This window comes from Silene latifolia, chromosome X (assembly GCF_048544455.1).
Source record: "Silene latifolia isolate original U9 population chromosome X, ASM4854445v1, whole genome shotgun sequence".
NCBI classification, from domain to species: domain Eukaryota; kingdom Viridiplantae; phylum Streptophyta; class Magnoliopsida; order Caryophyllales; family Caryophyllaceae; genus Silene; species Silene latifolia.
In genome coordinates, this window is record NC_133537.1 from 280,365,607 (window position 1) to 280,437,695 (window position 72,089).

Below are 72,089 nucleotides of genomic sequence, written 5' to 3' on the forward strand. Positions count from 1 at the left end.
TGGGCTAACCGGTTGGCCTTTTCGGAGTCTCGCATCAAAGAAGCGAGTGGTATGCTCATAAGTCACGATTCTCGGTGCTTTCGAGAATTCCTTAGTGAGCGTGGTGAAAATCTTGTTTGCACCATGGGCTATGAAGCGTTTCTGCAAATTGGGTTCCATTGCAAAAATGAGTACGTTTTTAATCGCACCCGCTTCCATACAGAAATCATTAAACTTGGTGATTTCAAAGACTCTAGCCGTGGGACCTGGGTTTGCCGGGATGGGCTCCAAGAGATATTTGAGCTTCCGTCGCCAGCGGCGGCATTCCGTAATGCCGCCTCCCGATCCGCGAAGTTGGATCCATCATTCTTGATCGAGTAGACCGATTCATCCGATTCATGAAGATCCTAAGCCAGGACTCACGGTCCAATGTGGCACTTGGCATTGGGTTATCAAGTAGAACCAGACCATTTGTAGTTTAGCAGTTTAAAAACGTGATCTACACCGAAAAAGAAAGAAAAACAAAACGAAATAAGCAACTCATCGAGGTGATTTAAGTCTATTTTAAAATTCATTTTAAACATGTAGACTCTCCCACTTGCATAATTGATCTCCCTCAAGAATGATACAAGTGATCCCAAGACTCAACTCGTAAACCGATAAGCCAACTGTTTAGCTAATTCTTAGGAAGAACTCTTGGTCGATAGATTTCCGTAAATCCTATCTATAGTCCACCATAGTCACAGGATCGTACGAGTGACCATAGTGTTGAGATAAAATAGGTCAATCGGTTCCAACTTACCCGACGTAGAAGGGGTCATAGTATGCCTACCGACGAAGAAGGGACTCATTGAAGTTTGACCTATAAAGACTGTTCTCAATTTTTGTTTATACGAGGAAGATCCCATCAACTAAATTATAATTCATTTTAAGTGAACGAATAACTAGCGTCTGCGTGAATGAATTAATTTGGGTGATGGCTTAACATGATCGTGTGACATACGAATGTCAAAAAAAACTAACTCGTGACCTCTATATGTGTCAGTTTTCATGCAATTATTAGGTGGTTTGGTTTTAGGCGGAATATGATGCATACTATCGTTACAATAAAATAAATAATTGAATGCAATACGTAAATAAAATTTCCTAGTGTGGCCTATCCTAATAAAGATAACAAAATACAACTTTGGAATCCACCGTTGGACCCAAGAAGCTTGTCTTGTTGTTCCATCTTGATCCATGTAGCGGGAGTGAGCATCTGGTCTCCGTCTTTGGTCTTCTCAAAAATTACAATTTAAAATTACAAAATGTAAACCTAATTACATTCTAATAAAAACTGTAATTACAAGTGAAAAATCCAAAACGGAGATACGAGATCTCAAAATACAACCAAGACCGTGTTCCATCATTACGGTAACACGTTCTACTAAGGCCACACTAAGTTACAACCGTTTGTAAAAATTAAATACGTAATTAAAAGGCATTCACGGCATTCATAAATTAACGATAAATAAAAAAAGCATCAACTAAAAACAAATTCATTCGTGACATAATTCCGTAATTATGTTAAAATTATCCAAACCACCTTTTAATGATTAAAATTCATGTGATAAAACCGCTTCTATCATTTAATTTTAATCCATTACAATCCGTCATTTTAAAGACGCTTTAAAACAACTATATGGTACGTGAGTGAACCGATTCACTATTAAGCGAGTGTACTATATCCGTATAAAGTACATATCTAAGCCAAAAGAAAATTTAAATCAAAAGAAACAAATTTTCAAAGCTGTTAAAGACGAAATCCTTCGATCCAGGGACATTAGTGCTCGATCGAGGGACAAAAGGGCTCGATCGACTGAACTGCAAGTCGATCGAGAGGTATGCTAACCAGGAGGTGTTCGATCGACAACACTGGTGGTCGATCGAGTACCTATATCAGCAAATCTGCTCGATCGAGTACGAGGACAACTCGATCGAGCAGAGGGGTTTTGAAGGTGTCGATCGAGTACAAAGCAAGGACTCGATCGAGCAAAAAATTTTGAACAGGTCGATCGAGTACAAAGCAGGGACTCGATCGAGCAAAAATATCTAAAAGCCACTCGATCGATTAAAAACATGGTCGATCGAGTGCTAAAATCTCTGGAAAATTCAAAACCCTCGTGAAAACATATTTCGAGACAAAATCAATTGCAAATATGATCAAAAACGCATTAAAACAAATTTGACAATTGACAAAACATGACATATTGTTATAATCTCTGTATAAAACAACAATATGCAAAAACCAAATCGAAAAAAACATGAAATTACCGTGTAATACATGACACGGTTTGAAAAAAAAAAAAACGCCGTGGATACTAGGCACGGTTTTCAAAGAGTAAAATCATCGTTTCAAAAACGTTTTATGAAAAACACATGAAAAATTCACGTGGCCTCGCTCTGATACCACTTGTGGGTGAATATCCGTATACTACCCCTTAAATTGCAGGACTATAACGTAAATTTAGACATGCGAATATTGTCATAAAACATAAAAACAATAGAAACGATAAGGAACAAGAAATAACCTCGGGTCCTTTAAATTGTGGCGTAAAGAACAGAAATCAAAGCAGATTTCCTCCTAATCGTTACACCCAAGACTTTGTCCGAGATATGCCCTTGTGCTAGTACAGTGTTCTCCGATTGCCTTGCAATATAGGGAGAATCGATGTGAGTTTTGTCGAGATGAGAGATCTCGGGTTTTTCAGAGAAGAATACTCTTCAAAACCCTAAATTTTTGTTTCAAATGATGATTAGGTTTAATGAAGGAGGAGGTCTCCTTTTGTTCTCCTATTTCGGCCAAAACCGTGACCCACAAGGGGAAGTGGGCTTCCACTTCCTCTTGGTTTTAACTCGAGGTCCGGTTCGTTAAATACTAAAATGTATATGACGGGTTTGTATTATAAACTGTTATCGGTTATCGGAAATTAAGGCATCAGCTAATAATACGGGTTAGCTGAATTATTAATACGTGTCCGACAAAACAGTATTGTATAATTATTTTTAATATACATTTAATTAAATATAAATCACGTATATTTAATTTTACGAATTAATCGGTTAATTCGCTTAGCCCATGATATTTAATCCGTATTAAATATAATATCTCAACGTCACATATATTTGACTAATTACTAGTCAAATAACTCGGACTAACTGGTTAGTCAATTTTGGCATCTACATGACTGTATTTTCATACCGTCACGTCTCTCGAACGTATCCTATAGGTGTGACTTTTAGGGACCAGTTGATCACCGCCATCTGTATGACAATAACGTCAAACTTATCTAGCAAGCCAACCGTTATTGATAAACGTGGATCAACTGATAATAATACCAAAAGTATGCCCTTTGATCCTTTTAGAGGTTTATAAGTCCTTGCACTAACTGTTAAGGACACCAACCCCAACAACCATTTCTAGTCAAATCCATACTCCCAGGGGGTGCGGTTAGAATAACAGACATAGACGGGAATGAGTTTTCAAACCCAACAAACCTTGACCAACTAAAACGATACTATGCCTAGAATAGGAACGAAAACGCGCCTCGCGTAACCCCACGTGTCGCTCTTGTGGCACTAAATAAACGGCCCCTGGCCAAGCTGAAATAAGCTAAATGTCACTGTGCTCTTGCATTTTGACAAATTTGTCATCCTCGTATCATCAAATAAACTAAATTCGCACCTTCAGAGTAAGCAAAAGCTCATGCTTATTTTATACGTTCATTACAAGCTCTTGCTTAGAACAATTATTCTTTTACATTTACTCGAACTACGCGCAAGGGTTTGATTTCATTTTTTTAAGTGAATACGTAGGCAATCCTTCACAGGATTCAACCCGTTATATCTAAAATGTAAATAGAAGGACATTTGCATTGCATTTGAAATTCGACAAGAATAATAAATAGAAAATCACAACGGTTTCATAACCATTTAACCTTTTTATTTCATTCATTTTGTGATAATAATAGTACGCTACATAATAAAAATAGAATAGGCTAGGATTCTAAAAACCCCACCTTTTTATTACAACAACAAATAATAATAATAATCAAATAATAAATAAAGACTCGGGCTATTCCTTCATCTTCCCCTTGCCCTTGTCGTTCTTGTCATATTTCTTGTCACGACCTCGAGACGGACGCTCTTGCGCCACTTCAGACCTAATCACCAACGGTTTTTCTCGAGGCCTAGACTTTCCATTCTTGCCAATCACCATGTCCGCGACAGGAGTAGTCTTTGGTTTCTTCAAAGGATGAACAACTTGAAACCCGGCTTCTTCTTCTCCCTCTGTCAGGTGCTTCTCTTTCTCTTTCTCTACCTCGCGCACCTTGTAGTCAACGGGCTCGCGCTTCCTCAGTCTCTCGCGCTCTTCCGGAGTAGTAGTCTTTCTCCATCTCAGATAAGAATCTGACACCCACAAGGCATTGGCAGAGAAATTCAAGAACCACATGTTTCTTTGGGCCCATTTAATGGCCCACTCTCTTGACTCTCGTAGTAAGCGCCATAGCGATCTGCGGGACGGTGTCAAGCCTCGGGATCGTCTGTTTCAGCCCAACTTGTCTCATCAGCCTTTCCGGGAAGATGCACACCATAAACTCCAATCCAGGAATGCGCACGGACCTAGTGGAATCCAAAGAAGACACTCCAGTGACGGATTTGAGGTGCCACCACGGTACGACCCACCTAATCAACGGGCCATCGTCGCTCTTCAGCTTGTTCTTCCAGTAATCACAGACCCGAGTGAAGTCCACCATGTACAACCTTGTCCTCATCGCAATCGAGCGGGCGTGATAGGAAAGCACATGAACTGAGGGCTCGATCAATCGGAGCCGTTCCATAAGCCAAACCTACCAAAAGCGGGTATTAGACAAAAAAAAAAAAAAACAAAAAAAAAAACAAAAAAAAAAAAAAAAAAAAAAAAAAAAAAAAAAAAAAAAAACGTCTTTTACCCGCAGAAGGACGGGGCTTCCCAAATATGGTAGATCGCGGTTGGATTTCCTACTATCCAAGCCCAAAATAATCTCTCCTAAGCATAAGCAAGTCGGGCTCTCGCAGCCTCCATCCGCTCAACAAGGCCCGGAAGACGGGGATCACCTCTCAAGTCTTAATCAACATGCCCTTGGAAGACATACACATGCAACAAGCAAAAGCCAAATGCCCTCCGCCTAGCAACATGAGAAACGGTGGGGTCGGCTCTGTTGATGAATCGATCTATGAAGTCCAGCATTCTCACGCGTTTCGAGGTAACTAGACGGCCCACCTCAAGTCTAGTCAATCCAAGCAAGTCTCTAAATTTGCTCTTGTACCCTTGCGAAGTAGAAGGAATGGCAGGCAAATGTTCGGGATCCCACCCACCAATAGCAGCAATTTCTTCAGGAAATGGGCAAATATCACCTCCAGGGAACGCAAAAACATGGTAATTCGGGTCCCAATAGTCAAGGCAAGCATCCAAGAACGGTTTAACAACCTTGATGAGTTTTAAACTCAACAAAGACCCAAAATTATAAGCACCCATATCATGCTTCTCCATATTCGTTAATTCGTTGGTCCATTCCTTCAAGCGGATCTCCAAAGTATTCATGACGAAAGAATTTATTTTGAGAATTTTATGTAAGTAGACGAAGAAGAGACGGAAGAATTATGTGAATAAAAGCTCCATCGACGTCTCTATTTATACTAATTTCTGTTTCCAAAAATCCGTCAGAACAAGACACCTTGGGAACAGGCGCAGCACCTGCTGCGCCTCTTCAAAGGGACGCAGCTCATGCTGCGCCTCTTCCTCAGCTTCACTTCTGTGATTTTCCGCGTTGGATCTTTCCTAATTCCATGACGAATAATTTCCTATTCCTACGGGTTATTTTTTTGGTAAATACGAGAAGATTACCATGTTTCAGGTTTCCTAATTTCGCGGGCACGCATTTCGAGGCGACATCGACATTTTTGCCATTTTATCACACTTGTATATTTTCATTTTAGGAAGTAATTTTCATTTTAATTCATCATTTTAGAGAATAATTTTCGTTTTAATATTTCTCATTTAATTCATTTATTTTACCGAATCTCAACATTTCTATATTACTTTCAATTTCTTAATTTCATTTCTGCATTTCTAACTTATAGATTTCTTTTTTTTTAGGGGGTAACCCTCCCTACCGCCCGGTCATTTCCGGCAAAATTTTTGCATTTTTTGCATTCTTTTGAGTCACTCGTTTTGCGCTAATTAAGGCCATATGTATATATAAATGTATGCTTTGCGTGTTTTCTATGTAAATTTCGGCAGCATGACGGCGTAAACCGTCATCTGCCAAACCTGTTCAAAACTAACCTGCAGATACAAGCAGCACAACCCAGCAGCAAAGGCACTCAGGCCGTCGTATATACACCAAACAAAGGAAATGTACAACAAACTGGGGGCTCGAGCCTCAAACAAAGTTCAAAAAATGTTCGAAATCAATGTCCAAATGAACAAATGTACAAAATACGGCAAAAAGCTACACAAAACTACTGCTGGGCGCCCTCCAACTCTGCAACTCTTGCCGCAAGAACGGCGATCTCGGCGTCCCGAACCTCGAGCTCCCTCAACAAGCGAGCTGTCTCCTCCCAAGACTGGGTCAACTCTCGCTCCAGCTCGCGGTCACCCTGTAAACAATAAATCGGCTCATGTCAATCGATTCAAGCAAAATCGGAAAATCAAAAATCAAAAATGAAATAGGCATAAGGTTCATACCTGAAAACCTCGATCGCCGACAAGTGTCTCGACGGCAGTAGCTCGCAGCCGGTTGGCCACCCTCCACAGCGCCACGAACCGAGACGGCGCAACCTGCATTTTCAAAAAGAAATTCTCAACGATTGAACAAACTCAATCAAATGTGTTCTTACACAAAAGTTATACAAGTTAGAGGCTCACCCTCCGAATCAGATGCTGCCAATCGTCCAGGCCAGCATCCGTCACAGCTACGTCAAAGTCACGCAGCTCGGAGATCGTCGTCCTCTCGGTCGCGTCAGTGTACTCGAGGGTCTCGGGGTACTCTGGGGGCTCGATGCCCGCCGCCTCGACCTCCTGTAAAGACAAATGGTTCTCACTAATCGATGATCTTTCATCATAAATCTCAAAATCAAATCAAGAGGAAAAATAAAAGATGCTCACCACTACACAGGCCGACGCCAACCTCCCGTAGAGGAACGCCGAGTAGTCCTCGCCAGCAAGAAGGAGGGCGTCACCACGGCACCAGCCAAGTCCGCCTCCTCTCGGCCTCGAAGGCTCCCTAAACATCGTCCTGGGAGGATCGACGGGAACCGTCAACACGTCCCGAAAACACTGACGAGCCAAGCGCTCGCCCAAGTTCCACACAGGACCCATCGACGTCCTCAACAGCAGTCGGCTCGGGCTCCTAGGCCGAAGGACCTCAGCCACGAAAGGAGGCGCTCCAGTGTACTCCGCCCAAGGCCTGGGCACCCACTGTGACAAGATAAAGAAAGGATCATTCCTATGATCAATTAAAAGTAAATATAAGAAGCATGAGTGAATATAAGCGAGATACTCACGCTGTCCAGCTGAAGCGCGTTCACGTCCCGCCAGTAGACGTTGTGAGAAGAACGCTTGCTCTTCGTCCGGCACATCACCCAATCCCTCACCACGGGATAGGCCTTCTCCAGCGGCTCCGTCCTCTTGGGCGCGAGGCTCGGGAAATAGGAGTACACCCACGCCTGTAAAGCAAAATAATCAATGACGATCTTTCGTGATTCGATAAAGAAAGGGAATTTACTTTGGTCTAAAAGAAGGTTCATACCTCCAGCAGTAGTCCAGGCCCGACAGCACCAGGAGAAGTCCCCTTCTCCATCAACTCCGGACGAACCATGGCCCTCATGAAGCGGATGAGGACCGCGAAACCAGCAAAGTGACCCGGCCCCAACGCCCTAGGGAACTCGGGTCGAAAGGAAGGAAGAAGCCGTCGATGACCTCTCGCCCTTGTCTCCGAGGTAAATCGAAGACGAAACCACGAGCCACAAACGAGCCCTCGCTCACCAGTACAGGAGGAGGAGCCGTCTCCCTCCCGTCAATCGTCACCGGCGCCGGGTCTTTCCCGCAAAGTAGTCTCGAACGTAGGAACTGGGTATCAAACCCTAAGATCGTATGTGACCTTCGGCGACAAATTACGACCGATCAATCTCCTCGCCTCGGCCGAGTCCACCCTCATGGCGATCTCTCGGCCACTCCACCTCCTCGGTCCGCACGGCGGACTGAAATCATGCCGTAGTCCTCCAGAGTGACTCCCACCTCACCGAAAGGCATGTGGAACGTGGAAGTCGTGTCCCAGAATCGGTCCAAGAAAGCGCGGACCAGGCTAAGGTTAGCCCGCAGCTTCCTCTTCACGATGTCCCTCCGGACACACAAAAAGAAAGGACCGAACGCTCCACGCTCGATCATGGCCCGCTCCTCCGCCGACAGCCGCTCGTAGTGCTCCATCGCTGTCGTGTAACCCGAGAATGACCTGATGTTCCCAGCCTCCTATTGTGATTTGAAACAAAATATATCTTTTGTTTTGAATAAAATTTGAAAGGAGTTTGAACAAATGAATGAAAGAGGATGAGTAATGAGTAGTGAATTCCTATTTACCAAACTCTTCACCGTCCTGTAGGATAGGTGACCCTATGTAGCCCACAGTAGGTGCCTGCTCTCCCAAGTCTCAGCCCACGCAGGAGCTCCTCTCAGCTGACGACCTCCTCGTCTGACGTTGGCCCGTCTCGGGACCTCCTCCTCCTCGACAGCCTCCTCCTCATGGACCTCGTCCCCAGCAGCCATCACCGCGGCGGTGAAGGCCTGCTCCAAAGCCTCCTCGACAGTAGCAACGTCTATCTCCATGGGAGCTCTCCCAGAAGTAGAAGCCTCATCACCTGCAATATTAAAGCAAATTTAGGCCTCGTCACATGACGACAAGCCTTGGTTAAGGGATTTTCGAGCCTTCGGAAGCCCTGAAATCGCTCTTTTCTTGCCATCCTTGGCAATATTCCCACCTACCCGATCACTCATGTGGTAATTTGGGTCAAGTCATGCCTAATTTGAAGCCTAGTTCCGGGTTCGAGCCGAAATTTCGGCAGCATTTCGTTATAACGGCAATTATGCCCTAGAAAAGTGTCCTGAAAAAGCGGTCACAAACCAAAATTCCGAGATGGTAGAAAGTTTACCCATCATTCAAGGATCCCAAATATCAAGTTTCATCGCAAATGGGCAATCCTAAGGCTACTTTCGAAGCAATTTACGGTTTAGTTGTGAAACCGTCTCAAATTTCACTCAAAGGCTCAAAACTCGACAAACATTCGAGACAAATACATGGTTATGTTCCTAATATTACCTATTATCCATTTCTAATGTTAATTTGACAAGGCAAATGCATTTGGGGGAAAAGCTCCAAATTTTCGATCAAATTGGGTTGAAAACCCTAATTTTTCGATCCAAAATTAAGCCAATACGGAAGATTAATGCAAGAATGAGACACATACCTCGATTAGTCATGATTAATGCATGCTTTTGGATCAAACCTTGGCGGAAATGGTGAAGATTTGAGAGAGAAATTGTGTGATTTGTGTTTCGAAATAATGAACATAAACCTCTGATTATCGCATTTTTACGCAGAAATAACACTTTGGGGAATAGACGCAACAGCATCGCCTCTTCCAAGAGACGCTCTTCTTGCCGCGCCTCTTCCTTGTGTTCCCTCCATACGGATTTTCAAAAATTCGTTATGAATTCGTTATTTGTGGGCCCATCTTTGGTGCGCCTCTTCCCCAATGCTATTTTATTCTTTTGGTCCGTTTGATGATTTTCTTTCGTTCCGGCCCGCATTTCCAAGCCAGCAGCAGACTGTCGCACGTTATTTATTCCTTCACAGAATTCGACACACCTTCATTATGTCTCCAGCGAGAGTAAGCGGATATACTTTCCCTCTCATGACAAGAAGACTAATTCCCAATCATGTCTCCAGCGAGAGTAAGCGGACGTACTGTCCCTCTCAAGACGTGAGGATTAACATCTACCTAAGCAGATTTCCCCTCAGCAGTTCCCGCCTGTGTCCTGCTACTCGCAATTGTTTCTCGAAGACTATCCAAGCAGTTTTCTCTCAGCAGCTCTCACCTGTGTCCTGCTACTCACAATATTTCGTGTTTCCCCGCGGAGTTCGACAAAGGTGTCGTTCTCCAGAAGTTCCCAAACTAATAGAGTTCCTATACCCAAGCTTTAGTTACCCTTAAGTTGAACTTATATTTGGCCTCTTTCCCGTCAATGCTTTCCTTTAGGGTCCCACACCCTAGCACAATCCTTATATATCTTTTAGGTCTTACCCTTAGCTCATATGCAACTCCGGAAGCATCTCGAGAAGAAGTCTCAGGTATTATCTCTTCTTATGGCTGGCGAGCCTCCTTACGTAGTCTAATGGACTTTAAACGACCCTCCCCGGTAGTCGACAGACTCTAAAATGTTCCCGACGACAGGTCCTTGGTTTAGACCCCTTGAGCCGCCTCGCGTCGCCATAGTCGTTAGGTTGTAATCTTCGATTGACCTGATGGCTATACTTTGACTTTCGCCTTGTCCAAGCCTCAGTCAAAGTGGGGGCTCTGTAGATACCTCATTTCTGCACCTCTCGCAAACACCCGGTGATGATTGGGCCGCATGTTTGGTACGCGGAACGATTTGTGACAATTCGTAAGATTATCGTCAAGTGATTGCTCAAATATTAATATCTACCTCTTAGTTGTCATCTACGTGCCGATACGGTCGTTTTTGAGAATTAGAGTACATTTGGAGTCCGGGCCTAAAACCGTCTTCATTTTCTGATAACCGTTAAATCCTGAGTCAGAATGTTCTGGAATGTTCCGAATATTTCTATTCCATATTTCATAAATTTTATCTTTTGGTAAACAATTTCCCGTAATATTCACATAAGATATTAAGGAAAACCGAATTATTTCCGTCCTACCATAACTAAAACACGGAAATCTTTCTTCCGCAGGAGGAAACTCCTTGGGACAGACGCGCAGTGTCAGTCTTGCGCCTCTTCCAAGAGACGCGCGATTCTTCGCGCCTCTTCCCAGCCCTTTTCGCGTATTTCTCGTATCTTTTTCATATCTTTCCGAGATTCGCTTCCAAAGAGTCTCCAAAACCCTAATTCCTCCACGTGATTAGTATAAATAGGAGCCTTCGCTCCTCATATTTCTCACGCGAGTGTCCGCCCTTCTCTTCTCCCTTTGCATTCTAGACCTTGTTCTTACTTTTTGGCGTCTACGTGCTTGAACATTCGACCACGTAAGCTCGGATCCTTCTGAGTACCAGCCTCGTTTGCATGACCGACCAATTTGACCAACTCCACATCAATCAACTTAATTAATCTAATCGTTTTCCTCTTACGAGGGCACTTTCTTTGCATTCGCGTCGAGCATCACTAATCGATATCTTAGTCCTTCTCGTTTCGTCAACATGTAAGTCGGAGGGTGTAATCTCTCTTTTATTTATCGTATTTTAATTATTGTATCATCAATTGTAAGGTTTATGTCGAAAATATCATTAAAACTGATTTCTAAAACCATGCTTTAAAACCTCTTTTTATGGATTTCCAGTAGATAACCGTCGAGAAAGGACGCAAAGAATCGCCGCGCCTCTTCGAAGGAGCGCAGTACCTGCTGCGCCTCTTCATGAGGTTGCCGCAGTTCCTGCTTCCTTTCTTCTTCGTTCGTCCTCTGTTATTCGCCAAAGTTCTTCTATTTGTTTCATTTGTTTGTTAATTCTTCATCATAATAGCATATAATTCACATGTATATTTATTCATCATCATTAACATGTTTTAAATCATCATAAATCCGACTTAGATCCCAAATAATCCAATATTTGCGGATTTTCGTCATTAAATTCAATTCCGGGTTATAGAGATTCAATATTGGGTTTCTGGAATTCGTCTTTGATATAGTTTTCATCTGTCCTTTGTCATATTTATCACATATTCGTCATTAATCCATCATGCTTAATCCATTAATTTGTTTAGCTTGTTAATATCTTTCACTCCTGTAATTAATCCATCTTATGTTAATTCGTTTAATTCCGTCGCATCCATGTTTTATTGTTTCATGACCCATTAATCACATGTAATTAACCTACTAACCACTTTCATCCGAGTAAATAATTTAATCAATCATTAAATTCACCAACGAGCATTAACAACACGCAATTCCGGCTTCACAGCCAGAATTCAGGTCAGGAACAGATGCAGCGTCTGCTGCGCCTATTCCAAAGGACGCAGCTCTGCTGCGCCTGTTCCGGGTTGAATTCTGTCCCTGAACTCCGTTTTCTTCCTTGACCTAGTTTAATTAGCTTACGTATAATTAAATATTATTCGTATTATCACCTTCTGATCTGTTCGTTAATTTATTTATTTTTTCTTTTTCTCAATCATCCGTTTTAAAGGTATTTTCGACATAAATCGCCTATTCCTTTGTAATTAATGTAATTTTCATTATTGTAATTCATAATTATTGTATTTATTGTTTGTATGTTCTCACATGTAATCAACATTAAATCCTACTTCGACCCAATTGTTTGCTAATTACGTGTTTCACCGACTTAGTCTAATCTTCACATGCTAGGATTAAAACTTGGATGTTGCATTGCATGCATATAGCCGACGATATATCAAGTACGAATAACTTCCCTAATCATTAGTAGAGGCCGCTATCGAGGCGGGCGGGATTAGGTGTTCGATCAAAAGAGCTTCCTAATACGTACCCTCACCCCTTACTCCAGATATCTGTGAACACCCGTGTTCATTGGCATCCACGAGAGTCATTCTAGACATAGAATGCTAAGGGTAACGATTGCTTAGTGTTCATGTCTTTACTTTGTGTCTTGACATGACACGAGGTATTCGAACGGTTCCAATTTCCCATAAAAATTGGTGGCGACTCCATACAAAAATGCAAACGCTTGTTTCTCTTTTCCTCCCAAGCGCCCCCGTGGGCCCCCGCTGTCCACACAATTCCGCTTCAATTCTTCCATCTCCATAAATGCATGCTAAGGGCCAGAAAAAGGCATGATTCCATCACTTTCCGGTCCGTTCCTGCAAATAAAGCAAAGCAAACCAAAGTAGACTATTCGGGGCATTTCGTAGCTTAATACTATGAGAATAACATGGAAATGCGTGCATAAGAGGCCAAAAAGGACTATGTAAAATGCACGTATCACTCAGCACTCGACCCAGTACCATTTTCTGGGTTGTGAATTTCGCGAGATTTCTATTATTACCTTACCTCTTGCATTTCTTCATCATTTTTCATAACAAAAGTTACCAAAATCTATTTAAAATTTTTCCAAAAACTCCATTGTGGACGTTTGTTGCTTGCACTTAAGTTTCTACTTCATTTTATCCTCTTAAATCTTGCTAATTAAACAATGTGAGTGGTTTTCTCCTTGCTCTTATTTTTTTTCCAATTTGATTTTGTTTAGATCTACTTTATTTTATTCAAGTCTTACCAATTATTGGCATGTTTTGTTTAATTTCAAGATAGTGGTCATCTTTTTACAACATTTATAATGTCAAGTATATAAATTTTTTATGTTGGAACTTTGCCCAAATTCTATGATCTCGAAAATATATATTCTTGAGTCAATAATTTGACTTTGTGTTTGTTGCTTGGTTAATTATTTTTTTTTTGTAAAAGGTAAGTATATATTGATATCAAAAAATGGGTTATATCATAATGTTTGCTAAATATAATACAACTATGAACAAAAGAAGTGAGGAAAACATCAACTAGAACTTAGACAGCTGAAGAAGCCAAGTTCGATCCCTAGGCTTAACAGGTGACCTATTACGAGGCCAGAAACGAGATATAATATCCTTAATGACCAGCTGAATAATCTTCCAAGGCCAAGCAACAAATTGTTCCAATCGTGCTTTGTTCCTTGCTTTCCAAATATTGTAAGTAAGACTCACATAAAAAGCACAAATCACACGTCTTTGAAGCTGACTCCTCACCCCCTGTAGAATACCACTGGCTCAGAAGTTCAGACAGAAATCTGACACCAAGAGTACTCTACAGCAAATCCACACATTTCTGACTGAACGGGCACGCACTTGTAGTATATATGACTATGTTTCTCATCATCAGCAGCACACAGGTAGCATAAGGTAGTCTGACCAAACCCCATATGCATCATTTTGTCCTGAGTGAGCAGTCTCTGTAACTGCACTGCCCATAAAATAAATGAGCATTTAGGGATGTTAAGGACATTCCAGCACACGTATCTCCATGGCACAGGAGGATGTACCTGCCTGGGCCATTGGTACCCATCTGATACAGTATATTCCTTGTCTGAGGCTAATCAATAGTCTGTAGTATAGGCTTGCTTAAAGGACCCCATTGTGTGAGCAATTTTCTTCCAAGTCCAACTACAATCATTGGGAGGATCATAGCTGGACCAGTGAGTGCCTTTTATATATACATGATTGATCCACTTGACCCAAAGGTGATCCTTTTTACTATCAAGCCACCAAACATACATTCCTATTAAAGCCTTGTTCCAAATTTTTGAGGCTTTGATACCCAGGCCTCCTTCTAACTTAGGTCTACAACACTTGTCCCAGCTTACATTGGGAGCTCTCAAGTAAGACTCCTTGCCACTCCAGAGATAATTTCTACAAATTGAATCTATCATGTTCATGATCCCATTAGGAATAAGGAACATGCTAGACTAGTAAGAGTGAAGACTAGTGAGGACAGAGTTGACAAGAGCAAGCCTGCCTGCATATGTAAGATGCCTAGCTCCCTAAGATCTAATTCTAGAACAAATTCTATCAGTGAGCTGCATCCTTTCATTTTTTGAGAGTTTTTTAGATGAAATAGGGACCTCCAAGTATTTGAATGGCAGAGACCCCTTTCTGAAACCAGAAACTTGTAGAATATCCCTCATTGCTTCACTAGTTACACCATTAAAATAGATATCTGACTTATCTTTATTGAGACACAGACCACTAGCATTGGAAAAGGTGGAAAAAGCTCTCAATATCCACATAATGGAACTAGGTGTACCCTTAGAAAACAGTAGGAGATCATCAGCAAAGAGATGATGATTCAACCTAATGGAACCACAAAGGGGAATAAATCTGAAGTCCTCCTGCTCACTGACCACATTTAAGATTCTAGATAGGTATTCCATACACAAGCTAAATAATAAAGGGGATAAGGGGTCCCCTTGTCTGAGGCCTCGTTTACCTTGGAAAAAGCCAAAGGAACTACCATTCAGAGAAAGAGAGTAAGCTGTAGTGGTCACACAGGTCATAATATTATCAATAAAAGCCTGAGAAAAGTTTAAGGCTTGTAACATACTCAATAGAAATGGCCACTCAACTGTATCATAAGCCTTCCTAAGGTCAATTTTAATAAGGCATCTAGAAGAGGCAGATTTCCTATTGTATAACCTCACAAGGTCCTGACAAATGAGGACATTTTCTATAATATTCCTCCCTTTGACGAACCCACCTTGGTTAGGACTCACAATGTCAGGTAGAATCTCACCCAATCTATTATATAACAGCTTGGCAATACACTTATAGAGTGTATTACAACAAGCAATGGGTCTAAATTCAAGTACAGTAGTTGGATGCTCAACTTTAGGGATAAGGGAGACAATAGTGGCATTCACCTGCTTTAACAGGTTACCAATAATGAAAAAGTACTGAATGGCATTACAAACCTCAGTTCCAATGATAGGCCAGGCATCCTTGAAAAATTGGCTAGAGTAGCCATCAAGTCCTGGAGCCTTTGTAGGAGGAATAAAAAAACAGTCATTGTTTGATTTTAGCATGAGTGACTGGCTTCAACAGTATGGCCACATGAGTATCAATCACTAGATTCCCCTTCCTGACTGTAGGTATATGAATAGGTGCAGTAGGCTTGCTAAATCCAAGAAGATCTTGATAATATTCCAAAAAAGCATTCTCAATAAGTACAGGTTCAGTTTGATTATTGCCATGAAGATCAGTTATACTGAGCACCTTGTTATGGATATGTCTTGCTTTGATGTGCCTATGGAAAAAACCTGTGTTCTCATCCCCTTAATTAAGCCAATCAACCTTAGCTTTTTGTCTAAGGAAACTCATCTGAGATTTTTGCAAAACAGCATAGTTTTTTGTGGCAGACTGCTCAGCTTCCATCAGAAAATGATCAATGGGATTCTGGTGTAACTTGGTTTGAATGTTATCAAGTAAGAGTTTAGCCAGATCAGCTGCTTTTTCTATATCATAGAATTTGGTTCTATTGAGGAGCTTCAAAGGTTTCTTAAGACTCTTCAACTTGGAGGTCACTTGGAACATTTTGCAACCATTGATGCTTCTTTCCCATTCATTTTTAATTATCCCAGGAAACTCAGAAGCTTGTCCCCACATATTGAAATATCTGAAATGAATTTTCCTGATGGATCTTTCCATTCTTCTATAGCAGATGCAAGGATTATGGTCAAAGAGTCCTTCATTCAAGAAATATGCATATGGGTCAGGGTATAATGTTAACCACTCATGATTAATAAGGAATCTATCAATCCTAGAGAAAACCCTAGAAGTTGGAGCTTGCTTATTGTTCCAAGTATAGAATGACCCCTGAGCTTGAATATGCATCAATTCACAATATTGGACACACTGCCTGAAGTCCTCAAGTTCACCCTACATAACAATGTTGCCCAATCTCTCATTGAAGTGTAGTACATTGTTGAAATCCCCACTTACACACTAAGGACCAGTACAAGAGTCCTTAATAGAAACCAGTTCTTGCCATAGTTGTATTCTGTCAGTATCAGAGTTGGACCCATAGACAACAGTAAACCAAAAATTTTCACCAGAGTTAATATCCTCAACTTCTACAGTTATATGTTGATCAGAAGATCTCAACGATTGTACATAAAAGACCCGAGGTAGCCAGATAATCCAAATTCTCCCCCCAGGATGATGCAAATTATTATTAATACCATACCACCTTTGACCAATGTTATTCAGAACAGAATTGAAATTATGACTTTTGATTTTTGTTTCTACTAAACCATAAAGTCCTACTTTATTCTGATGCAAAAACCATTTAATATCTATTTGCTTATTTATATTATTAATACCACTCACATTCCAACAGCCTAAATCATCCATGTTTATTAAGGGTTGGAGTTGTTAGAGTTCTCCCTTTCCTTCGAACATCGGCTGGAGTAGGATCAGTTGTACCTGGAGACTTAGTGGGGGATGCCGGAGGAGATGTAAGAACTGCAGCATAAGAGACTTCTGCAGTAACAACCCTCCATATAATATGCACCACTTGGTTCACCTCTGGGACAGGATTAGCTGAAACTGTTGGAGATGGACCAGTAGGGGGCTTAGTAGGTTTGGCTACTGGCCTCCACACATGGACCACCTTAGGAACAATAGGAGCGTTTTTCCTATACATACTCTGATGATGCCCAATGCCCTTACACAGTGTGCATAGCAAAGGCTTCCACTCATATTTAACCATGACACTTTGTTGTTGACCATGTTCATCATTAAAAAACATCTTATCCGGAAATTCTTGTCCCACCTGAACCTCAACCATCAATCTAGCATAACCCAAACGGGTCTTATCCAGTGTAGCATTATCTGCCTTAACATACTTTCCCAGAAGAGATGCTAACTTAGCCAAACACTTTTCCCCCCAAAATTTGAGTCCTAAACCACATAGTCGTATCTAAATGGGCACAGATTGAACAGTAGATTTGTGAAGAGATGCATTCTCAGTTCATGGCTTAACTATGATGGTTTATTATCAAACATGGGGAATCCCTGTTTAAGGATCAATTCCTTGCATTCCAAAGTGGGAAAACGCACTATGAACACACCATTTGGGAGAAAGGAGATTTTATCATACTTGTATTTCCCCCAAATGCGTTTCACATGACCAGTAATTAGTTCCCGGGGTGGGTTTCCTCCTAAAACATAACAAATAACCGCTGTATTCCAGTAATCAATTTCAGGTTGAACGTCTTCTGTGGTAAATAGAAGTACAGAAGAAGTAGGAGAAGAGGGAGGAGTTTTCTTACCACAAACTTCAGTCCATCCTTCCCAGAGTCAACTTCACTACCAATTTCACTAGCGTCTTGAACTACCAACGCTTCATCAGGAATAATCGGTTCAACAATAGATCCAAGATCAATTTATGGAATCCCAACCATTTCATTGACCAATTTTGTGCCTTTTGCATCAGCAGAATTGGGGATACCAGAGAATGAAGAACTTGGTTGATCCATCACAGAATTATCCAAATATTGTTCAGGCGGATGAGTAAATAAAAGACGAACGCGTGCTTTTGATTTAGATTTTAGTTTATTATAAGATTTTTTGGACACATATTTCCTTGGCATATTGCAATGGAAACCCTAGAATTTTAGAGAGAAGGGGGAGCATCCTCTCTCTAAAATCTCCATTTAATTTGGTATTGTTATTTATCAACTCCTATTGCTTCGTTAATTGTTTAACAAGGACTAAAGTTTGGTTAATATTGCTAACACTTGTCATACATTAGAATCTTGTCTTGAAAATTTTGCCCAAAATTTTCGAAGCCTTGATGTTCGCGCTTGAGTTTCGATTTATTTTCGTGTTTACAAAACATAGCTTAATTGACTAATGAGGCCCCTATCCTTGTAAGTGACGGCGTGTATCATCTTGAATCAAAATTTCATCTTAGAATGTTGCCCAAAATCTTTTAAAACTTCATCTTCAAATGTTGCCCAAAATGTTTGAAATCCCATAGTATATATGACTAATTTTGATTTTTGCACTCAAAACATGATCCAATTGTTTCTGGGTACTTAGTTCTTGTTGATGTTGCATTGTGACGTATTAGACTGGGAGTTCTTTCTTATAAAATCGCCTCAAGTTTCGACGTGTATTTTATTTATATCGAAAAATTTGATTTTATACTCCATTCTTATCTAATTATGTCATAAAGCTTCAAGTGTTGTTTAAATGATGTTAGGCATGATCCTAGAACTTGAAAATCTTGTCTTAAAGTTTTCCCAAAATTTTAAATAGTGTAGAATTAATGCCAAATTTAATTGTTATGTTTAATTCGTGATTTAATTGGGTTATAAGACCATCTTGTTTGTTAGTAAAGTTATGTATTTTCTTAAAACGAAAACTTTGGCCCTGTTCTTTTGGACTTAGTTTCAGTTCTAATAAGTTCAGTTCAGTTCAGTTCAGCTTCATTCAGTTCAGTTCAGTTCAGTTCAGTTCAGATTAGTTTATTTCAACATTAATATTATTATTCTTATTTTAAATTCTTATTTTAAATTCTTATTATTATCATTGTTATTATATTAATTTATTTACTATTGTTATTATTATATTATTATTTCTTTTTATTATTATTATCATTATTATTATTATTATTATTATTATTATTATTATTATTATTATCATTATCATTATTATTATTATTATTATTATTATTATTATTATATTTAATATATTTATTTATTATTATATTATTATGATTGATGGCAGTATTAGTAGTATTAATATTTATATTATTATTATTATTAATATTATTGTTGTTGTTGTTGTTGTTGTTGTTTTTCAGTTCAGATTAGATCAGTTCAGTTCAGTTCAGTTCATTTCAGACAATTTCAGTCCAAAAGAACAGAGCCTTTGTCTTAAGATTTTAGACCAAGATTATTTAGACTTCAAGTGTACATTATTAAATTTTGAATTTGTATTTGAAACATGGCTTAATTGTCTCATAGTGCCCCAACCTTGCTAATGGTGCTATGTGTGGAAAATTAGTGTTAATGCTCAAATTTTGGTTTTTGCGCAAAATACTTGGCTTAATTGTCCCATAAGACTACAATTTTGTTAATAATGCGTTGTATTGACCTAAATTGGAAGTTTTATTTTATTTTTTTTCGAGTTTTCAGAATACCCAAAATTCATACCAAAATTTTGATTTCATGTTTCGTTATTGGTTTAATCATGTTAAACGCCTTGGTGAGGAAACTACTAAAGTGTGATGGTATACGTGTGAGGTGATGAACGGTGGCTATATCATTGTACCAACGTTGGTTTTTTCGGGGGGGGGGGGGGGGGGGGTTATTTTGTGAGATAAATAGACGAAGTTGCCCATTGAAAGTCGTTTTTTCGGTGAGTGTCATTTTGTGATATTGAGAGTGTAATATGTAATGTATATGAATCCAATTAGGTGTTAAAGTATTTTGATCGTTTGTGCTATATAGTATAACCGTCTAATTTAAGTGTGCATGTACGAGTATGGAAGTGGTTATGTGAGACTATGATCCTATGAATGCTAGCATAGATGATGTTTGCAAAGTTGTCTTCTAATTAACTATTCAGTGCAACATGCATGTTATGCATTGTGATTTTGTTGTAGTGTTTGCTTGAGCTGTGATGTTGTGAAACAAATTTTGAAATATCATGTTACGTCGGCCGTATAACTTGGATATTTATTTTAATTATGTTGTAATGGTGGCCATAAGGCCAAGATATTGTTCTAGATTCATGTAATAGACGGAGTGTTAGTCGCCGTTGGGAGTTAGTTACGTTTGAATAGTGGTATAGGCAAGCTTAGAACGATTTTTGGGAACAATCCAGTTCTGCCCAGGAGACACTCGGCTGAGTGCTCTGTTCACTCGATCGAGTGCTGACAGCTTGGCCGAGTGGCCACCCCACTCGACCGTGTGGCCTGCTATGGCCCTTGTTTTGTTAATATTCAACCGAATATTGGGTGTATACCCCTATTTTACGGTTTATGTTAGTCGAGTTATGCCTAGTTGAACATGGTAGCCCATAGGGGTGATATTCTTGTGAGTTTTTCATGTTTGGTCATACTATGTGACATTTTGCTATTTCAAGGTGCAATTAAGTGAAAACGTTTAATTGACATGAGTAATTTGACGAGAAAGATAGTATGATAATATTGTGTGGTGCATGATTAATTGCCGTGATATGATTTTGCTAAACCAAGATGATAATGGTATTCATCTTAGCTGTCGTTTAACAAATGTGCCATATAGTGGTCATTTGCATAATTAAGTATGGTAATCTTCCTTATAAACGAAAGTGTCAATGGTGGATGGAAATGAGTATGGAAACACATGTGAGATCATGTGGGGTATTTGAAGCGGTACATGCGTGACTTGGTGTATGCAGAAAATGGAAGTAATTGAACGTAATAAATCAGATCGCGGGATATATATGTATGTGTAACCAACGTAAGTTGGGAGTTGTTTACGGGATTGGAACGTGAACTCTAGACTTGACCTTGTGTTTTGACCTTCCGGAAACCGTAGAGTGGGAGGTACAACGATAGTATTATGATTGCGTATAGTATGATAGTAAAAGGGGGTGATGAACCTGAGACCTAGTTATGTGGGGACCTGGGTAATGAGCGCTACGAGAGTACTTATGAGTATTGAGTGTTGAACTTCGGGATGAAGTTCTCTTACGGGGAGTGAATGTAACAATTGATAATCTAAAGAAGGAAAACGAGCGTTGTATGTATATGAGTAGCGTATGAGTAAACATATGAGTATAAGAGAGAGTGTACGATAAAGTGTAATACTACGGTTTTCTATGTCTATGGGTACTCTATCGAGTGGGGCTTACTCTGTCGAGTAAGTATGTTTTTACGCAAAACAGTAATCTGCCTGTTGTATACTCGATCGAGTACGTGTCACACTCGATCGAGTAAGTCACTTACTCGATCAAGTAAGTGAGTCTTACGGGTTATTTTGCCGGGTTTTGATAGTAACGCGAGAAGGATATAAAAGCATCTTTCGTCAGTTTCTTGTCATTTTACCCTATTCTAAGTTTCATAAGAAATAAAAACAAGTTATGTTACTCTCCTCTTTCGCATTACTATCAAATCCTAAGGGCTAGAGTCGTCGGATCGTTGAGTTCTTTACGCTGTTGAGACCGTTGCATTGTGGGTAAGCTTCTAGTATGATTTTTATACCATTTTATTGATTTTAGTTGAAACCCTAATTGGGTAAATTGGGGGTTTTGGGGAGTATTGTTGATGTTAGATTGTGATTGTATGATTGTGTGTTTATAGGAGGTGATTTCGTTGAAGAACGATTATGATTAGCTGATTGTGACGATCTTGGTGATTGCTTTTCCAGGTAGGGTTTCCCTATTCAGTATTGTTTACATGGCATTATTGATAATTGATTGTTGTTGTTGTTGTTGTATATCATATTGGTATTGGATTTGGAGTTGGTGATTGTTGATAGTATAATGTGGTTGTTGTATAACTGTCTGTGGTTTGCGAGGTGCGTCCTCGGCTGAATGGAGTCACTTGCGGGAGTGGATTCACGCTTTTAATTTGCCATCTGTGGAACCCGCCAAAGAAGGGATGTGCACATTAATGAACTTGGGTTATTGCTCGGATGAGATGAGCGGGGCTTAGGTGGGAACGGCTGCGGTCCCCCCACTGGCGGTGTGAAATACTTGTTGCGATGAGTATTCTGGCAGGAAAGTGTGTAGTCAGGTGTGTGGTGATATGATGGAGATTTGTTTGGTTGGATTGGATTGTTGTATTGCATTTGTTCTATTGTTTATGTAGTCAGTACTGACCCCGTTTAAATGTTTTGAAAACTGTGGTGATCCATTCAGGGATGGTGAGCAGTTATTGAGCAGGTATGAGTTGATGCGCATGGGATAGCTGGGTTGAGTCGCCCCGAGCTGTTTAGAAGTCTTTCGCTGTGTCATAAACATTCTTTTATATTATTTTAGTTGGTTTGACAGTTTTGAGAAACAGTTGTATTTACTTATCAGTTTTGGTTTTTGGACTTGTATCACTTTAAACGTATTTAATAAAGTATGTTTCTTTATTGTCTATTTGATATGCATTGCCTCGGATAACCGAGATGGTAGCATTCCCATGCATTAGGTGGTTCTGGTAAGGCACTTGGTGTATGGGGGTGTTACAAAGTGGTATCAGAGAGATGATTTTGGAACATGTAACTAATGAACCCAATGAACTTAGGGAGTCAAAATAAAATGAACCCAGGTAGGAGTTGCTAGGAGCTAATGCAAAGACTTGGGAGACGTCCTAAAGTCGCGAACTCGCCCTACAACTTTAAACCGGTCACTATGGGGTGTCATGGGATCGCTATGTGTTTACTAGTGTTCTATTGCGGATGTTGGATGATATGTTGCATAGCAATGTTGGATGAATGATTGTGGTGGATTGGTGAATATGGTGGAAAAAGGGTGAAGAAGATGTATATAGTAATATGTTGTGGGTGATCATGTTGTGTGGTGGAACTGATTTATAATGTGGCAATCTTAGTAACATGAGATTAGGGGATGTGATATGATTATACATGATTTTGTTTGCGTAAAGTTATATAATAAAGTTATATACTTGTTTACTGCTGTTTCATATGCATTTGTAGGATGAATGGTATGTGGTTGAATGGAGAATGTGGTAGAAAGGATGAAAGTAATCGTAGGTTGTAATATGATTAGTGGTTAAGCTACTTGTTTACTGTTATTTCATATGCATATGTTGGATAAGGTGTATGATGGATGATTTGACGGAAAAGGTGAAGTAATATTGCATAAGAGTATGATTTCATGATTTAAGCATGTTTATATGACGGAAGTGAATTTTTTTTTATATTGTTGTTATGTTAAGTAACATGTGAATATAATGTTGGCGTTTGATGTATATATATATATATATATATATATATATATATATATATATATATATATATATATATATATATATATATAGAGAGAGAGAGAGAGAGAGAGAGAGGAGATCTAATGAGTCCCTTACCTCATTTGAGTCCTTAAGTCCTTATAAGGACCCTTAGATGGACAACATCTATGGTGGAGATTTTTTACAAAATATAGGCCAAAAAAAAGGGAAAAGCTTGGCTATGAAAGAGGACAACATTTCCTGCAAATTGTCCTTACCAATGATCATTTCCTGCAGACAAAAGGATATATCCTTTGTACTATGTTTACACTCCCCACATTCTTCCTTCCTTAACACACTTATTTCCAACTTTATTCTTTCTTTCTTCTCTCTAAAACTGGGTTCTTTCATCTGAAAACGAAGCTAAAGTTCTCTCTAAATCCTCCAAATTAGCGTAAACATGCAAATAATAGATGGCATCAATGGTATTTCTTAATTTTATTCATTGTTTTCAGTTTCGTTTTAATATTTTCAGTTGAATAGGATGGATGAAGGTAATGATAAATTTTGCATGTCATCGAATTTGTTCATTCTTGTTTTTATTATTTGTTCATTCTTGTTTTTATTATTGTTAGAAGTAAATCTTGTTGCTGGGTTTTCATGAATTTGAGTTTTGAGTAGCATGAATGTATTCTGACAACATTTACATTAACACTTTTGTTATAGTTTTACATTTACACTTTTTATTGTTATATTTTTTATGTGAGTTAGCATTCGGACAACATTTACACTTTTGTTGACATTTACACTTTTAAAGCATCACATTTACACTGCATTCCTGCTCACATTTACACTTTTGGTGTACTTTTACATTTACACTTTTTAATTGTTATAGTCACCTTTGCATTTTTATTGTTATATTTTTTATGTGAGTTAGCATTCTGACAACATTTACACTTTTGTTGACATTTACACTTTTAAAGCATCACATTTACACTGCATTCCTGCTCACATTTACACTTTTGGTGTACTTTTACACTTTTGTTGACATTTACACTTTCAGACAATCACATTTACACTTCGTTTCTGCTACACATTTGGATGTTTACTCTTTTTGCTATAGTTTTACATTTACACTTTTTAATTGTTATAGTCACCTTTTAATTGTTAATATTATAGTTTTAATTTGAGTTAGCATTCTGAAAACATTTACACTTTATTTGTTCACATTTACACTTTTAAAGCATCACATTTACACTGCATTTCTGCTGACATTTACACTTTCGTAACAAAGACATTTACACTTCGTTCACGACATTTACACTTACACTTTTGGATGTTTACATTTACACTTACACTTTTGGGACATCATAATTTGCACATTTACACTTTTGAAATATTTACATTTATGGAACATTCACTTTACATTTACACTTTACTTCGAGTTACGTTTACACTTACACTTCATATCTGATGACATTTACATTTACACTTACACTCTGTGCACATTTACAGACTTGCTAAAACAGAATGGAGTTCAACCTGACAGGCAGGAGTTGTGTAGGGAGGTCGAGAAGAGATTTACACCGTACATCGGCCAGGAGTTTGGGGGGGTTGAGGATGCGGTGAGTTTTTACAAGATATACGCCATTGCTTGTGGGTTTGATGTACGTAGGTACACAACAAAAAAATGGCGTGGCGGTGAGATCAAGTCAAAGCTCGTCGTCTGCAATCGAGAAGGTTTCGCTCACAAGACGCCCAGTAAAGATCAGGATGTCGGACTGGTTGGGGAGAAGTCACAAAGGATATTCAGGGTCACTAGAGTGGGGTGTAAAGGGAGGATACGACTATATATGAAGAATGGTCTTTTATTAATTGACCGATTCTACGAGGGTCACAATCACGAGCTTATCTCACTTAAGGACAGAGAATTCCAGAAATTGTCGCGTAACATAACAGACTATCACAAGATGATAATCGTTTCGAACTCAAGGGTTTGTAATACATAATCACTCTCTATACTAAATAAATAATTCCATTCATGTTATATATATATATGACGTATCTGTTAATGATTGATTGGCAGCTGAAGATAGGAGCAACAAAAACATACAGAATCTAAAAAGAACAAGTGAATGGATACGAAAACATTGGAGCAAGCTTAAATGATTTTAAGAAATTCCATAGGGATGTTAAATGTTTCATTCACGAACGGGATGGTCAGTTGTTTGTTGACCATTTCAAGGAAATGACTGAAACAAAAATAGGTTTCTACTTTGACTATGACCTTGACGATGATGGCAGCCTACGTCGGGCCATATGGGCGGACGGTACCGCCCAAGATAATTACAAAAATTTTGGTGATGCGGTGTTATTCGACCCAACTTACTCCACCAATAAGTATTCTATGGTATTCACACCATTCACAGGTGTTGACCACCATAAACGATCTGTGACGTTCTGTGGGGCTCTAATTGCAAGGGAAGATTATGAGTCGTTTAATTGGGTTTTCAGCCGGTTTTTACAAGCAATGGGGGGTAAGGAACCCGAGTACATAATTACAGATCAGGACCCAGGTATTATCAAATCTATCCCTCTTGTTTTCAAGACAGTGCGCCATCGGTTCTGTATGTGGCATATAATGAACAAAATGCCCAGTAAGTTTGGCGTCTCGAGGAGTGATTATAATGAGTTCATGTGTAAAATTAATGACATTATATGGGACGATGAGCTTGAGGCAGCAGAATTTGATGGTATCTGGGAGCAAATAATTGAAGATCATGGTGTTGGCGTAAATGATTGGTTTGCAGATACATATGCTATAAGGGGACAGTGGGTGATGGCGCATTGCAGAGACTTGAGGATAGCGTCGATTATGAGGACAACTCAAAGATTAGAGAGCGAAAATAGCTTTTTCAAGATGTTTGAGCATAAGTCAGGAACATTGGTTGAGTTTTGGATGCGTTTTGAGAGCGCTATGTACCAACAAAGACATACACAGAAGCAGCTTGACAACATGGATAAGCACTCGTCCGCAACGGTGTCAACACATCTGGCATTAGAGATTCATGCTGCAAAGGTGTACACCTATTCAGCTTTCCACAAATTTAAACAAGAAGCCATCTTCTCAATTGATACATGTAGAACAGGAGGTTTCACTGAGAGAGGCGAGCTAGAGGTAACTACTGTCAAGGATTCATCCAGAAAGAAGAATTTTGAAGTTGCATACAGTTCAGGTAGTTTACACTTCCTATGACATTTACACTTTCTGTTTTTATCTCATTTAAATTCCTATAACTTAACATTTACACTTCTAATAACTTAACATTTACACTTTACAGTTCATGACATTTACACTTCCTATTAGTTTACATTTACACTTCAAATAACTTAACATTTACACTTTACAATTGATGACATTTACACTTTACATCATATGACATTTACACTTCCTATACCTTAACATTTACACTTTTCCACTTAATGACATTTACACTACATTTCATGACATTTACACTTTACATCATATGACATTTACACATTTAAATCCCTATAACTTAACATTTACACTTCTAATACCTTAACATTTACACTTTACAGTTCATATCATTTACACTTCCTATTAGTTTACATTTACACTTCTAATTACTTAGCATTTACACTTTACAATTCATGACATTTACACTTTACATCATATGACATTTACACTTTCTGTTTTTAGCTCATTTAAATCCCTATAACTTAACATTTACACTTCTAATACCTTAACATTTACACTTTACAGTTCATATCATTTACACTTCCTATTAGTTTACATTTACACTTCTAATTACTTAGCATTTACACTTTACAATTCATGACATTTACACTTTACATCATATGACAATTACACTTTCTGTTTTTATCTCATTTAAATTACTATAACTTAACTTTTACACTTTACAGTTCATGACATTTACACTTTACAGTTCATGACATTTACACTTCCTATTAGTTTACATTTACACTTCTAATAACTTAACATTTACACTTTACAATTCTTGACATTTACACTTTACATCAGTGACACTATTTTTAACGTTCACACTTACATGATAGCTTTATCTGATGACACAGGTACACGTAAAGCAAGCTGCAGTTGTACGATGTTTGAAAGAACCGGAATCCTATGCCGCCATATAATATGGATTTTTTCAAAGCAAGTGGGATAAAGACTATACCGAGAAGATTATGTTGTAAATAGATGGATGAAAGAGTATCTCCGATTAAGGATTTTCAATACTAATGGTGAAGGGACATAAAACATGCAAGTCATCGATGAAAAACAAATTGCAATGTCAATAATGTGGTCGAAGTTCATGAAGTGTAGGGCTCCTTCGAGACAAAGGAGTAGGCTGATGTTGACAGCTTTTCCATTTGTAATTAGATCATTTAAACACTCCCTGTCACCATTAGGGGAAGTGTTGAATAAAAATCAACAAATGGATAATTTTTCAATTGTACGGCATGTGAGGTAGTGACGATATTGCCACCAAAGAATTCGAAAAACAAGGGGACCAGGAAAAGATTCTTGTCACCAAAACAAAATCAATGGTGTTGGCTAGGAAACCCAAACGTAAGTCTAAGAATTGCAAGAGAATGACAAATCTCGACAAGAGAAACTGCCCTAACCCCTTCTCAGCACACACGCCATTGTGCGAAGGGTCGTCGAACCTTAGAAGAGGATGAAGGAGAGGAGGAGGAAGAGCCGGAGTCGAACAAGAATAGACGTCAGATCAGTGACAAGTGTTGCTCTATATATTTTGAGTGTGTAACTTAAAACTTTGATGTGCTATAACTGGAGCGGGCGATTAGGAATTGGTCTCATGGCAGCGTAACTTTGAACTGCAGTTGGTGTAACTTTTAGTAACACCAACGTTAGAATTACACTGTCACAAGACCAAAATCTCTCTGTTTTATTAGATAGCCAAACATTGTGTTACTTGAACTTATTTTGGATTACTTATGTTATTTCAAGTAACAGTTACACTTATTTTCAAATAACTGGTGTTAACATTTACACTTGCCATGTCAGCACATTTACACTTCCAGTATCTTCACATTTACACATACTCTATCCTCACATTTACACTTTGAATATCTTCACATTTACACTTCCAATTTAGTCAGATTTACACTTTATTTGTTCACATTTACACTTCTCCTATATTCACATTTACACTTTCTATTTGTTCACATTTACACTTTTTTTTGGTTCACATTTACACTTGGGCTATCACCACATTTACACTTCCCATGTCACCACATTTACACTGCATTCAATTTAATTTCAGTGTGTTTACATTCACACTTTCAGTATGATAAAGTTGACACTGACAGTGTTAACATTTACACTTTTAAGTGTCTTAACATTTACACTTAAAGTGTAAATGTGACTAAATTACAAGTGTGATAATAGTTACACTTGCAATTTAGTCACATTTACACTTTGAAAAAACTGTGATTATAACTGCCAAAAAATAGTCAACCATTACACTGCATTAGTGTAATTTACCATTACACTTCATTACTGTAATGATTACACTTGCAAACATTTCCAACCAAAGTACAAAACATTCTTTTCTAAGTTCAAGATTGCCAAACAAAATACATTTCAAAAAAAAATATGTCCACAAATTGTTCACTTTTTTGATAACACAGCCTTAATTTTGCGCTTCTTTTGTAACTTGGCCCATAAATCTTCTTTTCCAGCGATAAACCCATTCAACTTTGCTTCAAAAATGTCTCTGTTGACATTTATGTCAGCTAGAACAAGCGTCGCCACCAACTCGACTACCAAGTACCGTCGATTCCTCTTCCTCTCCAAGTCTGGATCCTCAAAAGGTTGACCCTCGTACATTAGCATATACATCATACAGAAAATCCCTGATTCTGTTATGTTAGGAAGGGGTGTTTGGCGCCTGAACGAGATTTGCCGATGCTCAAAGCTAGTAATCTCATATCCCCTGTCCGTTCTGACATCCAAATAATCGCTAACAGCTGACTCCAAATGGTTCAGCAAAACAGCCCACGACTCAATGACAACAAGCGACATTACAACCTCAGGAAGCATGGTCATGATGTCGGACCGGCGCAGCGCAGTATGCCTACTGTACCAAGAGAATGATTCGCTGTAATGAAACACACGTATAATAGTAAAAAATTGAGAAGTAGTTACAAATTAAATATCGTAACTAATTGGCCCTGTTATAAGAGTCTGGCAGGTACTAACGAATTTTCAATGTTGTAGTCGTCTAACAAGCAATAGTCCACCGCATGCTTTCGACGTGATCGAACACCCCTGACCAAGCTTTGATTGTTCCGTAAGAAGGTCGAGACAACAAGAGTCTGCGTACCAGCAGCCCCACAGTCAATTGAGCATCCCAAGCTATCCCCCCCGCCCCGGGGACGACTCCTTAAGGCTGACAAAGGTTGGCAACCTGACGACTGCGCTGACGCTTGAACAACAATGGGGCTGCTTTCCGCCTGTATGGCTACAGGATTGACCACAGGGATTCCTTCTACGCGTTTAGGGGGTAGGACTGCAACACGGGGACGTTTACTGTACGTAATCTCTTCCTCATCGTCCAGACTCCGCTTCTGTGCAACATTGGAGACCGAATTCAGACCTTGACCATACTTTTCCCTGAATTGGGTTATCCTTGCGCGAACGCTCTCCCTCACTTTGTTATGGTCACTCAGGATAAGGATCGACACCAGTTCAGCCCGGACGAGGTTGATAACGTCCATCTCACCTAAGGCGCAGTCAAAAAGCTTCCCATTGAAAAGCAGCATGTCTATCATCATGTACACCCCGCAATCAAACGCAGAATACCCCGTACCTTGCCATTTAAATTCGACATTGACAAATTTGAACCCGGCAACCTTTGAACCTCTGACAAACCCTTTAGACTCCAGATACTCACCCATTAAATCACACTGTAAAAGGAATTTCAAAAAAAAAAGTCAATTTAAAAACAGTGTTTACAATTCCAGAATACATATACACTAAAGAACAAATTAAGGTATGTTATTTATAATTATTACCGCAATACGGGAAATTCCAAAATATGGAAGCTTCTCAAAATCATCGTCGTAGCGACGGTTGTCCAAATACTCTATCTGCTCGGAAATGAAGTTTATGCATGCACAGCTGTAATGATCATTATTGCCAGATAAGATCGGGATGAAGACCTGGCGGATGTGACAACAAAGACATAAAAGATACACTCAGTAAAGTTTCACATTTACACTTTCAATAATTCGTCACATTTACAGTCCCTGTGTCATGACATTTACACTTTCCATATATTCACATTTACACTGTATATGTCATGACATTTACACTTCATATTTAGTCACCTTTACACTCCCTATGTCATGACATTTACACTTTCTATAAACATCACATTTACACTATACATCATGACATTTAAACTTCACTATGTCTCACATTTACACTTCCTATGTGATGACATTTACACTTTCCATATATTCACATTTACACTTTATATGTGATGACATTTACACTTCCTATTTAGTCACCTTTACACTCCTTATGTCATCACATTTACACTTTCTATATAATCACATTTCCACTAAACATCATGGCATTTACACTTCACTATGTATCACATTTACACTTCATATTTCATTACATTTACACTTCACAATATCTCACGACATTTACAGTTCACTATGTCTCACGTTTACACTTCATATGTCATGACATTTACACTTTACATATATTCACATTTACACTTTATATGTGTTGGCATTTACACTTCCTATTTAGTCACCTTTACACTCCCTATGTCATCACATTTACACTTTCTATATAATCACATTTACACTATACATCATGACATTTACACTTCACTATGTATCACATTTACACTTTATATTTCATTACATTTACACTTTCTTCTTAATCACATCCAGGCATTTACACTTTCTGTGAAAATCACATATACTCTTTCGGTGTGATGACCTTTACACTTCACAATAGGTCACATTTACACTTACCATATCAGATCCAAGTTGAAATGGAGACAAACAGGATTGAATCAAAGCATCCCACCCAGCCCAGATTTCGTCCTTTTTGTCAAGAACAATTCCTTTCTTCTTGGCTTTCCAAATATCCAGCGCAGCACTCTGTTCAAACGAAGGGCATCGCTATTAAATTTAGACATTTACGTTACAATTAAATTGGAACTATAAAAATTGCATTGAGTAAGGATAGGGACAAGTACGGTGTGACTAAGCCCGAAGAAACAACGAGAGGATGCAACTGGTGCAGATTGGTCATACATCATCTTATTGATTAGTAGGCACCAACAATCGATTACTGAATTCATAACTTCCTGTCCAGGTTCAAGGGTTAACATGTCTTCCCGTGACACGAAGAAAAAGTCTGAAAAAACTGCCAATTCTTCCCTACAAAAAAAGAAAAAATTATATAAGGCGAACATGATTACGACAACATATAAGTATTAATATGTTTGACATAGAAATTAATCGACTCACCCTTTCAACCAAGCTTCTGATTTGTTAAATACGTAGTCCAGGACGTATTTCTTTTCCTTAAAAACACCCCTAAATAAGTTCTTATTCAGCTGCAGGTCTACAGTAACAAAGCCCTGCTCGGGCATGGGTTCCCCACAATCCATGGTGCAAGTCAGATTCTCAGGGACCACTTCCATGCACTGTAAGGGCTCGGGTGAATGAAATAGGAAAGGGTGGTGATCCATATTACTCCGGGGGACATAAATTTCCCGACCATCCGCAGGAACGACTGGTTCAAAAGGGCTTGCCGCATCAGTCGTTCCAAAATCCTCACCTGGAACCCCCTTAAATGCCTCAGCTAGCTCTGCAGTAGATATAAACGTACACTGAAATTCCGGCAACTTAAACTCAGAGGAGGGTGCTTCAACAACCACCTTATCTACTCCCTCTACAACATATATGGGCTTGTCATCATTCTGAAATGAACCAGGACAACCGGGTTATGCAGTAGGGTGCTCACCTTGCTCGTTGACCATGCCACTACCAATCTCTAACCCTTCTTGCGATGCATCTTCACGGACTGTGGTCGAAACAACGCCAGGCTCACCATCCGGTACTTTCGTACCACTAACTTGGCGTCGGTCAACGGGCTGTTCCACTCCCGGTGCACCACTAACATCCACAGCCTCACCAGGCACTAGTCCAACCACTAGTGGTTCGGGCCCACGGCAGGGCCCCTGATCTTGGGGCGGCTCCATGTCCATGCCCTACACAGCCTCATCCTGGTCTGTCGATGCACCGCTAACATCCACATCCACGCCAGGCACTAGTCCAACCACCAGTGATTCAGGCCCACGGCGGGTCCCCTAATCTTGAGGCGGCTCCATATCCATTCCCTGCACAGCCTCGTCCTGTTCTCTCGGTGCACCACCCTGTGCCCCTTCACTGTCATCGCTGTCTGACAACTTTTTCAGCGCGTTATCAATATCAGTTGTCGCTATAAATTTCAACTGAAATGAAGATGAACCATCTTCAATTGACAGGACTACCACATCCGCATCCACCTTGTTCGCTACTTTTGAAAAAGACGCCTCCCCTTCACCAGAAACAGGCCCCTGTTCTTGAGCCAGCTCCATATCCATACCCTGCACAATCTCATCCTCACCTATCTGTACGCAGCCCTCTGCCGCTTCACCACCACCATGACCAATATCTGTCAAACCTTGCAGCGCGTTCTCAATATCAGCAGTCGAAATAAATTTTAGTTGAACTGAAGATGAACCATCTTCAGTTGACTGACCTACCACATCCGCATCAACCTTATTCGTTGCTTCTGACTTACACTTCTCAACAACATATTCAGCTTTCTCAGGGGCACCACTAGTGTCAGGCACTTCCCCTCCCAAACTTTCCTGCTCCTCGTTCAATGAGGGCTTTGTGTAAGCTTCTTCAACTTCATCCGGGCTATAAATTTTCTCTAGAATCTGCCGATCCGTTTATTAAGTCAAGTCGTCGGTTAAATCTAGCCCACATTCCTCTTCCTCTCGTTGACAGGCTTTGTTAAGTTCAGCGGTGTTGTAGAAATCAGCGGTCTCCATTACCTGTGACATCACCGCATCACCTGCTTTATCACCCAAATCAGAATCTTCTACAAGTGATACAGGCTCTACAGTAGGCGTAAACTCGAACTTAGGAACCTTAGTCTTTTTTTTCTTGCTTGCCTTTGTTTTTTTCTTGGCCACCTTACCAACATCTGACAATGAGGGAGCGTTATCATTATACTTCTTCATTTGGGAAGCTAAATTTCCAACTTCTTCAACATATTCCTTCACCTTTGCACCTTAAAAAAAAGCTTGTGTCGCTTGTGACGGAACAAGATCAGTTGAAGAAGTAGCACCTGTTGTTAAATTCTTAAGCATTGCAGCTGCATCCGTATACCAGGAATAGAAGGCCACAGCGTTCCTTTGAATCTTCAAGTACAGCTCGTGTACACCCTACAGTTGGTAACAAAAAAAGATTTAAGAGTCTAGATACACAAAATATACCTGCTCAATATATATATATATATATATATATATATATATATATATATATATATATATATATATATATATATATATATATATATATATATATATATATATATATATATATATTAAAAAAAATATGCGATTAATTAAACATTCATAACATAAATCTTACATCTACAGCCCTAGCTTTCAACTCATCGTCATCTTCAACACCGGGAGGGAGTTCAATCTGAATAAACTTCTTATCGGGTGATGTACCCGACGTTGAAATCAGAAGAGGCGTAGGGCTTGCCAATGGCGCCTTGGGCGCGCCAGCTATAGCCAACATCGTATTATCAGTGTCCTTCTCATCAGGGGTCTTGTTTTGACATCGCGGGTACTTCACCTTCGACAAAGTTAGTCGACCCAGTGGACCCACGTCCAGCTCATCCTTTAACCTCTTCGATAGAGTTTTCAGATCCCAATGCTGAATAAGTGGGAGGCCATCTGGGTAACTCCTGCCACGGTAATCATACCGCTGAAAATAAGTAATCATAAGGAAAGGGATACAACCAAGCAGATGTGACTGCACGCTGCGAGCCACGGCTGCAGCATTAGCTAAACATTCTAATACATACGAGCACCAGTCATACTCCGGTATGGCACTCACATCTTCAACCACTTTCAAAAGTTTGATTTCAATGCCGTTGTTCAATATCGGCGCAAGGAATGATGAAATGCTAAGAAGCACAAACAAAGCAGAATTCATCACCTCCATCTTTGAGTTGCTCGACTCAATATAATTGAAGACGTCTCCTAAAGGAATAGAATCGGAATTTGATTTCACTTTGAACTTTTTGCGCCACGTTGTTTTATGCGCACATATTTTTCATCTTTAGCACAGGCATATGTCCAGAGGTACTATTTCCATCTCTCTCTCACCAACAGGTAACATGAAACAGTCATAGACATCATACTTAGTAACCATAAACTCCTTCAACTCCGACGCCCTGAAAACATAAGAACCATCGCTGAAAGCCTCAAGAAATTCAGGAACATGTGAAAGCGGGAAAGTTCTAAGTTTAAGATGAAGCAGCCCCCCAAATCCAATCCTCTGTACAGAGGCTCGTTGGGCAATGTTAAGCTTACTAATAAGCTTGCGAAGCCTGTTGGGGCGACACTTAACGGAAACAGTAGGGGTAACTTGTGGTTGTTCTTCGCTTTCAGGTACTTCTCCATCAGATACCATCTGAATTAGGAAAAAAAGTACATAAGATATGCACAATATCAGTCAACCTATAACAGTCTACACATTTACATTTACACTTAGTCTATCCTCACATTTACACTTCCAGTATCTTCACATTTACACATCCTATTTAGTCAGATTTACACTTTTTTGTTCACATTTACACTTCTCCTATCCTCACATTTACACTTCCAGTATCTTCACATTTACACTTCCAATTTAGTCAGATTTACCCTTTATTTGTTCACATTTACACTTCTCCTACACTCACATTTACACTTCCATTATCTGCACATTTACACTTCCAATTTAGTCAGATTTACCCTTTATTTGTTCACATTTACACTTCTCCTACACTCACATTTACACTTCCATTATCTTCACATTTACACTTCCAATTTAGTCAGATTTACCCTTTATTTGTTCACATTTACACTTCTCCTACACTCACATTTACACTTCCATTATCTTCACATTTACACTTCCAATTTAGTCGATTTCTGATTTTTGTTCACATTCACATTTACGCTTACTCTGTCCTCACGTTTACACTTCCAGTATCTTCACATTTACACTTTCATTTTAGTCAGATTTACACTTTATTTGTTCACATTTACACTTCTCCTATCCTCACATTTACACTTCCAGTATCTTCACATTTACACTTCCAATTTAGTCAGATTTACACTTTATTTGTTCACATTTACAATTCTCCTACCCTCACATTTACACTTCCATTATCTTCACATTTGCACTTCCAGTTTAGACAGATTTACACTTTATTTGATCACATTTACACTTCTCCTATCCTCACATTTAAACTTCCAGTATCTTCACATTTACCCTTTATTTGTTCACATTTACACTTCTCCTACACTCACATTTACACTTCCATTATCTTCACATCTATAATTCCATTTTAGTCAGATTTACAGTTTTAGTGTTCACATTTACACTTACTCTATCCTCACATTTACACTTTGAATATCTTCACATTTACACTTCCAATTGAGTCAGATTTACACTTTATTTATTCACATTTAAACTTCTCCTATATTCACATTTACACTTTCTATTTGTTCACATTTACACTTTTTTTTGTTCACATTTACACTTCCGCTGTCCTCACATTCACAGTCCCAATTACATCACATTTACAATCCCCAAAAACAGGCTCGATTAAAACCCTAACAAATACATTGACACTACCCATCAATTCAGATTTACACTATGAATTTAATTAAAAATTCAAAGACGCAATAAAAATCACATAAATTGAAACACGCAATAAAATCATAAACTCATAAATAACAAAATACAAAAATGAAATAACCCCAATATAACAATTACGACTCAAGGATAATTTGAAAAATTTAAAAATTACAACAAAGAAAAGAATAAAGGATGATCAATGAATTACCTTCAAAGTGAGGTAAAGAAAAAAAGATAGGAACTACAAGGGTTTGAATGCGATAAAATATAGAGAAGAAAATGGATTAGTTGTATTTGGTAAGGAAGAGGATATGTAGAAAAGAAATGAAGAAATGTGAAGGAAGAGGAATAAGGAAGGACGGTTTTTTGAAATTATGAGGAGGTTGTATGAGATAGTGGAGGAAAGTTGAATAATGTGCAAGTGACTGATGGAGGAACATACATGCAGAATGTAACAGTAAGTCTAACAGCCTAAGGAGAGAGGTAATTAGTCTACATATTATTATAATGTTATAAGTTGCTTTTTGGTGTAATCTTAGCCATTCATCCTCACAATCTAAGGGCTCTAAATGGGACTTATGGACTTAATGACTTAAGGTGGACTCACTTGATCCTTCTTCTATATATATATATATATATATATATATATATATATATATATATATATATATATATATATATATATATATATATATATATATATATATTGTTGCGAAAAGTTATAGAATAAAAGCATGTGGGTAATACATGGTTGACAAGTTGAATAATATATGTGCATGATGGATGTTGTTGCTTGGCTTTTGAAGATATTAACATGTGGTTAGGGATACTGGTTTTATGCGCATTAAGTTGTTTTTGTTTACTTTGTTGTTATTTAAGTTGTTTGGAAGTAAAAATCAAATAGTTATGTTGTCCGATTACAGCGAAGTGGTCTTTAAACTGTTATAACTTGAGATGTATATATGATTTTGATGTGATTCCAATTGGAGGTAATAGCTTCTCCTTTTATGATTCTAACGATAGGTCACACGCCGGAAATGACCAAGAAACGAGTGAGATATGACACTTTTATAAAAATTGGACAATGTTGAGAAATGCGTAGCGTACTCGATCGAGTGGCCCTTACTCGATCGAGTGCACCTCTTGTTACTCGATCGAGTAGCCCTGATAATTTATTATACGTGCTTCTGACCTTCACCTACTTGATTGAGTAGGCTGTACTCGATCTAGTGACCCCAGTTTTGGGTCATATGCTTATCTTTTGACTTCGTCGCTTATTATGTTTGATTCAAAGGTGTTCTTTTGCTTCTTTATGCATTGTTTTACGTATGTGTTGGTCCTGATGCATAAGTTACCCAATATTATGATGTAAGGAGTGGCACCTTATGGTGGGTATGAATTCGGTGGGGAGGACATGAGTTATATGTAGTTGTGATAGATAGTTGAAAAGGAAGAGGAAGATTGGTAAGGCTTATTGAGGCATGGTGCAAGTTTTGTAAGACGTGGTGAGTGATATAATTGCGAGTTTGAGTATGTAATGTAAAGGTAAGTGAATATGAGCAAGGAGTGATGTAAGTTTATGGAACGTGAGAATGAAAAGATTGAAAAGAGGAATGCAAATAGTGGTAAATTGGGATGTGTGAGGATTTATGGAGGGGGGTGGTTAGAATTGTGTTGGTTACGGTTATGATTGATAGAGGGTCATTATTAGAGGCATGGAAACAAATGGTGTATAGTGAGATCGAGTTATGTCGCGATGTGAACGTCGTGGCCGAGTTTGGGGATTTGTATTATCAAGAGGTGAAACCAATGTGTGATTTTCTTGGGCAATTAACGGTATGAAATGAGTTTTGGTAAAAAAAGAAAAAAAAAAGAGAGAGAGAGATGGTGTGGACTGACTGTGTGAATTGATTGGTGATAAGTGTGAGCGATAGCATGATAAGAGAAGATCCATGGTAATAAAGAGTGAAATGGTACTGATATGAAATAATGGGATTTTAGTTTTGGAGCAATGAGACGGTAACTAGAGCACTAAAGAGTTAGGTAGAAGGAATAAGGAGTTGAATTATTAATTGGTATTATTGAGTGTAAAGAGAAAAGAAGGATGGAAGTAAGCTGAGAGACCGTCGACCAGAGTTAAGAAACATGAAGGTAAGAAAACATGGAAATGTGTGATAGCATCATGAGAAGGCGTGAGTTAGTGGTTATATAGGAGTTTCAGGACAACATGTTAGCCATGAGCTTCGAGGAATTAAGGGGAGTAAAAGTTGGAAGAGTATTTGCACGATATGAGATTTTGGAGGTGAGTTAGGTGGCGATACAATTAAATGTAAAATTGGGATGAATGTTCAGGTAAATTTTGTGGATAGGTTTGATGTTCGTCATTTGGGTTGTTAACCGAGTTGGGAAAGAACCGTGATATTTATTGGTGAGTGTAAGAGATTTCTTATACGAACAGTGGTGGTGTTGTGGTGTTGTCACTAGTGATTAAGGGTGGTGATTAGTAGAAAAGGTAGCCATTTTAAAGAGGTTGATTTGGTAGAGGCAGGATTGGTATGTATGGTTGTGAGGAGGTATACGATGTGATTATAGGAGGCGGTTGCTAATACTTGGGTACTAATGGTATGGTTACATTTGGCAGGAGGTGATAGTTATGCGAATGGGAGAATGTGTTACGAAGGGTATGCGAGTTAAGCTCGGGCGAGAGATAACCTTCATCAAGTGGTAACTTACGTGATCAGGATTGACTGGTTGGATGTGATTACGGGTCTATGATGTGTATAAATGTTTGTGTGAGGTTCCGACCTCACGAGAAGTGATAGGGTGTGATAGTTATACAGTTGTTATCTGAATGTTCTGTAACATATGGTGGGTACGGTAACCTAATTAAATGATATTCAAAAAGTAATAATTTAAGTGATCTGGCATGGCTAGTTATACTTGTATGTGTATTCATGACATATGTTTATTCCGTAAAAAGGTATGGATGATATTCATGAGGTTCTTATCTGTTTATTCCGTATGATTTGTTGCATTGTGGTAGTAGAGCGGTTTTAATAAAGTTTTCTTGTCATGGAAGTTGTACTGAGTCAGTGTTTATGGGATTGTATGAGTTGCGATGACTATCGATGTGGCTGTTGTGGCTCGGGTGGTGATCCGGGCACGGTATTTCGTGTTGTGATGCGGGTATTTTCGCGCTGTGGTGCGGCTGTTGGTGGCGGTGTTGCGATGCCATCATCGGTTGTGGTGCAGTAGGTGGGATGAGTACGTTTTCGAATGAGTATACCAGTCATAAAGATTGTTGTTTTGTTTACAGCTGTTTCTTGTGAGCTTCGTTTGGACATACACCGTTGTTTTGTTTATTGATGTTTCTTGCTTGTTTCAGCTTGGGAGTGAGGGTAGAGGATGATATGGAAGAGAGTTGTGTATGTTTCCGTTGTCATGTTATAGTGATATCCTGTTGATGGGACACAGTTGTGAGAGGTTGTTACAGTACTTTTGACCTTGTTTTGGATGAGGCATTGGTTGACATAGTAATGGCAAGTGATTTGTGGAACATGTGTTGTACTGATCTGGAAGCTGCAAGTAGTTCATAATCTTTTATAGAGACAGTGAACATAGAGTGTTGGGAATTAATATCATGTTAAGTTAGGAATGAGTTTTGCGGTAATGAAAGAAAAGAACTTGAGGATCTAGTGTCAGGGTGGGTAATATGTGTGGATTGTGAGTTATGCTTTTGGAGATAGGTGCTTTGTAGAGAGGAGTATGTTGTTTTACAGTAATGTGGAAGAATTAGAGTATTGGTTATGCTAAGGTTTTTGTGGTAGAGGTTACGTGGTGTACCGAATGATTTAAGGTATGAGAACTGTTTAAGTAAGAGAGCCTTGGAAATAGGAATGGTTATAGGTGTTGAGGTTATATGCGGTTATCTTTGACATATGGTGGTGATGGGGATAAGGAGAAGATACAGTTAAGGATATAGTATTAGTCAGTTACGAGGACGTAACATTTATCTTAAAAGGAGTAGGATGCGGCAAAGAGAGTTTGATGGTTGTACATGTTGCAGTATAATTGGAAGTAGAGTGTTGGTGTAGCATAAAGAATGGATTTGTATTGTGGTTGATATCGTTAAAAGGTCATGGCCGTGCTTGTAGTAGTTCTATGTTTAGGAATACTTCGATATTATTAACGGTTGGATGATGATGTTTATGAGATTGATAGTGTTGATAGTTGGATGATGATGTTTATGAGTCTGAGTAAACTTCGAGGACGAAGTTCCTTTTAAGGGTGGTAGAATGTAACATTCCGTTTGATGTGTATGAGTGTCTTGATATTGGAGATTCTAATGGATAATATGTAGTGAGATGAAGCTAGCGACGTTGGTGGATGGTATTTGGAAAGGTATGGAGTCAGTGTCGACAAACTATAATGTGGTGGATACGATATCGTGAGTCATGTTGTGGAGGTAGGCATAGTTGGTGGAGTTGGTGTTAAGAGTTCGTGTTTTATAGGTTGGGGTTTCGTTTTGAGTTCTTAGTTGCGTTGTTGTGTCTTGGTCGAGTTAGTATGCTTGGTTTGAGTATGGGTTGAACTTCGGGGACGAAGTTCTTTTTTAAGGAGGGAAGACTGTAATACTACGGTTTTCTATGTCTATGGGTACTCTATCGAGTAGGGCTTACTCTGTCGAGTAAGTATATTTTTACGCAAAACAGTAGTCTGCCTGTTGGGTACTCTATCGAGTACGTGTGACACTCGATCGAGTAGGGGGCACTCGATCGAGTAAGTCACTTACTCGATCGAGTAAGTCACTTACTCGATCGAGTAAGTCACTTACTCGATCGAGTAAGTCACTTACTCGATCGAGTAAGTGAGTCTTACGGGTTATTTTGCCGGGTTTTGATAGTAACGCGAGAAGGATATAAAAGCATCTTTCGTCATTTTCTTGTCATTTTACCCTATTCTAAGTTTCATAAGAAATAAAAACAAGTTACGTTACCTCCTCTTTCGCATTGCTATCAAATCCTAAGGGCTAAAGTCGTCGGATCGTTGAGTTCTTTACGCCGTTGAGACTGTTGCATTGTGGGTAAGCTTCTAGTATGATTTTTATATCGTTTCATTGATTTTAGTTGAAACCCTAATTGGGTAAATTGGGAGTTTTGGGGAGTATTGTTGATGTTAGATTGTAATTGTATGATTGTGTGTTTATAGGAGGTGATTTCGTTGAAGAACGATTATGATTAGCTGATTGTGACGAACTTGGTGATTGCATTTCCAGGTAGGGTCTCCCTACTCAGTATTGTTTACATGGCATTGTTGATAATTGATTGTTGTTGTGGTTGTTGTATAACTGTCTGTGGTTTGCGAGGTGCGTCCTCGGCTGAGTGGAGTCACTTGCGGGAGTGGCTTCTCGCCCTTGATTCGCCTTCTGTGGAACCCGCCATAGAAGGGATGTGCACATTAAAGAACTTGGGTTATCGCTCGGATGAGATGAGCGGGGCTTAGGTGGGAACGGGTGCGGTCCCCCACTGGCGGTGTGGAATACTTGTGGCGATGAGTCTTCTGCAGGACTACACACTTTAGTGTGTAGTCAGGTGTGTGGTCATATGATGGAGAGTGGTTTGGTTGGATTGGATTTTTGTATTGCTTTTGTTGTATTGTTTGTGTAGTCAGTACTGACCCCGTTTAAATGTTTTGAAAACTGTGGTGATCCATTCGGGGATGGTGAGCAGTTATTGAGCAGGTATGAGTTGATGCGCATGGTATAGCTGGGTTGAGTCGCTACGAGCTATTTAGAAGTCTTCCGCTATGTCATAAACATTCTTTTATATTGTTTTAGTTGGTTTGACAATTTTGAGAAACAGTTGTATTTACTTATCAGTTTTGGTTTATGGACTTGTATCACTTTAAACGTATTTAACAAAGTATGTTTCTTTATTGTCTATTTGATATTTATTGCCTCGGGTAACCGAGATGGTAGCATTCCCATGCATTAGGTGGTCTTGGTAAGGCACTTGGTGTATGGGGGTGTTACATAAAGGAAAACGTGTGAGCTTGTGTGAGCTTGGTGAGAGAGATGAGAATTATATGGGCATAATGTGAGTGATGATGACGGTAAGAACCTCGAGAGAGTAATTGAGAGTCGGTGATGAGACTTCAGGGATTAGTTAGAAATGAGTGAGAGTGAGGTGAACTTCGGGGACGAAGTTCTTATTAAGGGGGGAAGATTGTAATACCCCATTGTTTATAAGACCTATACTCGGTCGAGTAAACTGAGTACTCGTCCGAGTAGAGCCTACTCGACCGAGTGATGAACCGAGTGAGACGTGTAGCTCTGTGAAACATCTTGATGTCGACTCACTCAATCGAGTGGCGGTTCACTCAATCGAGTGGAGCTCCACTCGATCGAGTGAACCGAGCACTCGACCGAGTGCCCTGTCGTTGTCTATGTTTATGCGTGTAAGCTTGTGGTGGATCTTATCTCTTTTAAACCACTATTTTAAGATTTCCCCTCCCTTATTTCACTCCTACCTTATCCTTAAACTCCCTCAAACACCCACAACTCTCTAGAAACTTTTCATGAACACTAACTAGAAGGCCAAGCCGAGATTTGGAAGGATTATTCACCTAGCTTGATTCTTTCTCTTTCCCTTCCACTAGTAAGTTGATACTCATCCTTAACGTTTCTTTTTATGTTGATCCAAACCCTAGAATTTGGGGGTTTTAATGGGTAATGTTAATTAGTGTTTGAATTAGTATTAGGATTAATTAATGGTTAATAATTAAGCGTTAATTAGTAGTATTAGTTTTTGTAGAATGTTTTTTATAGTTATTATGAAATTATGTAGGATGAGACGGTTTTATGATATGGATGCTTGGTGGTCTCGGATTGCTTATGGAGTATGCTAAAAGGTAGGTTAATCCTACTCGGTTTTAATAATGTGGTCACTACACATGTTGTTGTTAATGTTATACTTAGTCTCATATAATTAGAGTAATTTCATTATAACATGTGTTTTAGCAGGAATTCTCACGGAGATAATGTCCTGCAGGGGAAGAATTTGCAGGGTAATCTAACCCAAAACAAACAGCCTGACTAGTATAACAAAAAGACTAAAAGAATAAATGCAAGGGTAAGACACAAAGATTTATACATGGAAAAACCCTGGGAATAAGGGAAAAAACTACGGGCACCAAGCCAAGAGGGATTATTACTATGATTTTAGTTGCCCTGACAGGGAATATGTATGTCGGGCGAAAGGTAAAGCACGGCTGCTTAATAATAATGCTAAATATTGTGTTCAATACAAGTATTAGATTAAAGTAAGAGTGGGTAAGTGAGTGAGCAAGTGATCCTCTTCTTTTCTTCTTCAATTCTATTTATAGTAGCCTTGCAATGGTTCCATTAGGGTGGTTTAGGGTTTCCTGATTAATAGGACACGTGCCCTATTTATCCGGGGATGGTTGGTTGACTTTTATAATCTTCCTGCCGTTATTTCTACTTAGTCAAATGTTCCATGCTATTTGTGTGAAATGTTGAATAGGTCTTCCTTGAATGTAGGAACTGTTTTCCTAGGTTCTAGTCGTGCTTCAGTTGTTGCCTGATGCCTTCAGGATAAGCTTTATCACATGGCTTGGTGAGATATTTTCTCAGGCCTGGTTTAACGAATGCATGGCCTGTCTTTCCCTCCTGGTTTGTGCCTGCTCAGGCATTCTGGTGCTTTGTGTGGGATGTCTTTCATTCAGGCTTGGCCTTGGACATTGCCTGATTTATATATGATCAGGCAGGATGATTTTGGGCCCAACAATTGCCCCTTATCTTCTTATCTCCAATGGATCTGGCCAGGGATAAGGAGATAAAGTTTGGGTCAGGCAAAAAATGTTTGGGAATGTTTTACCGGAAAAGAGTTTGAGTTCCTTTCAACTTCTATAACGGCTAGTCCTCATAAATGAGGTAGGTTCATCAAACCCTAGGAGAGTCATGATTAGGTTTGTCCACTTGTGCTATCCGTTGTGTTTTTGCGGCTATAAAAACTCTTGCACCGTTTGCTTTCACATTCCATTCTTCAACTTTCTAAGATTTCTTTCACTTCCAAAATCCTTTTTGTGAAATAACCTTTTCTGTAAAAAATTCAATCTTAATTTCCAATCATAAAAGATGGCCGGAGGAAGAAGAAAAACTGCTGCGTCAAAGGCTGCTGCTAGAGTTGAACAGGCTCATGTGGTAGTTGACGTTCCTGAAATTATTCCTGAAGATAAAGTTGTGGAGGTTCTTGCTCCTCCAGAAATTTTGTCCATGACATATAGGGGAGTCACTTTTGCCCCTATGAAGTCTTTATCTGCTTCTTTTCCCGAGGATAATCAATTGAAGCCTTCTTTTGAGCATTATTTGAAAGGTAGGGGTCTTCTCCCTGCTGAGGCTGAAGTTTGGGTTCCTGAAAGCGGTCCAGTCAGGGCTAATTGGTGTAGTCCTGGTTGGTTTTGTATTTTTGAGTGGGCATTCAAAGGAGGCTGTCAGCTCCCCCTTTCTTCGTTCATGACTGAAGTTCTCAAGGCCGTCAAGGTTCCCCATTTCCAACTCATGCCAATGGTTTGGAAAATTGTTCATTTTGTTGAACATCTATGTGCCAAGCATAAGTTGGTGATTACTTTTGAAGATTTCAAGAACGTTTACCATTTGAAGAGCAATTCTACTGGGCGTTTCAATCTTCGAGTCAGGTCAAAGATGGCTCATCTGATTACCAGTTTTGATTCAGGTGATGACAAGGGTTGGGCACAGACCTATATGTTTATCAGGGCAGATTCCATTGCTCCTGACTTGGATTATCTCAGCTATCTTGCTGTTGAGGGAGGTAAATTCTTTTTCCTGCATTCATTTTTAGTTAGAATAATTTGTACATTAATTTTTGAAAATAGGCTTACTTGAGTTGTCTTTGTAATGGCTGATTGGGCTAATAATCCTAATGCTGAGGGATCGGCTGACCGGATTGCTGCTTTCATGGCCTTGCCTGATGAAGAGAAGGTGTGGCCTGCCTGTCTTGGGCAACCACATATGCCTCGTTTTAAGAAGGCTAAGTTAAGTACTTATAAGGCTGTTAAGGGTGCCAAAGCTTTAGGGGCTTCTTTGTCAGGCAGTAAGTTTGTTGCATTTTCTTTGTGAATTGTTTTGTCTGAACACATGTTAATATTACTGATATAGGGTCTCGTCGTGTAGCAACCAGGGCTTCTGCCAGGATTGCTAGTTTTGGATTATCTTTAGTGAACGCAGGTGTTTCCCAGATCACAGGGGAGAAATCACCGAGTAGTGAGGCTACAGTGAGTGATAGCACTTTGCAGGTCCAGGCACCTACCCAGCAAAGTCAATTGGTGTCTCCCCTAAAGTTTGTGGTTGATGAGCCTAGTCGTGCTAATAAGAGGAAGAGGCCGGATGAGACTTCAGAGGGAGTAGATGAGGTTAGGGGGGTTAGGATCAGGCTTGATGAGGTTCAATTTGCCAAGGAACAGATCCAGACTCATTCTTTCTTGGTTGATGATCCCTTCTATAAGTATCAGGCTGAGGAGTCGTCTGCTCGGGCATTGGCTGCTATGTATCGTTCCAGGGACTATGCTGCTAACCTGGTTACTATGCTGCATGAGATAATGATTTTTCTCTTTAATTTTATTTTGGTTGTGTGTTTTTTGTTTTGTTTTGTTTTGTTTGATTGGTGGTCTTTCTGTATAATGTGAATGATATGTTGAGGGGTGACTATCAGCTAGAGTCTTCAAATGGTGTCAAGGATACTTTGGACTGGGAGGTACAATGCTGAAGAAAGATGCTACATCCCTGAAAACAGATTTGGAAGTGCTCAAAGCGGAGAATGAGTCTTTGAAGAAGGATAATGAGGCAGGGAAAGCACGGTTGGTTGTGGAGACATCAAAGCTGGGTTCTGCTCAGAATGCTGTGAAATCTATTCAGGCCAAGCTTGACACCGTTCAGGAAGAGTTAAAGGCTGAGAAGCAGGCTATGCAGGAGCAGCTGAAGGTGAATGCGAAGCTGGCTGCTGAGAGGGATTTGGTGCAAGGTAGATACAAGGATGCTACCATGTATTTCTTTGGCAAAGGTCGTGTGGATGCCATGAAAGAGCATGTTGAAGTCAGGCCATACTGGAACCTTGATAAGGAGATGGCTGACCTAAACACCACCTATCCTGACCTCTGCAAGTTACATGCTGATGATGAGGTTGATTCTCCGCCGTCTAAGGAAAAAAGTGGTGAGCCTGATGATGAAGAGGATGAGGAGCCAACTGATGAGGGTATCAGTTTTGCTACTGCTTCCAAGGCAGGTTAATAGCTTAGTTTTTTGGTTTAGCTGTTTTTAGGCCCATCCAGGGAGGGATGTTCCCTGGACAAACAATTTTTAGATTTTTGCTGGTTTTTTGTCCTACCCAGGAGGGATGTTCCCTGGGCGACTTTTTTGTCTTGATACAATTTGAAGACGTTTTTCTTGTTTGTTTGAATATCTTGGTTTGAGTAATTGGTACTTGTAATAATGCAGTTAAAAGTATTTTGTTAGGGAAATGCCTATCAGGAGGGCTTATGGCCTTCAATCCTTTTTAGGAGATCATGGCTTTTTGCCTGTCAGGAGGGCTTTTCTGGGTAAGAGGGGTGGTTGCCAGTCAGGAGGGCTTATGGCCCTCAGCCTGTCAGGAGGGCTTTAAGACAAGTGGTCTGGTCTTTTCCACCATCATACTTGTCTTTTTATTTTTTGTACTGAGCTCAGTTTTTGTATGTGTTGTTTTTTTGTGAGGCAGGCAGGTGCCAAGTTTTGTGAAGCATTTCTGAGATGCTGTTCAGGTTGGGTGGAGTGGCCCTCAATCCTGAACATTTGTTTAAGCCTGTGTGTAATGATAAATTATGGAAAAAAGGCGTAAAACAAGTTTTCAGGATTCAACATAGCAAGGATATAACAGGCAGGCATGGTAGAATTTGTACTTTAAATAATAACAAAGCAGGCAGATATTCAGGTAAGATGGCAGTTAGCAGAAAAACATAGCATGTTAAGATCATATGATTTTATTCAGGGGTTATTCATATAAAATTTTAACCACGCAAGAGACAAAGTAAATGGCCTGACCTGATTTGGATCATAGGATATTTAGTTTATACATGGAATAGTTTTAGGTGGGAAATGTTCCAAGATCTGGGGATCATTTCTCCGTCAAGGGTTTGTAGCCTGTAGGCTCCTTGTCCTACTATTGAATTAATCAGGTAAGGTCCTTCCTATGTAAGAGCTAGCTTGCCAGCATTTTTGTCCTTGGTATTTGGGAAAACTTTCCGCAAGACCAGGTCTCCTTCTTTGAATACCCTGATGTTTACATTTTTGTTGTAGCTTCTGGCTACTATTTGCTGGTAGGAAGCTTTTCTGATCTTGGCTGCATCTCTTAATTCTACAGCCAAGGTCAGGCTATCTTGCAGTAGTGGCCTGTTTTCTTCTATAGTGTCCAGGCTACTTCTGGTGGTTGGTACATGGATTTCTGTTGGGATCACTACTTCACAACCATAGACCAGGGAGTAAGGGGTCTGGCCTATGGATGTCTTAGGTGTGGTCCTGTCAGCCCAGAGGACTAAAGGAAGTTCTTCAGCCCATCTGCCTTTTCTTCTCATTAGTTTTTTCTTCAGGCAGCTGATTACTACTTTGTAGCTGGATTCTGCCTAGCCATTGGCTTTTGGGTAGCCTGGTGTGGAGGTTACCAGGTTGATACTCCATTGTGCACAGAAAGCCATTGTCCTCTTTCCCACGAACTGAGTACCATTGTCACAAACTATTTCTGAGGGGATGACATACCTACATATGATATTGCGTTTGATGAATGATATGACATCCTTCTCTTTGACTTGCCTGTATGAGTCTGCCTCTATCCATTTTGAAAAGTAGTCGGTCATGGCTAGCATAAAAACTTTTTGTCCAGGAGCTTGGGGTAATTTGCCTACAATGTCCATCCCCCACTTCATAAATGGCCAGGGAGCTGAGATGGAGTGTAGTAGCTTTGATGGTTGATGGATGAATGGAGAATGGAGTTGGCAGGCTTCGCACTTGGAGTTGTAAGCTATGCAATTAGTTCTAAGGGTTGGCCAGAAGTAGCCTGTCCTTAGAACTTTGATTGACAGGCTTCTGCCACCTTTGTGATTTCCACAATATCCATCATGTATGTCCTCAATAACCTGTTTAGCTTCATGAGGTTCCAGGCATCGCACATAAGGTCCAGCCTGAGACTTTTTGAACAATGTGTTATTTATAATAGTTTAGGTGGAAGCTTTAATTCTAAGGGCCCTTGCTTTATGCCTGTCTTTAGGAAGTGTCCCCTGTAAGAACCAAACATAGTATGGTTTGGTCCAAGAGATTTGTGTCCTCATTGATGGGACAAGTTTGGTCAGGCTTTTTAATGGTTGGTTCTAACAGGTGAACAATAGGTATTTTATCAAATACAGCAGGACTGAAATTTGATCCCAGGCTGGCTAGGGCATCAGCCTGAGTGTTTAGGTCTCTTGGTATTTGATCAATATCAAATGAACTAAACTTCTTGCAAAGGTTTTTGACGTAGTCTAAATAAAGAATCATTTTGGAATCCATTGCAGCATATGTTCCTTTGACTTGATTAGAAATTAAAAGGGAGATAGTTTTTACCTTGAGATTTTTCCAGCTATCAGGGCTTCATATTCAGATTAATTGTTTGTTGCTTTAACCTCACAACTAATAGCTTGAGCAATTAGATCTCCCTGCGGTGATTTTAGTACTAATCCTAGGCCAGTGCCTCTCATGTTTGTTGCTCCATCTACGTGTAGGGTCCATTCCTGGCCTAGTTTTTGGGTGTCTAGATGGTTGACCTCTTTTATAAGGTCTGGTTCTAGGCTGGGACTAAATTCAGCCACGAAGTCTCCTAAGGCCTGGGATTTAATGGTTGTCCTAGGTTCAAAGGTTATGTCATAAGTACTTAGTTGTACTGACCATTTTGTCATTCTGCCTGAAAGTTCAGGTTTTCTCAGGACACATTTGATAGGGAGGTTGGTCCTGACAATTATTGGGTGACTTTCAAAGTAAGGTCTAAGTTTCGTACAAGATATATTAAAGCAAGCACATATTTTTCAAGTAATCCATACCTTGTTTCTGCATCCAGGAGACTTTTACTTACATAGTAAATGGGGTGTTGTTGGCCTTCAACCTCCTTGGTCAGGACTCCACTTACTGCTGTTTCAGTGACTGATAAGTAAACCGTCAGGGGTTCTCCTTTGTTAGGTTTGGCTAGCAGTGGAGGAGTAGCCAGGTAGGTTTTCAAATCTTGGAAGGCTGTTTCGTGTTCAGGCATCTATTTGAATGATTTATTCTTCCTGGAGAGGTCATAGAAAGATCTGCATCTTTCAGATGACCTGGATGTGAATCTATTCAGGGCTGCAACTCTTCCTGTTAATCTTTGGATATCTTTAACTGATTTGGGAGATTCTAATTCCAAGATGGCTTTTATCTGTTCTGGGCTGGCTTCAATCCCTCTTTTTGTCACCATGTACCCAAGGAATTTTTCTGAAGAGACTCCAAAGTGACATTTAGAAGGGTTGAGCTTCATATTGAATTCTTTCAGGATCTTGAAGGCTACTTCTAAATCCTGTACATGATCTTCAGCCTTCTTTGATTTAACCACCATGTCATCAATGTAGACCTCCATTGTGTCACCTATTTGATCTTTGAACATCATGTTGACCAGGCGTTGGTAGATTGCCCCTGCATTCTTCAGGCCAAAGGGCATTGCAATATAACAATATATGCCCTTTTCCGTGATGAATACAGTGTTTTGCTGATCAGCTGGGTGCATCTTGATCTGGTTGAATCTACTTGAAGCATCCATAAATGTTAATAGCTCATGCCCTGTTATAGCATCTACCATGGCATTAATATGAGGTAGTGGGAATGGATCCTTTGGGCAGGCTTTGTTTAGGTCTGTTTAGTCTACACAAACTCTCCATTTGTCATTCTTCTTTTGTACCACAACCACATTGGCTAGCCATTCAGGGTACATTACTTCCCTGATCATTCCCATGTCTAGGAGTTTGTCCACCTCTTCATTGATGATAGAGTTGCGTTCAGGGGCAAACTTCCTCCTTTTCTGTTACACAGGCTTAAATGAAGTGTCAATATTAAGTTTGTGTGTAATAATATTGGCATTTATGCCAGTCATATCAAAGTGGGACCAGGCGAAACATGAAGATTTGCTCTTAAGAAAACTTACTAGTTTTGGTCTGATATTGTCAGGGACATCAGATCCTATTAGTACATACCTGTCAGGATACTCAGGGTCTAAAATTACCTGATCTGTTTCCATTTTAGTTTCTACCACATAAGTGCTCCTGACAGGGTACTTTAATTGCTAGGCGAGAGACTTACCTGTCTTGGAAAGTTTTAATGATTCAATATAACATTCCTGGGCAGACTTTTGTTCACCTTTGATGGTTACTATTCCCCACTCTGTTGGTATTTTGACGCACTGGTGATAGGTTGAAGGAATAGCTCGGACATTGTGGATCCAAGGTCTGCCTAGGATGACAGGCAATCCAAGACTCCAAATCTCTCAAAAGATGAGACTCCTTCAACGTATGTTGGCAGGTAGATTTCTCCCAGAGTGTTCTTAGTTTCGCCACTGAATCCTACCAAGACATTCGACTTCTTTATGATTTGACTCTCATCAATCTTCATTGCTTTTAGGACGTCAAGCATAATTAGGTTGACTGAGCTGCCGCCATCTACTAAAATTCTCAGGACACATGCAGTTTCTATTTGCATGGTAATGACCAGGCCGTCATGGTGGACATCAGAGATTCCCTACATGTCAGTATCATCAAAAGTAATCTGAGGTAAATTTCTAGGTTTAAAAGGAGATTTTATTTTTGACTCCCTGGCTATTTTCTTTGCAGTTGAGCTTGTCAGGCCGCAGATTTCAGATCCTCCATTGATGAACTTGACTTCATAGATGGGTGGTACTGGAGGCAGGTCACGTTGTGGTCTTTCCTGGTCCTTTCTTGTTCTATTGTCTTCCCTGTTCTTTGATGGCATTAGATATTTCAGGTAGCCTTTCTTTGACAGGTAAGCCACTTCCCTGCATAGTCCCAGGCATTCCTCTGTTGTGTGTCATATGTCCATGTGAAACTCACACCATCTTGTTGTGTCTTTCCTTGAGTTAGGGTTGTCTGTCTTCTTTGGCCACTTGACAATGTCTCATATGTTGTCAAGCCTTTTGATCAATCCTGCAGTGCCAACAGAGAAGTTATATTCTTGAATAGGGGGATAAGTATAGGAGTTACCTTGTTGCTCATGAGCATAGTTGAATTCTGATCTGTCAGGCCTGGTGTAAGGGGATGGCCTGGAACTGCTTCCTCTGTGATTTGAACTTTTCCTGTTGGATCTTTTATATCTTGAAGCGCTGTCAGTGGCTTCAGCTTTGAAGCTTTTGTCTTCCTCCAATCTGATGTAGCCAATGGCCTTTGCCTGGACATCCTCGAAAGTCAGGCAAGGTTTCATATTTAGATCATCATAGAAGTCACTGTCCAATAGTAGTCCCTGCCTGAAAGCTTCCACGGCTGTTCCAACATCACATCTGGGGATTGATACTTTTCCCTTGTTGAATCTTGTTAGGAATGCTCTGATTGTCTCGCCAGGCTTTTTCTTGATTCTGTATAGGTCACTGGATCCCTTTTCGAGTTCCCTGCTGCTGGCAAATTGATGGTTGAACGAGTTTATCACATCTACAAAGGACTTAATGCTACCATTTGGCAGATTGATGTACCACTGGAGGGCAGGACTGGTCAGGGTTGTTCCAAAACCTTTGTACATGCATACTTTTCGCAGTTCACTAGGTATGGAGGCTGCCAACATCCTTTGTTTGTAGTACGCTACATGATTTTGAGGATCTGTAGTTCCATCATAGATTCTCATTGATGGCACCACAAACTTCTTAGGTAGATCTATCTTTGCTATCTCATCCACGAAGGGTGAGTCCGCATAGCTTTCAGGGTTGGCTTCCTCAATGGCTGCAGGCACTCCAGGAATCTTTTCGAATTTCTCATGGAGTTTCTGGAACTCCTGGAGCATGGCCATCATTATTGCTGTATTGGTTGGATCTGGCACAACCTCTTCATTTGGAATATCTTCTGAGTCTGTATCACCTTCTCCTGCTTTGGATTTTGATGGAGTTGGAGTACCAAAGTTGGAGAAATCAATGTTCTTGATGATTGAAGAGAATGGCGTGCCAGGCTGGATCTTTAACTTTGAGCCTGAGGCTTTGTCTCCTAGTTTTTCCCTCGGACTAGATTCTGATTCCTTTAGTTTCATGACTTCAGCTTCAGCCTGGGCCATTTTTTGTTTCAGTTGTTCCATCTCTAACAGTTGTTGCTGGGCAGCAGCCAGTTGTTGTTCAATGCTATCTCCAGTCATTTTTTGGAATTGTTTTTGTGTTGTTTGGATTTAGGTTTTGATTATTTTTTAGCTAGATGCCCCACAGTGGGCGTCAATTGTTTTAGCAAAAATTCTCACGGAGATAATGTCCTGCCGGGGAAGAATTTCCAGGGTAATCTAACCCAAAACAAACAGCCTAACTAGTATGTGTGGGAAATAATCTGTATACTTCCCTTAATTTAGAAGGATTATAACGATTCAACAATGATGATTAAAGGTCATAAACAAAATACATAAACAAAGTATAGGGATTCAGAATTAACCTTCGGTCCTAGCAAATATGGCCTAAGAACAATACCAAAGTAGGTATTCGCCTATTAGTTGCACCCAAGACGATCTAAGATATGCCCTTCGATTATGCTAGAAATCGATCTAAAATTTTCTGTAAAATTTAGTTGTTTTTGTGTTTTGTGATGAGAGAGAGGAGGCAAGGTCAAGAAAAAGCATTACAGTAGAAATAATTCTCTACCTTTCTTTTTATACAGACCGAAAATTGGAGTCAATTAGGAAAGATAAAAATCTCCTAATTTCCGTCCAAGCTAACCGAAATAAGGAGTAAAATTCTCCTTATTTTTGGTCTTTCCAAAAATATATAAAGTGCGTTAAATTGTCATCTAGTGAGGATCGAACCCATGACCTCTTGGCTTGTGTACCCTCACTATTACCACTATGACACATTCAACTTGTTGATATTAAATACAACTGATTATATTTAATTACGAATTAACAGATTAATTCGTCCAAGCTAACATTATATATATTTAATTAAATATAACTTATTATATTTAATTTACGAATTGACAGTTAATTCGTCTCAACTTAATATTATTTAATTTTATTAAATAATTATCTCATCAACACATTGACTAACTTTTTAGTCATTTTGGGCATCAATATGATTATATTTCTATAACCACATTTCTCAAACACATCCTATAGGTGTGACCTTTAGGGACCAGTTGATCACCGCCATCTGTATGATAATAACGTCAAACTTTCTAGCAAGCCAACCGTTATTAGGTAAACGTTAATCAACCGATTAAATATACGAAGTATACCCTTGTGAACCTGTAAGAGATTTACAAATGTTATCACACTAATTTGTGGAGGACACAAGCTCCAACAAACTCCCACTTGTCCTCACAAGTGTATGTGCGATAACCGATTCTCATATCCTATAAAATTTCTCCCACTCAATGTAAAACAATTTGCAAATCCGCATTCACAAAGGTCGTATTTTACAAGCGATCAGTATCAAGAGTGGTTTTCCCGACTAGAGAGTAACTTAACTGATAAACGAATCAACATTCGAGCATGGCCATGCATTTCAATTACAACTCCTCGAGTGGCCCCGAGAAATAACTATACCGATAAGGGTTGGATATTTTCTCAACTCGAATCCTGCAGATGTAAGCACAGTATGAAATGACCCAGAAAAAATCTACTTAGCCCCAGTTACGGTAGACCGTGAGAAAGAAACCAAAGTCACCCAAAAACTGCCTTAATCTCAAGAGACAGTTGATAGTCAAAAGAATCGACTCTAGGAACACAATGGATGTCCTATCCACGACCTGGCACCGAATGTTGTTAAACATTTAGGACTCCATTACGTTGTCACAAAAAAGTTGTCCTACGAGGTATCGTTATAATCTCGCATCGTGATCGATCGTCAACGGTTTGACTTATGGCTCGTTGAACCCACCATCAATCGACTGCACAATATAATAGCCGGAGTTATCAGCTCACATTGGCGATTACGGACCAAAACAAATATAATGTAATTCAGTTCACTTTGTGGCGTTCAATGTTGTCAGTACAATCCACATGAAAAACAAAATATTATATATAAAACGATGAAGTTATAAATAGTATATATGAAAAAGATAATGTATCAAATCCATAATCAAGTACTACAACTCAGGAACGCGTTTAATTCCCATGGAATTAATGTGCCCTACATGCTTATCATAATTCAACGGTTGAAGAGCGAATCGCTACAACTTCCTGTTGGAACTATTCCGGTGACGCAAAGCACCATTAAGAGTGAAGACGAACACGGACCGAGATCTCGATCCGTTTGAAAGCGGCATCTGCGAATCGGTTGCGCATAGCTTAGTATCTCCTCCATAAGTCAATACCCAATCCTTAGTCCTCCGTAGGTACATGGATTCTTTTGGTACCGACTCGTCATACTCAATGCATATGCCACGTCTGGACGTGTGCATATCATGGCATACATGATTGATCCTATAGCTGATGCATAAGGAACACGACTCATGCGCTCAATCCCTTCAGGCGTCGTGGGTGACTGAGACTTGCTCAACTGCATCCTAGACGTCATTGGAAGGTTCCCCTTCTTGGAGTTGGTCATGCTGAACCTCTTAAGAATCTTATCCAGATAAGACTTCTGACTTAGTGATAACGTCCGTCGTGATCTATCTCGGTAGATACGGATTCCCAATATGCGTTGTGCCTCACCCAGATCTTTCATCTGGAAATGGTTCTTCAACCATTCTTTAACCGAAGATAGGAGAGGAATGTCATTCCCAATCAAGAGTATGTCATGAACATACAATATCAAGAATACAATCTTGCTCCCACTCGACTTGATATATAAGCATGGTTCTTCGACCGATCGAGTGAAACCATACTCTTTTATCACCTGGTCGAAACGATGATTCCAACTCCGAGAAGCTTGCTTAAGTCCATAAATGTAACGCTTAAGCTTGCATACTTTCTTAGGATGTTTAGGATCTATGAAACCTTCGGGTTGCACCATGTACAACTCTTCCTCCAAATAACCGTTTAAGAAGGCGGTTTTCACATCCATTTGCCAAATTTCATAATCATGAAATGCGGCAATTATCGCTAAGATTATCCGAATGGAACGTAGCATGACTACAGGTGCAAAAATCTCATCATAATGCAATCCTTGCACTTGAGTGAAACCTTTAGCCACAAGTCGTGCCTTATAGATATCTGGTTGCGCGTCTACAGAACGCTTTATTTTGTAAAGCCATTTGCACTGTAGAGGTTTTACCTTATTAGGTAAATCAACTAAATCTCATACGTTATTCTCATACATGGAGTCCATCTCGGATTGCATGGCTTCGAGCCATAGCTTTGAGTCGGAACAGGCCATAGCACTTTTATAGGTTGCGGGTTCATTACTTTCTAGAAGTAAAACGTCATTCTCCTCGACCATACCAATGTATCTGTCCGGAGGATGAGAGTCTCTACCCGACCTCCTAGGTTCCTCAGGAATATTAACCGTATCATCAGTTGGAGGTACAGCTTCCTCCATCTGTTCCTCGGTTGTTGGTTCTGGAATCTCCGACAGCTCGAAGGTTCTATTACTCGTCTCGTTCTCGAGAAATTCTCTCTAAGAACGTCGCACTAGCCGCAACAAAAACTCGATGTTCGGTAGGCGAATAGAAGTAATGACCAAATGTTCCTTTTGGATAACCTATAAAGTATGTCTTGACCGATCGCGGGCCGAGCTTATCCTCGTGTCTCCACTTGACATAAGCCTCGCAGCCCCAAACCCGAATAAAGGACAAGTTGGGTACTGTTCCCTTCCACATTTCATATGGAGTCTTGTCGACAGCTTTAGACGGACTTCGGTTAAGTATAAGAGCAGCTGACAAAAGAGCATAACCCCATAATGAATCAGGCACTACGGTGTGACTCATCATGGATCGAACCATATAAAGTAAGGTTCGATTTCTCCGTTCGGACACACCATTCAATTGAGGTGTTCCAGGTGGAGTTAATCGCAAAACGATTCCACGTCTTTCGGTGTTGATCAAACTCATTTGAAAGATATTCGCCACCCGATCCAAGAACGAAGTGCTTTAATCTTTCTACCCGGTTGGTTTGTACCCTATTCGGTATTCCTTGAATTTCTCAAAGGACTCACTTTTATGCTTCATTAAGTAGACATATCCGTATCTACTCAAATCGTCCGTGAAAGTGATAAAATATCTATAGCCATCTCTAGCGGTAATTGACATAGGTCCACATACGTCCGTATGTATGAGTCCTAATAGGTCACTAGCGCGCATTCCAACACCTTTGAAGGAAATTCGAGTCATCTCGCCAATGAGACATGATTCACACGTGCCATATGCATAAAATCCGAATGAGGGAATAGTCCCATTATCGACGAGTTTCTTTACGCGTTTCTCATTTATGTGTCCCATTCGACAATGCCATAGATAGGTTTGATCTTTGTCACCAACCTTTAATTTCTTATTATTCATGTGTAATACTTCGGTGGTTTGATCTAAGATATAAATTCCATTCATGGAAATCGCTTTGCCATAAATCATTTCATTAAAAGAGAAAATACAACTATTATCCTTTATTGAAAATGTAAAACCGTCTTTAGCAAGTACGGAAATAGAAATAATATTCTTAGATAAACTGGGTACATAGTGTGATTATTTAAAGATAACTCAAAACCACTAGGGAGTTGGATTACATATGTTCCCTTCGAGGCAAAGCACAACTCGTGCTCCATTCCCGACTCGCAGTCCACATCACCTTTTCGAGAGGTATGATGTTCTTTAGGCCCTGCAAATGATTACACAGATGAGAACCACAACCAGTATCTAGTACCCAAGTTCCGAAACTTGCATGGTTAATCTCAATCATATGAATATAAGATGACATACCAACAGGAACGACGCGGCCTGCCTTGATGTCCTCACGGTAGACGGGACAGTTCCTCCTCCAATGTCCAGTCTTGTGACAATGGTGGCACTCTATGTTACCGCCCTTGCTCTTTGTCTTGCCCTGTGAGCCACCAGGCGCACTCTTACCGTTTCCTGGCTTCTTAAACTTTGGCTTACCTACAGCTAGGTCGCCATGAGCCTTGCCCTTACCTTTACCTTTGTTGTAAATCGTGAGAACATCCTGCTTCACGCTCCCACTCAATTTCATATCCTTCTCGGTCTACACGAGAAGGGAGTGTAGCTCATGAGGACTCCTTTTCAAGTCATTCATATAGTAGTTCGCCCTGAAAAGGGAAAAACCATCGTCAAGAGAATGAAACATTCGGTCAATGACAATGCTCTCACTGATTTTACAATTCAGTGTCTCCAGCTTCTCGACATTCTCAATCATGTGAAGAATGTGTGGGCTAACCGGTTGGCCCTTCTGGAGTTTCGCATCATAGAAGCGACAGGTATGCTCATATGTAACGATTCTCGGTGCCTTTGAGAACTCGTTAGTGAGCGTGGTGAAAATCTTGTTTGCACCTTGGGCAATGAAGCGTCTCTGCAAATTGGTTTCCATTGCAAAGATGAGTACGTTCTTTATCGCACCCGCTTCCATAACGAAATCACTATAAGCGAGTGACTCGGTGACTCCTGCATTTGGGCTTGGGTTGACCGGTATTGGCTCGATTAAATACCCGAGCTTACGATCGTGATGTGGCAGCATTCCGTAGTGCCGCCTCCCGATCCGCAAAATTGGACCCATCATTCTTGATCGAGTGGGTGATTCATTTGGTCCATGAACATTTTGAGCCAGGACGAACGATCTAGTGTGGCACTAGGCATTGGGATTGCGTTATTTCCAGCCATTTGTTGTAACAGTATTATTGATAATAAACGTGTTCTACACTGCGAAAGAAGAATAAAATAATAAGCATGTGCATCGTTTTAATTTTAAGTCTAATGAACTAATGTCATAACGCGAAGACTCAAAAACATTTATACAATTGACCTCCCTCAAGAATTATATAAATGACCCCAAGACTCAATTCTCTGTAAATTGATAAGCTAACCTTTTAGCTAATTCTACCGTTAGAATTTTTGGTCGATAAATTTCTGTAAATACTATCTTTAGTCCATCATAATCACGAGAAACTCTTCGGACTATGATGTTGAGGTAAACTAAGTCAACACAACTACTTACCCAACGTAGAAGGGGTCATATTAGGCCTACCGACGAAGAAGGGATTCATAGATGTTTGCCCTTATAAAGACTAATCTCAATTTCCGTTTTAGAGGAAGATCCCATCAACTTTATTTAAATTCATTTTAAGTGAACTATAATCTAGCATGCGAGAATGATTAAACTAAAGTGATGGCTTAAAGATTGTGACATCTGCATGTCCATGAAAATTAACATACAACCTATATGAGTCAATTTTCATGCATTTTAGTAGTAGTAGGTGGTTTGGTTTTAGGCGGAATATGATGCAATTACTAACATGTGAATGAAAAGCATTAAAAATCAAAAACCTAAAAAAAACAGTAAAAGTCCTAGTGTGGCCTATCCTATCAAAATGAACAATAAATACAAGTTTGGAATCCATCCTTGGACCCGAGAAGCTTGTCTTGATGTTCCATCTTGATCCATGTAGCGGGAGTGAGCTTGAATCTTCATCTTTAGTCTTCTTTGAAATTACAATAAATAAAATTACATAATTGACCTATTAATTACATTCTAATTTCAAAAACCCAAAACTAAAATAAAAGAGATTCGAGATCTCATAATTACATAAGAAATTATGTTTCCTTCATTACGAAAACATAATTTTACTAAGGCCACACTAAGTATTACAAATTACAACCGATTGCAAAAATTAAATACATAAATAAAATTCATTCATTCGATTCATTCAATAAAATTAAAAGCATCAACTAAAATAAATTAAACATACATAATACAATACATTAATTATGTTGATTAATTTATCCAAACCACTTATTTAAATTAAATTAAGTGACAATTCGGCAATTTAATCACATTAATTTCATACTTAATCCATATTAAACTTGTAATATGAATTCTATCCGTCAAAATTTTAAACTGCTTTAAAATAACTCGGTATCATTAAATTGTGAACCGATTCACAATAACTAATTGGCCAAAATAAAAAAAAATAAAAAACAAAATCCAATTTTTTTTAAATTGCTCTCAGCTGAAAAAAAAAACAAAAAATTTTTTTTTTTTATTTATCAGCTGTCACGGCTGAATTTAAAAAAAAAAACAGCCCCTTTCCTATTTTAATTCGGTAAATAGGAAAAATAAGGAAAAACTTTCCATAAATTTTTTTTTCTCTTTCTTTTTCGGCAAAAAGGCAAATAAAAAAAAACTTTCCTATTTTTTTTCTTTTCTCGGTTTACCAAAAAACAAAATTAAAATAAAGTTTTTTTTTTTCGGTAAACCCTAAAAAAACGGCCTCCTATTTTTTTTTTTTCTTTTTGCGGCAATATGCCCTAAAACAAGATTTGATGACTAAATTGTTTACCTTTGCTATTAGAACATGATTAGCATATGAAATAATAAACATGATCAATTTATATGCCAAAAACTATATAGCAAAAACAATCTTTTTATCATAAACATGACGATTCCATTTAATTTTAACTTAATCTACATTAAATCAAAACTACCAATTCTTCATATGATAATTTTAACTGATTATAAACTATAATATGAAAAATAGAATGGAAAAATATCATCAAACAGAAAGAAAAAACGGCACAAAAATGGCACAAAAACAAATTTTCGAACCACAAAAAATTCGAAACCCTAATTTTTTTTTCGAAAATCCTATTGTTCACATACAAATTTTATGAAAATCATCAAAATTAAAATCGTAGCCTATAGCTCTGATACCACTTGTGGGAAATAATCTGTATACTTCCCTTAATTTAGAAGGATTATAACGATTCAACAATGATGATTAAAGGTCATAAACAAAATACATAAACAAAGTATAAGGATTCAGAATTAACCTTCGGTCCTAGCAAATATGGCCTAAGAACAATACCAAAGTAGATATTCGCCTATTAGTTGCACCCAAGACGATCTGAGATATGCCCTTCGATTATGCTAGAAATCGATCTAAAATTTTCTGTAAAATTTAGTTGTTTTTGTGTTTTGTGATGAGAGAGAGGAGGCAAGGTCAAGAAAAAGCATTACAGTTATATAAAGTGTGTTAAATTGTCATCTAGTGAGGATCGAACCCATGACCTCTTGGCTTGTGTACCCTCACTATTACCACTATGACACATTCAACATGTTGATATTAAATACAACTGATTATATTTAATTACGAATTAACAGATTAATTCGTCCAAGCTAACATTATATATATTTAATTAAATATAACTTATTATATTTAATTTACGAATTGACAGTTAATTCGTCTCAACTTAATATTATTTAATTTTATTAAATAATTATCTCATCAACACATTGACTAACTTTTTAGTCATTTTGGGCATCAATATGATTATATTTCTATAACCACATTTCTCAAACACATCCTATAGGTGTGACCTTTAGGGACCAGTTGATCACCGCCATCTGTATGATAATAACGTCAAACTTTCTAGCAAGCCAACCGTTATTAGGTAAACGTTAATCAACTGATTAAATATACGAAGTATAACCCTTGTGAACCTGTAAGAGATTTACAAATGTTATCACACTAATTTGTGGAGGACACAAGCTCCAACAGTATGACAGAAAGAGTAAAAGAATAAATGCAAGGGTAAGACACAAACATTTATACGTGGAAAAACCCTGGGAATAAGGGAAAAAACTACGGGCACCAAGCCAGGAGGGATTATTACTATGGTTTTAGTTGCCCTGACAGGGAATATGTATGTCAGGCGAAGGTAAAGTACGGCTGCTTAATAATAATGTTAAATATTGTGTTGAATACAAGTATGAGAGTAAAGTAAGAGTGGGTAAGTGAGTGAGCAAGTGATCCTCTTCTTTTCTTCTTCTATTCTATTTATAGTAGCCTTGCAACGGTTCCATTAGGGTGGTTTAGGGTTTCCTGATTAATAGGACTCGTGCCCTATTTATCCGGGGATGGTTGGTTGACTTCTATAATCTTCCTGCCGTTATTTATGCTTAGTCAAATGTTCCATGCTATTTGTGTGAAATGTTGAATAGGTCTTTCCTTGAATGTAGGAACTGTTTTCCTAGGTTCTAGTCGTGCTTCAGTTGTTGCCTGACGCCTTCAAGATAAGCTTTATCACATGGCTTGGGGAGATATTTTCTCAGGTCTGGCTTAATGAATGCATGACCTGTCTTTCCCTCCTGGTTGGTGCCTGCTCAGGCGTTCTAGTGCTTTGTGTGGGATGTCTTTCATTCAGGCTTGGCCTTGGACATTGCCTGATTTATATCTGATCAGGCAGGATAATTCTGGGCCCAACAACATGTTTAGTGGGTAATAGCATCACTAAGGAGATAAGTATGTTGGTTGAATTGCATTATAACAGGATATTGGGTAAGGCGATTGTTGATTTGGTATTTGGCATATAAAGTGGTATTTGGCATTTATTGTATTTATCATGTGTATTGTATGATATATATGGCGGCTTGTGATTGATTGGTTGTTGTTGACGAGACAAAAGGCAATTGGGAGACCGTCTTTCGCTCGCCTCTTGGAGCTTCCCACTCCAAGAGGGATGTCCACATTAATGGCTTGAGTACGGAGGGTCGCGTGTGGTTGAGACATGACGTCAGGCAGGGGATCCGGTTGGCTTCCGGACCCGCTACGTCTGGGCTTGTCCCGGTATCTATTTGTGAAGTTTGGTGTCGTGGACGTGTTCCTGGCACCGGTGGTTATGGGTACGTCTAGGCATGTTCCGGTGCCGGTATGGTGATCTTAAAATAATACCTCATTCATATCATTATCATGTTGCATGCTTATATATTTATGTTGTGTCATGCCCCATGTTGTTTATTGAAACTCACCGTGTGTTGTGTGTGTGTAAACTGTCACCTATTTCCGAGGTAGCCTATGTCGATCCATATGATATTTCCAATAATATGGGGAGCAGTCATTTATAGGTTGTGTTTGGTAGCACGTGGGAGACGGGACGAGCCTTGATGTCACCTGAGTCGAGCATAGCTTCACTAGAAGAGTATAGTTGTCATGAGTTGTACTTTTCCATTTATTCGTTTGCGATTTGTAATTGATTAAATGTTTGTTTATATAAAGAGTTTATGGATTGTAATTTTGATTTCACTGCCTCGGAAAACCGAGACGGTAACATTTCCTAATTACCTTGGTCGGGTAAGAAGGGGGTGTTACAGTAAGAGATTGTCTTTCACAAATCCTTTTCGATGGTATTGAAAATCCACTCAGTGACAAGAGCATTAGTAGATCGCCATGTCTTGAAGTCTGCCGTATTTTCCGATGGCTTTGTGATAGAACCATCGATATACCCCAATTTATCTTTAGCGGGAAGTGCGCGACGGAAAGCACGCGACCACTCATCATAATTGCTACCGTTAAAAGCAACCTGTGTGATATTGCTTCCCGGATTTTTGACATGAAGAGCAGAATAGGATGGACTCGTTTCGGATCTGAGAGTTGAGTTTCGTCGGTTTTTGTCATGATGTATTTTCGAAAGAATGAAAAGAATAAAATGGCAGACGAGATTAGGTATAGTATAACCTAGTTGATACCATGTTATAATTTGGAAATCTTGTATATTATTGTTATTGCTTTCAAACTTGTGATTTGTACAAGGATACATCAAGGTTTATATACTAATATGTACATCGCAAATACGGAAACAAATAAACCCACAACAGCTAGAAAATAAACTAAAGGAGGCAAGGAAGATTGTTGCCTTATATGTGCAAAGTAGCCGTTGGTGATGATGAATGGAGCTTGTATTATTCCAAAACCGTTTTAATAAAAAAAAAAAAAAAAAAAAAAAGGTTAAATAACACTCCACTTGCATAGATGAGACAAACATTTTACAATTCTCAGTGTATTATGTTTTTGTCTTATGTGTGATACTTGACCCGTCTTAAAGTTAAGATGAATATACCCATCTTAGATGAGAATTTAAGTTTGTTATTTGCTACAAAATTTTGCTCTTTTCTTCTTCTTTTTTTCTTATTAGAGTAGTTCTTGCTTCATATTAGTTACGAGTATTACAATATTAGTACGTATAGCATTGCCCTGTACAATTTATCATTTTATGTTTTTCTTCTTATCTTTTTATGTATGTAATCTCATAGACTCATAGTAAATGAAATAAATTCTAAATTTTTATCTGAACTTTCATATTTTCTGTATTTTACTATCAAGCTTTAAATTAAAAACAAACTTTTAAGCTAGATTTTAATATAGGTATGTTTCACTCTATGGTTACACCTTACAAGTGGATGGATTCATGCTAATAATATGTAAGAACCTAAGGTATAAATTTTTTTGGGTTTTTCTATGGGGTGCCCCTGAACTATTCATGTTTCTAACTTGTATCCTCGCGTTTTTCAAATTACCAGTTGTACCCTTAACTCTAATAATTAGTCATCAACGTGACCCTTAGTTTCTAAATCGTCAACTTAGGGACGTTAAGCGCTTACTTGGCTTGATGACATGGACTAATTATGCTATGTGGGTATGACTTTGACTTCCCTCCTTTTTTCCCTCCATTTTTTGAGAAAATTTCCCCCAAATTCTTTATACTTCAATTTTATAATTCCCTTCTCAAATCTCCTATTTATATGTTACTTTCCTACTCTCTCTCTATATTCTTCTATTTTAATTTTCTTTCTCTATTCTCATAATCTTATTTACATACTACCTTCCACCAAATTTTGATGTCTTATTCCGCTAGTTGGAGGAACACTCCCATTGCGGGTCTTCAATTTAAAACACAAGCTTGTATATTCGTTGCGGCGAAAATACGGTTATTAAGATATCTGGATCTACAAGTAATCCAAGGAAAGCATATTTCAAATGTCTTGAATGTGACCACTTTGTAATGTGGGTTGGGTAAGAGCATGTCATTCTAACAAGAGTTGTTAAGGTTTCAATTGGAAATGAAGTTGATGAAGTCTCAAGCAAGGAAAGTCTTAATAACGATTTATTTGGATTGAAGAAAAAATTTGATGGAGACCTTTCAAACCTTTCAAATCTGTCTTACTTATCCTTAGTCATAGCTAGGGCTGAGCAAAAATTCCGATTATCCAAACCAATCTGATATCCGATCCTAAACCGATCCGAATTTTTGGATATCCGATCCGAAAGTTAAGTTTGATTTGGATATCCGATCCGAAATCTTTTGTTTTGGTTTGGATATGGATATTAGAATTAAAACATTTGGATATCCGATCCGATCCGAAATTATAGTTTTCTAGTATAATTTCGAGAAAATACAATTTTAATTGATACAACAACTTAACTAATGTTTAAAATATTAAAGAAATATATAAGTGGTACTTAAATTTTATGTCGAGAACATTGGAGTAAGAATACTAAAGAAAATCATCCTATAAGACGATGAATAGAATCGTGTTTCAAACTTAATTTTAAAGTAAATTCAAAAGTATGGATATCCGCATCCGATCCGATTATTTTGGATACCCGAACATTTGATTTCCGAAATATTTGGTTTGGATACTGGATATCTAACTTCGGGATTTCTATTATGGATATCTGATCCGAACTAGCACTTTGGATCGGATATCTGATCCATGCTTTGCCCTAGTCATAGCCCAGTCATCAAGCCACATAGCATAAGTAGTCCAAGTCATCAAGCTAAGTAAGCACTTAACGTCCTAAGTTGACGGTTTATAAGCAAAGGGTCGTGTTCAGGACTGATTATTTGAGTTTAAGGGTACAACTGGTAATTTGAAAAATGTGAGGGTACAAGTTAGAAACATGAATAGTTTAGGGGCACGCATAGAAAAACCCAAATTTTTTCTACTGAAAAATTGGGTATTCCTCTTGTTTGATTAATTGTTTTAATCATTGTTATAGTATTACTTTAATACACATTGTACGTATAATATAAATCTTGATTATAAAAGGGCCACAATGTATGATAGCGAATTAGTTTTATTAACTAAATCGCGGAGTAGATTAAACTATTATATCTTAAATATTATTCAAATATTTTAATTTTAAAATTTTAAAACAGACTCGTGAATTTCACGGGTTTAAAACTAGGAATAATAGTAAAAAACGAAAATTCAAGCAAAATGTTTATTTATTTATTTATTTTCCTTTGAGGGCAAAGATCAATTTATTAACTAGCGGACATACGTCATCTATAAATTATGTCATAATTGATGAAATAAAATAGGGTATTGCTCTTTCACATACGCCTTTTACTCTTTCACATACGTAGTTTACATTGTTACCCTTGTCATTTCTTTCTTCCTTTACCCATTCAATTTTTTCTCCCTTTTATAATCCCAATTCACCATTAAATCACCATCATCAATCTCCATTAACCACCACACACCTCCATTAACCAACACCTTGCCGGAAACCCATTACTCCGGCCGACCCCATGCCTACCGGAGTAATGATTTACGAAAAAAAACAAATAATGATTTACGGGGGAAAAAAAAAAAAAGATGAACAGTAACCCCTACCCTGCAACTTCGCCTCCCCCGCACTCACCCTTCCCCGCAACGCCCCACCCCCTGCGACTCCGACACAGCCCACCTGACCCGACGACCTTCCTTCACAGCCCACCACTCAACATGCCTTCCGCCATTAACATAATTGAAGAACTTTTAGGGTGATTATAAACCCTAATTTTAAGACAAAATAATTAATAAACAATAAACAAATTTTTAATAATAGCTAAACAAATTAGTATTACTTCATTAATTGAAGAATTTGAAGAATTATAATCAATTGTTCAAGTTGTAGAAGAATTAGGTTTTAATTTTAGGGGAAATGAAAACCTAATTTGTTTAGATTTAGGAAAAGGGTAGAGGTTGGAAATTTTATGAAAAAAAGTATGTGAAAGAGTAAAAGGCGTATGTGAAAGAGCAACACCGATAAAATATTGCTAAAAAACAAAAAAACTTGTTTCACAAAATACAATCTCTAATTTGAATGTAAGACGCTTCTGTATGGCCTGTATTATATCTCTCCTTCACACAACTTTTCGGGAGGAGATGTTTGGATCTCACAAAGTCTTGATAAATATTTATTTTGTCTGATCTAACATCTTAAATACAATGATCCGGCATCAACTGCGTCACCATATGAAGAACTCGACCAAACAATGACCTGACTCAACCAAACCTCGACCAAAACCCGTCCCGAGCGGGTAAATTTATCTGAATGGCCCGACAACGACCCAATCCCGATCCGACCCAAACCTGACCGACCCATAAGTGACCTAAACCCGACCTGATTGAAGTCATCACTCGATATGACTCGAACCCGATATGACTGAGTAAAATTGGTCGATAATTTACTTTACCGACCGGTTTTTTCATAGGGCAAGTCAATATATTAGGTTGTTATATAAATTACGAACCAATTTTAAATGTTACCGACTGTTTATCGGGAAAAAAGGAACATATTATTACTACCTCAAACTTAATTTGTGTTTGAGCATATGTGTATTTTTCTTGAGCTTATTACCTCAAACTTTATTTGTTTTTGAGCATGTGTATTTTTTCTGAGGTTTTTAAAGTTTATAATTTAGATTTTTAATTTTTTCCGTTAAAACTCAAATTTAACTAATTATTTGTGATGTAGAGAGATAAAGTGAGCTGAGAGATAATCGAAACACCAAAAAAATCCCAACCACAGAATGCACCGCCACTCCGATCAACTAACAAACAACCGCAAATCAATCTCAAAAAATCACAGATTCAACCAAATAATCATCTCCGTCCTGAACCACCTCTTCCGGCGCCCGTAGTTCCAGCCAGCAGACCTCCCTTTCCGGCCCCGTGGAGTTCGCTTGGAAGCCCTTCGCACAACGGTCCAACCCAACCCAACACCTCTTCGACCACCCTACCACCCCCTCCCCCCACCTCCTACCGTGCCGCAATGACTGACTCTCACCTAGAAACTCTCATCCCCCCACCTGTCTCCCCTCCAACATACAAAAACAACCCCCCAAAAACCATCGATCCCTCCACCACCACCGCCCCTTTTGTCGCCCTACCTCAGCATGTCCTTCTCTCCCTCCGGTCGAAGTGGGAAATCACTTTGATCATTAAGCTCACTGGGAAGGTTATTATCCTCTTCCCTCCATTCCCTGTGGAAAACCAAGCATTCGGTTAACCTTATCGGGTTAGGGAAAGGCTATTATTCTTGCAAAGTTGAATGTAGCAGTGATCTCCAAGCAATATAAGATAATGGACTGTGGTTCATCCATGGCCACCCCTGCATGTTCAAGCCTGGGTCCCCAACTTTTAAGCCTCTCAGGCAGTGATTAATTCCATCCCAACTTGGATTATCTTACCCGAACTCCCGATTGAGTACCATCGCCTCGATGTTTTGAAAGCCATAAGGAATTCCCTTGGTGGATTTATTAAACATGACCAAAATGGTCTCAATCGGAAAGATGCTAGGTTTGCCTACATCTCCGTCCATCTTGATCAATCAAAACCCCCGCCACTTGCATCCGGCTTGGCACGTTTTACCAGGAAGTTAAACTTGCAGAAAATTCAAATTTCTGCTTCAAATGTCAAAGTCAGTGCACTGGGGTGTGCAAAACTAAAGCTACAAAAGTGGGTCCTGTTCCAGCAGCATGTGAGTCAACATTCACCAAATCTGCATCTGATATTCCTTCCCTTTCTTCTGATGCTGTTCCTAATTCCTGTTTGGAAGGTCCTTTGGAAAATATGTGGACCATGGTCCCTTACAAGTGTTCTGGTCAGACTACCTCTCCCTCTCTTGTCAATTTTTATAAGCCTGCTTTACTCCCTACCCACTCCCCACCCGCTTCTCCTATCCACATCCTCTTCTTACCTGGCCTACACCACGACTCCTGCACTCTACCCCCTTCTATCCCTAAATTTCCCTTTTTTTCATTTTCCCTTCACTGGTTTATCCAACCTTATTATTAAAATCTCAATCCCAAACAACCCCTCTATCACAAGACCTTATCAAATCCCCCCTAACCCAAAAAACTCGCCTGCCTCTCAAAATGACCCCTTTGACCAGAACTGTCGATCGACCCCTGATCCTTCAACACTCTTTCATCCTCTCCTTCCGGCGCCCCCTGATCCTCTTTCATCAGCCGGCCTCCAAGAAAACCCCGAAAGCTCTGGTTTTCGTCTTCAACCCCGAGTGACATCTGTGGCATCCTTCCAACCCCCACCTCTAACCCTCCCAGAAATCAAACTCAACCAAGAAACTTTTGTCTTCGATCTTCGCCTTGTCTCACAACAACTAAGCATCCCCCTTTTGAGAGCTATCCTGCTCAACCCGTCAGCTCCCCCTCCGACCTGTCTAAACATTTGTCGGGTCGATCTGCATATGAGTCACGGCTGCTTAGCTCCGACGCATCTGCCAGACCTGTCCGATGTCAAAAAAGTACCACCGGCCCTCCTCTCCTTTCTCCAGTGGTCCCTTCGAGATACATACAACCTATACCACTTGCTAGTGGTTCCGAAAGCCCTAGAATTCCTACTGGATCCTGCTCCCATCCTTCCTCAATTGCGAGAAATCTTTTCATTGACCTTAACATCGATGGATCTACAAGTGGCGAGCTTCACCAACACGGTTAAACTATTTCGAACCATGATAAGCATGAGAGAGCTCGACATCATTGCAAGTTCGGCCATGGCTGTGAATCAAACACACAAATAAATGTTCATGACACTATGGAGAACAAATCAGACAATGTTCAGTGCTCGTCTAGGATGAGAGCTCGACGTGGTGGCAGACGGGGATGACCCGGTTGCCTGTGAGGAATTTCTTAATGCTTTTCTTTTACCAGCCAATGTGAATATTCTATACTGGAATTGCCGAGACATTGCTCGTCCGTCCTTCCGCACCCATATTTCCTATTTAAACAGAACCCATAAGCCCGACATTATTATCTTATCTGAAACCCGTGTCACCTCCCCTAATTCCCTGACCATTTTGCGAACGCTTCCATTTGACTCCTATGAGGGCCTTGATCATGTCGGGTTTACTGGCGGTATCATCATTCTCTGGAATAGGAGGGATGTTGCTGTGACTCTGGTGAACAAAGGCGCACAACTTCTGACTGTATTGGTTCAGGTACTTTCAAACAACTTTAATTTTCTCTTATCTGCAATTTATGCCAGCCCCAAATTCAGAATTCGTAAACTTTTATGGAATGACCTCGTTTCCCTGTCCCAAAACCTCAACTTCCCCTGGGTCTGCCTAGGCTATTTTAATGAAGTAACCTGCCCGTCGGAAAAAAATTGCTTGTAATGGTATTAAAATTAACATAACCAACTTGTACAAGACGACCATGGATAGCTGCAATTTGATCGACATTGGTTTTTCGGGTCCCAAATTTACGTGGACAAACAAAAGACGTATCAAATCCCATTCTTGAACGCTTGGATCGTGCTTGGGTAAACCATTCCTAGCTGGACCACTACCCCAACACTCTTAGCCAACACCTCACCCGTCTCTTCTCTGACCACTGTCCCATCATCCTCAGATCCTCTCCTCCCACCACAACCCACCCCAAATCTTTTAAGTGTGAATCCTTCTGGTTCTCTGACCCGGGGTCCCTTACCCTAGTTTCATCGACCTGGGATAGCTTCGGTGATTGCGTTACGACTAAATTGTCCTCCCTTAGCAGTATCCTTCTTTGCTGGGCCCATGACACCTTTGGGAACCTGGCCAGAAGGATTAACGGCCTAAACTCTACGCTTCTTAGCACCCAAAAAGCGCTGTGTACCCACCCCAACTCCACATTTCTCAATAGTTTGAGCAACTCTCTCCTCTCTGATCTCGACCTCATCATGGATTTTGAGCATACATATTGGAAGGATAGAGCCCGAATTAATTGGCTTGCTGATGGAGACCGTAACACTTCTTTCTTCCAAAAATCTGTCACACTCCATCGCAGCTATAACCGGATTACCTCTCTGGTCAACGATGTTGGCCAAACCGTCTCTGGCCATGATAATCTTGGGGAGCATATCACCTCCTTCTTCCAGAAACTATACTCCACCAGCTAAGAGTTTGTTACCCTTCTGTCTCATAACCTTCTCCTCCCGCCTATTACCTCCTTTTACCCCCCCCCCCCCCCCTCTTGTGAAGAGGAAATCCGCGCTAGTCTCTTCTCTCTTGGCTCCAACAAAGCTCCTGAGCCCGATGGTTACCATGCGGGTTTCTTCAAGCGATACTGGCCAATCATCAAACTTGACTTCTTCCCCTTCATTCAAAATATCTTCATTTCCAAATGCATCCCATCTGACATTAATGGAACTTCTATCTCCCTCATCCCAAAGATTACTTCCTCCCCAGACCATTTCTAACTTTCGCCCCACCAGCCTTTGTAATACCACCTACAAAGTGGTGAAAAAAATCATTGTCAACCGTCTCAAGCCTTTCATGTGTAATATCATCTCCCCTAACCAAGGAAGCTCAATCCCAGGGAGAGGCACTGACACCAATTATATCATCGCCTCTGAGATCCTTCATTCCATGCACTCATCCAAAAGTAAAGTTGGATGGTTTGCACTCAAACTTGACCTTGAAAAGGCCTTTGATCGTCTTGAAGGGGACTTCATCCATAGCTGCCTTATTAAAGCGCGTGTGGATTCTGACACCATCACCCTAATCATGAACTACATCTCCACCTCTTCCTCTTATGTTATTCTCAATGGAACCCATTCACCCTACTTCCTCCCTTCTCGGGGTCTTAGACAAGGAGACCCCCTCTCCCCCTACCTATTCATCATCTGCGTGGAAGCACTCTCCTCTCTCATCCACCAGTCTTGCTCCGACAATGACTGGACCCCCTTTCCTCTTGGGAAAGGTGGTGCTACCTTCTCCCACCTTCTTTTTGCCGATGACATCCTTCTCTTTGGCCGCTCCTCCGAAGACAACCTGTGTGCTCTTCAAGATACCTTGTTCTCCTTTTGTTCCTCCTCGGGACAAAAAAATCAACTA

General features: G+C 39.4%; 2 protein-coding genes across 2 annotated transcripts; one reads left to right on the forward strand and one right to left on the reverse strand.

The window, feature by feature from the left end:
• Positions 1–14,830: 14,830 nt before the first annotated feature.
• Positions 14,831–18,322, reverse strand: LOC141620191 (uncharacterized). The gene is made up of 6 exons (XM_074437125.1): positions 18,268–18,322; positions 18,116–18,186; positions 17,268–17,763; positions 16,821–16,915; positions 16,137–16,721; positions 14,831–15,823 (listed from the first exon to the last, which is right to left on the reverse strand). Exons 1-6 carry the CDS (start codon positions 18,320–18,322, stop codon positions 14,831–14,833), a joined length of 2,295 nt encoding a protein of 764 aa, XP_074293226.1.
• Positions 18,323–25,984: 7,662 nt separating this feature from the next.
• Positions 25,985–26,992, forward strand: LOC141620192 (protein FAR-RED IMPAIRED RESPONSE 1-like). Its single transcript, XM_074437126.1, has one exon. It carries the CDS (start codon positions 25,985–25,987, stop codon positions 26,990–26,992), a length of 1,008 nt encoding a protein of 335 aa, XP_074293227.1.
• Positions 26,993–72,089: the final 45,097 nt, after the last annotated feature.

What these genes read in the sequence shown, in the direction of transcription:
- LOC141620191 (XM_074437125.1), bottom strand. Translation starts at nt 18,322, where the DNA reads ATGGATCAACCAAGTTCTTCATTCTCTGGTATCCCCAATTCTGCTGAT. An exon ending in CAATTCTGCTGATGCAAAAG is followed by an intron (nt 18,187 to 18,267) that starts GCACAAAATTGG and finishes TTCCTGATGAAG; the next exon opens with CGTTGGTAGTTCAAGACGCT. An exon ending in ATCCCCCACTAAGTCTCCAG is followed by an intron (nt 16,916 to 17,267) that starts GTACAACTGATC and finishes ATATAACTGTAG; the next exon opens with AAGTTGAGGATATTAACTCT.
- LOC141620192 (XM_074437126.1), top strand. Translation starts at nt 25,985, where the DNA reads ATGACTGAAACAAAAATAGGTTTCTACTTTGACTATGACCTTGACGAT.